This window comes from Pagrus pagrus (genome assembly GCF_965226575.1).
Source record: "Pagrus pagrus genome assembly, chromosome: 3".
Taxonomy (NCBI): Eukaryota; Metazoa; Chordata; class Actinopteri; order Spariformes; family Sparidae; genus Pagrus; species Pagrus pagrus.
Window position 1 is genome coordinate 30,788,693 of NC_140187.1, and position 60,948 is coordinate 30,849,640.

At 41.1% G+C, this 60,948-nt stretch overlaps 1 protein-coding gene across 1 annotated transcript; it reads left to right on the forward strand.

The window, feature by feature from the left end:
- Positions 1 to 4,975: 4,975 nt before the first annotated feature.
- Positions 4,976 to 60,238, forward strand: cdk18 (cyclin dependent kinase 18). The gene is made up of 16 exons (XM_084349461.1): positions 4,976 to 5,269; positions 27,460 to 27,595; positions 37,032 to 37,168; positions 42,833 to 42,964; positions 43,709 to 43,765; positions 44,975 to 45,089; positions 45,850 to 45,944; positions 46,057 to 46,119; positions 47,926 to 48,049; positions 48,526 to 48,646; positions 50,808 to 50,905; positions 51,038 to 51,143; positions 52,608 to 52,650; positions 52,752 to 52,842; positions 53,972 to 54,049; positions 54,718 to 60,238. The coding sequence occupies exons 2-16, from the start codon at positions 27,478 to 27,480 to the stop codon at positions 54,750 to 54,752; spliced, it is 1,413 nt and encodes a 470-aa protein (XP_084205587.1). The 5' UTR covers positions 4,976 to 5,269; positions 27,460 to 27,477; the 3' UTR covers positions 54,753 to 60,238.
- Positions 60,239 to 60,948: the final 710 nt, after the last annotated feature.

Here is a 60,948-nt window from a genome sequence, read left to right on the forward strand (position 1 = left end):
ATGGCCACCTGTTGGGGTGTCCTGGGGCAAAAGTTGGTTGTTTGGCCCCTATCTACCCCCCTATCACCAAACATCTTACCGCTCACCCTTTGTGCTTCCTGTGTTATGATGACAAGCTTTTCCCCTTTGTTAGCTCTGTTGTCGGTTTGCCTGTCACATATCTCTCCAGACAATTCGGTACCTATAATACTCTTATTGTCCTGCAGCGGTCCTCACAGTATTCCCACCTTCTCAGCACCCTGCTGCTCATCAGCTCCTCACCTACTTGTCCTGCCTGCAGTGTTTCTGACACACTGCCTGCCTTCCTCGCCTACTTGCTTATGCCAATTTGGTCTTGGTCACCTCTTCTGTTACCTATTACTGTCCTTTACTGACCAAATAATCTTTGCTTTAGCTATCCTATTTTGCCTGGGACTATTGAACACAGAGACCCAGCATCAATACTATGCTGGAGCACTACCTATCCCAGGTTGTCTGTGTCTTATTAAGGAATGTGAACCCTGTGAGCACAATCTAGAATAAACCTCAGTGACACAAACGGATGTTTTGGCAGCAGACCCGACCTTCAATTCCAAAGGAAAAAAGAAAGCAGCATTTGAGCACTGTTTACCAATCTCAGATCAAATTGTAAAAAGTAGGCAGTGCTGATAAAATATAAATCAGGATTCAGTTACTGCTCAGCCTATTTCTCGCTTCAAATGTTCTAGAGGCATATTTAAGTATACTGTTTAGCTGTAAAGTGTTTTTTGAGAAGCTCTTATGAGAACAACATAAACACAGGGAGTGTGAGGTCATTCTCAGCTCAGGTCATCATTACTTCACGTTCTTAACAAAGCAAATTGTTGTTTGTTGCTATGATAATGTCCTAAATCTCAAATGTTCAAAGCTCTTCCGTATGTTGTGCTCTGGTGGTACAAATTTACAGTTAAATAAATGACTGTTTACCTGCTTTGCCTGGTTGGCAGTTTAGCCTTAAACTACCTGTTACTTACCCTCAGATCCAACAATGTTGTGCTGGTGCTTGGTCTGGCTCGAGGACAGAAGCAGAACATCATAACCTTCATAAAAGTAGGAAATTCTCGCAAGACTGTTGGACTAGACTGCATCAGTTTAAAGCAACGTGTAGAAATTGGCATTTTTAAGCGATTTGGCGCCCCCACATGTATGTAACGCTGCGATCATACCCTCTCACTGAAGTTACATAGTGCAGAAACAAGTGTTCGGGGTGAAGAGTCGCTGAGACAGAGAAAACATTATCCCTGTTACAAGACTGTACCATCAAAATGATTTTGAAGCTGTTAGCTTAAGGTAAGAAAGTTACATAAGAGTTTGAGACAACACACTGTAAAAGGTAAAATAATACAAAAATATGCTTGTACTTCCCTACATTGAAAGACTGACAGATGTTAGCAGTAGCTTTGTTCAACATGAACAGGACAGTCTCATCTAATTTGTATCGTACAACAGGTATACATGTTACACCAATGCATTTCTGAATCAGTCGACAGACAGAAAATTATCAAACAGTTTTTATTCATTCCTTCAATCCGCTTTACAGCAAACCCTGATGAGTTAAGAGGATTTTTTACATTACCATATTTTCTGGGTTTTTTTTCAACTACACAGTTGCTGTATGGATCTGACAAACAGATCAAAACCCTCAAAGACAAATGAGAAACGATCTGAAGGTTCTACTGGATTCATCTTCTTCCTCTTGATTTGCTGTTTGTTCTTGATAGGGAACATGAGCATAGCACCTATGTGAATTTACAGCAGATGGGCATACACCCCTGAGCAATCTGGATGGCCATGAAATCTGGATTACCATAATGTCACGGTGATAAAGATGAAAAGAAGACAGAAGGAAAAGTGTAGCTACAGCAAAGTTCTCTGTAGGGATTTCTCTTAATTCTGGAGCAAACCAGTTAATCTTGTGAGAAGAATTATAGGTGTCAGTGTTTTTTTTCCTCATTCAAGAAAGTATAACCTCTGGCACCTGCCACCATGATCTAGTAGTATAAAGTATAAGTCGACGTATAGTAGAAGGTTAATTTTCACAACTTGTTCAAAGCGTTGTATTCGCGTCATGTTTATTTTTGTATTGGGTTGGCTGCATATAGCATGGACCAATGCCACATCCCACAATATAAAGGGAACACTCAGTCATGTAGTTACAGTCCAGGAGGTTCAGGATAGCATCTTGATTACTTAATGAGTCTGTATTGCAATAAACAATATCAGAGAATGGTTTGCCTCTGGTCTCACAAAGCACATATGAACTCACTCACAGCCCTTATGCATGTAAACTGTGGCCAGGTAAAATCACACTTACATGTCAGTGTTTGTGTTCTGTATAAAACTACATGGGGGGCTAAATCGCCATCCCTGTGTAATGGGTCATGCTCTGCATGGTACTGCTGCTATTAATCATCACTTTACCAAACACACACTGAGTGACCTGCCACTACTCCTCTTTATATAATGCAATCTATGTGAAAAGCCTGCAAATGGACTGTGATAGCTGTTGAGTCCACAGTGCCAGAATGACTTTCCACCGTTACCTGGATTGAATGAATTCTGTATCTGTATCTTGGTGACAAAGGTTTGAAAAAGAGAGCTGGACAATAACAGGGTTGGTTGTTAGATTCCCACTGAGCCCAGTATGTGAGGCGAGAAAGAGTTGGCATGTGAATCAGATGTTATTAAATAAGTCAGTGCAGCTACATACAATAGAAATTGCCCTATTTTAGAAATGGCTTACAAGGGCTGGACTAATTGACCTTATTATTTATAGAAAGAAAAGACCAGCTCAGGATCGAAATGTATCAAAGCAGCACCTTTTCAACACTCTGTGAGAAATGAGACTTATAGTCTGCAGCATTGACTGTGAAATGAGTGGACATAGCCATCGTGCTGTCACCCATAGGTTTCTGAAGGACCAAAACAGGCCCACCTACCAAGCTAGCTAAGGCTAACAAGCTTTCCGTGTTCATGAGAGTGTGTGTGTCTGTGTTCAGTTTTGTCTCTGACCAAAGCCAAAAGTCACCAGATACTTCATTCTGTTATCCTGCAGTGTATTTTCTTCACCCCATCTCTTCTCTGTACCTTTATAAAGTAAAGCACGTCCCCGTCCATTCAGCAGTCAGATAACAAAGAATTACAGTAAATTACGGTGGATTTCGGCACCTCTGCACCTCGTTGCCGCATACAGCTTGAGAAGCAAGAGTGAAGATTAATTCAATTTTTAATCCCAGTAGATTAAAAACAACTGTACTCTCCTCGACTCCCTGGGGTGTTCCTCCAGAAGCTCCGAGCTCTGCCCACGGCTGTCTCCTCCACAGCTCACCGGCTCCAGCAGCTGTCTGCTGGTTAACCCTTACATGGTCGCCTATTAATCCAAAACACTGAGCAGCATCATGAGCAGGGAAATGAGCTATAACGTGCAGGGTTATGGGGATTGATTCACTTTTGGAGCCATCCTCAAACTTCCACGTTGGCTTCATGTTTTCAGCCCTGATGGTTGCCGCTTAGGTCTGCAGCCATGCTGTGTGAGGCTGTACTGCAGACACATTTGACACACATTACAGAATTGTTTTGTTTGCCTTCATACATGTGTGGAAGATATTTTCAATAAATGGTGAGGAGGCTTCATAATAGACCATTAGGTTTGCAGTGATGAATGTTAATAAGCCATAAATGTAGTTACACATGTTGATAAAGTAACGACTGAGCTATGAAGCATTATTTAAAGTAATAATTAAATAATTAAAAATAATAACAACAACAATGATTATTATTATAATAATTTAAGCCATTAGTTACGACTTGTTAACTCTCATTAGAAAATAGTATCATACTTTTTCAAGTATGTTGTGTCAGTGAATAAAACCAAACCTGCTTTATGAAACAGAGCTTCCTGGAAATAATCCTGATTAACTTAAGTCAGATTTGCATAGCTGACAGCCTTGTTTTATAAAACACATCTTCATTAGTACTCGCTTTCAATTAAAACATGTCAGTCATGGCACTCAAACTTGTCAGCATTTGCTGTCATCTCATAGCAACAGAGCAAAGTGGCTCAAATTGCCACACTAACAAAGAAAACATGAAGTTTGACTTGTATTCCCAGTTCAGTTGTTCAGCTTCTGAGCCGCTGACAGCAGAGGTGGAGATCACAAAGAGTCTCTTTTTGGAAATGTAATGTTGAGCTCCGGCAGAAGTGGGAGTTGCAAAGAAAGGTGCAGTATGATATACTCATACTTCAAAATATGTGTGACAAAACACCAGTAAGTGCCTGTGAATGTTCAGTGGGCTATAAATTGGCTGCATGTCTAACACTGCTGTTCCAACTTATCTCCTGTTATCAGCAGCTGCTTTGTTTGTTTTGTAACTGTCACACTCTTGCACTTAATTCACGCAATTGGAATGACTAACAGGAACACTCATATCACATCAGGTATAAATATACAGCTGCTGCTGAAAGGCGAAGAAAGGAAACACAAATATAAACACTCACACATACACTGAACAGTACAGTAAAGGTGCATGCGCGTTTTTACCCACATGTAAGCATACAGACGCACATATATGCGCATTTGTCCCCTCGTTGTTGCACGTGTACAGACTTCACACCAATGCACACACACCGTATAAGCATGCACACACTTGCAGACATCAATACCACCACACCAATACACATGCAGACTTACACACACGCAATCATAAACACATTTATATACATTCTTTCATATACACAAACATACATACATGCTCTCACTAGTGTGCGACAATCCTGTCACCACCAGAGGCCAGCCGAAGAGGAGGAGGAGGAGAAGGAGGACGGATAGGAGGAGGCTTGTGCTATGCCAAGTGGTGATTGGCCGTTGCCATGCCAACGAGGGAGGGCCAAAGTCAGAGATTGGTGGAGGAGGAGCTGCAGGCTGATTATAAAACACTCTGAGCAGCAGTTTCTGTCTCCACTGTATCTCTGTCTCTTTATTTAGCCTTTACTGTTATCTGGCCAGTTAGTCAGCTCGCTGTGCTCTTTGTGGAGGACGTAGGGAGGGTGGAAGGGTGAGCTGTCAGAGGGACTCGTGGACAGGTTGCATTTACCCAGCCTTCCTGCCGAGCTGTATGTCCATCACTGTGACAGGGCTGCTTGCATCTTGTGGATTTATCTCTGTGTGAGGGACACCTGGGAAGGCGAGGGAGACCTGAGCAGAGAGGCTGCTCCGTCCCTCCAGTGCGTGTGGATGACCTGTGCTCCCCTGTAAGTAGCTCTGCTGCAGCCACATCCACTCACACTCTTCATTAAGACACGTCGACCTTACAGCGAGGGTCAGGGGTCAGCGGATGGCAGAGACAGAGGTACATGTTGCTGTTTGGGGCTGAATGTGTGCTTTGAGAGAAATTTCTTCATTATTTTTTATCAGGATCCCTCATCATCTCAGGGGGTGTTCCTACGCTCCAATGGGTCTACTAATTGGCTACATTAGTGGTTATTTTTCTCTCTTTCTGGTCTGAAGCTCTATCTTGAGGTTGGACTTTATGTTTCTCTGTATGTAACGAAATTCAGAGGTTACATCGCTGTACAAAATATCAAACTGATGTTACACTGTAACTGCACATACTGTTCTATAACACAGTTGGTCACACTGATAATTCTGTGCGCAGTGGTGATCACAAGGTCATGTTGTGGTTCTCACTTTATCTTTAACAGTGTCATATTGATAGATGAGGCTGCAATAATAGATTTGTAAAAGTCTGAAATGATTAACTGTTTCTTCTGTTTGTAAACACTACTGCACTAAGAACATCTGAGGACATCTGACACCCCCTCAACCACGCACCAACCCACTCACTCACTCAACCACCTCTCTCCTGTCTGATGAGCCTCATGCATTAAGTACTCGCATGTCAACTGACACTGACACAGTAGTAACAGAGGAAAAGGGCCGCTCCAATATACTGAAGTCTATCCATAACCACTGAACAAACAGCACTGTTTACCTACAGTACAGAGGCCCGGGGAGGAGTAATTGGCTGCCTGGGGTGTGTTTGTATATGTACATGCACAGAACTTGTGACCCTGTTCCATATCATTGTCATAACATTGTTGGGTCATGCAGTAACTGCAGCTTTGCTGTAGTGACATTACTGCAGTAACTAAGTATAACATGTTAGTGAGGAGTCCCACTGTATGAAATTATGTTTTAAGTTATTATAATTATGTCTTGGGTGCATTTATCCACCCTTTGTTACAGGTGTACAGGCTTCACACACACACACACACACACACACACACACACACAAACACCAAGGAATCTGAAATTATGTTTTTTCATAATCATGTTTTTCTGTCTTTAAAGGAATCAAAATGCTTTGTTATTTTTATTTTTCACCTTACCTCATACAGGTTTTGTTAAATTAAGTTTAAGTTCATTTTTCATGCAGCTCTGACGTTTGATCCATCAGCAGATTTCTAAGTTGACTAAACAGCAATTTTCCAATAGTGGCATAGCAACTGTAATTATCAGACATGGTAGGCTATGTCTGTCAAGCCTTAGCTTTCTCAACATGCTGACACAGTGTCAATGAGGCTTTATAGGAGTGACATCTTATAAGCATCCAATGTGTTCACAGTGATATGCACAATGTTTTCACCGTTCAATGATTAAAACACAGGAGCAAAGTTATGAGGAACAGAATAAAACTGTGTTTTATCAGACCTGACATATTAACATCAGCGTGCCTTGCTAGCCAGCTTACTGTCTACTGTAGTAACCTAGTGTTACGTCCAAAGCCACAGAGTACCATATCATTACCTCACTATTATTTTGTGTGACAACAGGTGACATCAGAGATTCCCATTCAAAAACAACACTTACATGGGAGCCAGACCTGGCTGCAGCTACATCAGACTTTATGTTTGCAGCTCTGTCCTGCTGTTTATTGGATTTTGGAAAGTTCTGCTAATTTGCTCATACAGTAACAGCCTCAGCCAAACTCACTACCTCTGATAGCATTTTGTTTGCACAAACTTGTTATTTACAAAACTGAAACATAGGCTCCAAATGTTCTTATCATTCTTATCATAGCACACAGATCATCAACTGCTGAGGATGCTAACTTTTAGCCTGGGACATGCAGCTTTAGCCTTTTAGCATTATATCATGTAGGCCTATTCATGATATCCTGCTAAAATCAACAACAATTTCAGTTTTATCAACAATTTCTGACCCTTTTGTATTTTTCTCCTTTTAAAACAAGTTAGAATGAGACAAAGTATAGCCTACTACCAACTCACAGTTAGAGTTCATTAGCTTGCTAGCTAGAACTGATCAAATCCGCCAGCGACAGTTGACAGCTGGCAGATTTGATTAAAAAAAATATTTAAAGTAAGTAATAAAGTTTTAGCCTTAATCTGCCATCGTAATCATTGTAATTTGTAAATGTGCAATGCTAACATGCTTAACAGGTTTAGTGACAATGGGCTCTATCTTACGCTCGCCGCAAAGCACTCATTTGTCAGTTGTCATTTTCACAACTCCAGCGCCGACGTTGTGTAAATAGTAAATGTACTTGCACCCACATGTGCGCCCCTGGGTGTGTTGGTCTTAAAGTGAGGTGTGGACAGGCGCACTGATGGCAGATTGCGATCTTGAGGCAGCAGAAAGTGACAGCACTATAGACCAACAAAAAGGTCTATAGCGCTCTAAAGTCAAAAGCGCAGTCTGTTTCCTGCTATTTAAAGGACGCATTAGATGTGCCTACACAGGTGGCACACCACGTCATTGTAACAAAAATCATGGCACATTTAATCAACAAAACTAAAATCTGGAGAGGAAACAGGAAAACAGAATTAAACTTTTAGCTCCTGTCGCCGAGTCAATCAATGACGTTTATCAGCTGTTCCTCGTGTGAAAATGCACATGTCAATGTATAGATAGCCATGTGGTTTCTGCTGCTGGAGGACTGCTGCAGGTAATGTCATTAATATTTCCTCATTAAGGATGTATTTCACCCTCTCATCCCACTGTTATTGATCAGGATGATACTTTCTATGACCCGTCCCATCTGATCCACGGACTGAGAATCGTGCACACACAGAGGGACACAGCAGCGCTCCCCTCCTCCTCCTAAGTTTTATATCAATGCATTTTTTTCATATGCAGTCAAACAGAGTTGTTGATGGGAGAGATGATTGTGAAATGGCGGGGCAGAGGGTCCAGCAGCCAAGGACCACGTACATGTCCCTCACTGAAGACGAGTGCTACTATTTAATATGTGCCAGGCCCTGGTGCACCTGGCTCTTTACAAGACTGGGAGATGACACTCCTGCCAAAACACACCCATGACTAATTCAGAGTAATAATACCAGCTCTTTGCGCCATGCGCCACACTTTGCGACCAGATTATCTGCCATTTAACTAGCAAAATGGACTTGGACACGCCCTAAATACACTAGTGCTTTGCGCTTTAGACCGAGCGCCATAGACTGTCTAAATAGGGCCTAATGAGGGGAACATGGCCGATGGGCCAGATGTTGAAGTGGTTAAATGTGCTGAAGCAAAATTTGGAGATAGCCAGGCTAATGAAATTAGACAAGTGGAAGTTTTGGGTTTATTTCATTTTATTCATTCATTTCATTTTATTTTTATTTCTTTAGGATTAATACAAAGCTATTGTAATATGCCTGACATTATGTACCAAACATTTTATTCTTGCTGTTCCTTTTAGCAGGCCTATTCAGTTGGTCTTTTTTCTGTATTTTGGTCACATGTTTAAACAGTTGGCCTTTTGGTTCTGAGGTAGGTTGCTACTGTAATTTTGAATCCATAGTAGCAATCGTTTGCCTTAGCATGCTGCAGCTGAGGCACAATAACAATGTTTACATAAGGAGTTTATTATTGAGAGCCTGATTCATCACACAGCCCCCAGGCCCACTCAGCCATGATAATGTGAAGATAGACCCCTGCATACTAAACAATAGCCCTGGCACCAGCACTAAACACCACAGATGAACAAACACATGCAAACATTTGGTCAAACACACCAAATAGAAGGCAGTTTACCTTTCACACAACACCGAGCCCACTGGCTGCTGTAGTGAAAGGTTAAATGCTTCAGCAAGCAAGCATCTTTTGTGAAAAAAAGTCCATCATTTCCTCCACCTGAGACTCCATGGGTCCTCACTATGTGTCTAAGTTACACATATGGCTTTTATGGTAGAGCCACTGGATGACCAGCATTAGATCTGTTGGCTCAGTCACTGCTTTTTTTTGTTTTTTGTGTGAAGACATTATAGACTGGCTGTGTTGGCACACGTGAGTGTGTTATTTGCATGTTACTCAGTGAAACACAGTCCTCTGATTGTTGCTATTTTAAATGCCAACATGCAAAATTGCCAGTTGTACCAAGGAACATTGTGTCCCCAGTCTGTTCTTGTTTCACTCTCTACTGTTTATTTGAAAAAATGCACACTAGCAACATCACATTATTGCTCTTTTCCCATTGGACGGCACTTCTCAATTGGTTAGCGCACAGTTGAATAAACTGGAAAAAAAGTTCAAGCAGAAAGTAGTACCAGACAAGCCGCTTATTTATTATTACTTTATCATTATGTAACTGCAGCTGCCAGTGAAGATGCACACAACCAGCATGCTAGCACGCACTCCAATGTGGAATTTTAATACTTTATTTAAATAAAAAAGTTTCATTTATATTCAGTGTTGATCACCAAAACTCAGTGTGTGAATGCACTTCCTGTCTCATAAAACATTGGCAAAGCCGATATTTGAACTGTTAACATGCACATTTACTAGCTTGCATTCTTCTTTCCCGTCTATGTTGGGACTTATCTTAGCGCAAGGTCCACTTATGACTTTTACAGTTTTCAGATATAATAAGGAATCATCATTGGTACACTTAATATCTTGTTTGGCATAGTGAAGTTTCAGCATCAGCACCAGGACGTCGTCTGACACAGTTTTTGTGTGCGTGAGCAGCAGCCACATGTGCCACTGCTGCTGCCAGGGTCGCATTAAATGACTAAAAAAAGACCTAAAGGACCTGAAGTGTTGTTGGCTTGTTTCCCTCACTCACGCCCAGTCTGCTTCCAAAGCTCTTCACAGGTGGGCGGGCAGTGCGTTCATTTAAAATCCGCCCTATGTGAGGCTGCCAATGCTTTATATAGAATTATGTTGTTCTCAACAAACACTGGAGAAACACAAATGTTATGACAGGCATTGTTATGATTGGTTAGCACCCTGAAGTGTGGGATGTGCTTCTCTGGGCAGGGGAGCAGCCAGTGTGTTCACTTTTAATTGTCGTGATGCGCAGTGTGTTTAGGGGCTTTGCATAATTGCAGGCCTTTTTTCTCCCAAGTTACTTGTCCAGTGCTGCAGTGGTGATGGCTTATTAGAGGTTGGCTCCCACACACAGACACAAGCAAAAGCCACCTTGGGAAATGTATAATGTGATGTGTGCAAGTAGTCTGAGGTAAACTATGAGTCACAGCGCTGCTCCTGTCAGAAGCAGGACCATACGCCGAAACCCCAGGGGAAATTTCTTACAACCAGCATATCAGAATAATCACACACATAATGTGACATGAAGAAGCCTGACAGACGTAAAGGTCTGAAACTGACTTTTATCTGCAATCTTAAGTCTTATGTAATTAATTTAATAGTCATAGTTTGTTTTGTCAATTAATAAGTAGGCTAATTTTGTACCTTTATTATTCAAAGTGAATGATGCAGGGATTAGCTTCATGTAATTAAACCTTGTCCAGGTGTGCTGTAGGCTTATCTGTTTGCATCACATTGAAGGTGTAAATATGCACCAATGTGTCTACATCAATACTCAACCACAGATACAAACAAAGTTCTGTGTGAAATTTGTCAAAAAGGTAGGTCCTCAATCACATGCCTGATTCAGGCCATCCACCTACTAACAACATTTCCAAACTGAAAGAAATGACCCACTCTACAAGGAGTGAAAAAAAACCAATTCACTTAAGGAGGCTGTGTTCATTCTTTTATTCACGATTCCTAAATTGATTGATACCTGAATTGATTCTTTGATTTCTGAATCCATTTTATATAACTAGCGCTTAGTCCCTTAGCTTGATGAGAACACATAATGGGAATTCCCATTAACGTAACATTGTTTGTTCATTGGCAGCCATTCAGTCGTGGTCCAAATTTTATATACTCTTAAAAAACATGTCAGGGCAGTCTTCAATTCCAATGATTTCTACAGCTCTCTTTTTTCTGTGATGGAATGAGATGATACACCCACTAGACACTAGACAAACACTACAATGGGAAGGTCTAAAGAGCTCAGCATTGATCTGATTATTGATTGATTTGAATAAGTCAGGAAAGTCACTTGGAGCCATTTCAAAGCAGTTATATGATTATTTCCAAATCCTTCAGGACAACCTAAAATCATTAGCCAGAAGATTGGCTCTTGGGTGCAGTTGGGTGTTCCGACAATGATCCCAAACACACATCTAAAGTGGTAAAGGAATGGATGAATCAGGCTAGAACTGAGGTTTGGAATGGACTTCCAAAAGTCCTGACTTGAACCCCATTGAGAACATGTGGACTGTGCTGGAGAAACAAGTCTGTGCCAGGATGCCAACAAATTTAGTTGAACTTCACCGATTCCATCAAGTGGAGTGGTTAAAAATCCAGCCAGAGGACGACCAGAAGCTTGTGGATAGCTGTCAAAAGCACCTAATTGAGGTGAAAATGGCCAAGGGACATTTAACGCAATATTAGAATTACTGTATGTATATTTTTGACCAAGCAGATTTGGTCACATTTTCAGAGGACTTACAATAAATTCATTATTGAACCAAACAGCATTTACTTCAGAATTATAAGTTAAAGCAGAAAAGTTATCTGTTGCAAGTAAAGTAAAGTTAGACTATCAATCCATGGCAAGTAATGCTAACAGTAGATGCTAACACTACTTCTAGCCTAAACTCCAACTAATTGAAGCCATAACTGAAGCCTTGAGCTGTTTTATTTATATGCAACCAGCTCTGTTGCAAATACCAAATTTGTGTGTGTAGATGTGAACCAAACAGGGAAAGGTACACCCTGAATACACCTGAATGCTACCAAAGAACTAAGGTGTCTGGTGCAATACATATCAGGAGAGCAGTGAGTTAGCAGGAAGTGATAGCATCGAGATTTGTACACACATTGCTTGACTGCTCAGTCCTAAGTCCAAAGACACAGACACTTCTAGCATTAAGAGGGAAAGTGATAACAAGGCTTGAATAATTTAATGGGCACTCGCAGATTCTTGTAAATTGCAATTCAGACAGCTCTGGCTTAACTTTGTTTCTTCATGTCAGCAGGAAGTTCCTCAATCTAATTTAACAGCATGCCCTATTAGCCTTGTTTGAGTAATTTCATGCTTTTAGTCACAACAAACAGACGTCCATGAGACTGAGCCTGCCTGAGGATGATATCTGTCTGTGTCGCTGCTATCTTCTCTAGAAAATAAATCCCTCCCACTCGCTCTGTTTTTATCGCCTGACTCTTCCTCTTTTTCTATCCTTTCATTCTCCTTTCATTCATTCACCCTTTCTATTGGTCTCTTTCCTTTGCTCTTGTTTTGTTTTTGTTTTTGTTTTTTTTGTTTGTTTGTTTTTTGGGGGGCGGGTGATTGGTGCAGATGGTGGGGTAAATCATAAACACATTAAATATGAGTCATGCCTCACATCAGGTGGTAACATATCTCACCTTCTGCATCACGACTCACCTCTGATGTCACTCTGACATCAACGATCAGTGTGCATGTGCACGTTTTGGTATGTTGCGTTCAGGAGTTAAAAGAGAACGGACGTTGTCGGAATGAGTAAACCAGAGCCTCGTCACAAACACTGCATGTTATTTGTAAATCGGGTTAGACAACCTATCCTCTTAACATGTGACTGCTTACACATGTAGCCCTGTTTAACCTATTCAGAAGCTCTTCAGTCTTCAAGACTGCTTCAGATGTCACCAGAGACCCGGAGGCTAAGGCTGAGACAGGTTCACTCAAATCTGATCAGCTGTCTTAGCCGTTAATGCATATATGGTATGAACACGGAAGACAGCACATACCCTGGCACATCAAAATCCTACTATATGTACATATGCACACATGAACTTGTGTGTGGATGCAACAAATACACAGGTGAAAATGTGTGGGCCAACACTAACAAAATGTTGATCCACAGTGATTGATATCTAGATGTTAACCAGTTTTCACCAGTGTCTCTTGGTTGGTTGGTTTGTCGGCAGTATTTCACAAAAAACTACTAAAAGATTTTCCATGACACTTTGAAGGAAGATGTGTCTCGGCCAAAAATAGATCCCAATAACCTTTAGTGCCGACACAGATAAAGGGATGGATCCAGGAATTCTTTCTCACTTTCTTTAACATTGCGAGAAACTGCATTTCGAGACATTTTCATTCTAGATCTGGTGAACTTAAATTATGGTTAAGCAGTTTTCAGTGGTCTAAAATTTAGAGGCATACAGGGCCATCAAGCTTGATATCGGATTAGGCTTTGATTAAATTTAAGGGGACTGTTGGCAGCAGCTGCCTTGGTGTTGGGAGTGAGACAGGGCTGCAAGTGAAGGAGTTTCCTAGGGCACTGTTCACTTTTGAGGGCAAGATAAAGCGGGTGGTCAGTTAGGGTTAACAGGGATCTGAGCATGAAGGCAAAGTAATGATTTTTCAGTTTGTTAGGGTTAGGGTCACCTATGGTCATGAGCTTTAGGTAGGGACAAGAATAAATTACCAATACAGATCTGGCAAACAGGAGCAGACCATCCAAGTGCCATAATTCCACCCGGTATGTGGGCTGGATCAATGTATCTGCTGTGGGCCAGATCTGGGCCACAATAATTTTGCTATCTGGGCCTGCCTTAACGCATTGGGGTGCCAATGCAGTGGTTTGTGGACAAGAAATTTCAGGGTCATCTGGCAAAAAAGTTTGACCTGGCTCAACTTTTGCTGGAACCAATGAGACATCATCCAACATTGCACTGCACTGACCAATCACATAGGTGTGGCCCGCATTTCTGGTAGATTACTTTGCTATGTGAAAGCCACATTTCAACGGTTTATCTCAAGATCACTGTGACAAAAGACAACAAGATTACCACCATGATGAACTTTCAGAGCACTGAAATTCTTCATCATAATATTATATGAGTGGTGTTTGGCCTCTGATAAACCTTTAAACTCATACATTCAATAGGAGTTATGAGGGGGGGATGTCATTCCTCTTGTGAGCAAAATGACCAAAATGCATCCCACTTGTTAACTTGTCATCCCCCCTGTCCATTTGACAGCAGTAGGGCGAGTGCAGGGCATAGGGTTGTTTAATTAAACATGTTAGTGTATTCTGCCTGACTCAATGAAGCTTTATTTGACTGAGGTTTGTCAGGCCTAACCCCTGCCCCTAATCCCAAATCATAGTTCAGTTTTCTAGTCACGGGTGAAGGACACAAACTGGGTCCACATACAGTACATCTATTGCTCAAATGTTTTCATTATCCCACTGATACAACACCAAGGTTTGAATGCCAACTTAGTCTGCTGCCACCATCCAGACAGGATTAGTAGCAGGAACAGGATTAGAATGTATTCTTATGTATCAAGTAAAAGGGACGATTCCTTGCAAAATACAGTATGTATGCCTGTCAATCTCCAAACAAAACAACCATCTCGATGTGTGTTGCCTGTTGCACAAACCATGGTGGCCTGCGATACAATAGGCCAGTCTGATGTTGACCCCCAACACTGTTGTTATTCACTCAGCCACTGGACACAGTAGGCCTACTGTTCACATGGGGGCAGGGGGTGACATGTAGACAGACTCAGACAGACAGAGGGATTTATTGTTGCTGTCAACACTGTTGTCAATTTTTCTGCAAGTGATCACTTTGTTATTTGCACTTCTCTTAAACTATTCTGAGCAAAGTTCTGAGGAGAAGTGAGTTGGATGAGGAGCCAAGGACAGTGAGAGATAAACAAGTGAGAGTAGTTATGTCAGGCAGAGGAACAAGGACTGTGATGTATCGCCATATAACCAGCAAACAAGGTAGGGATTGTTGTCTAGTGAGGCCTAACTCCAAGAAAGATGGGATGGGACGAAAGAAAAGGGTCATTTTTATTATGGCTTCAGCCTAGACACAAGAAGAAGAAGAGGACAATGTGACATTGATTTCTGACTAAAATTCTGGCAGAATTGATTATCACTGTGAGACAAGGTGGATAAATCCCTTTTTTCTATCTCGTAAACCAATCACACTCAGGGCATGAGCCAAGTCTCTTAAAGAATATTGTTCAGGGTGAAGCTGGTGTTCACATCAGCCTGTAGGTCGTGAAGGGGGGCACCTCAAAACTGGCTTCAGTCTATCCCAACTTTCCGTTTTAATTAGGCAATGTTGTTTAAAGCAACAATCAGACTGTTTAGAGGAGAGTCTCTCTTCAAGCTTTGTTTGGAGTTCCTGAGAATCTTATGTGTGATCTGAGCGGGCTAGATAAAGCTCTGTTAATTTATGGATTTAATACAGATGTAATCATCCAGAAACTCAGCTGATCCTAACTTTTATAGTTCTTTGGTTTGCAAAATGCTGTCTAATGAAGAAAATCATCACTTCCAGGTGACTGGGGCAGATGAGGTTCAAATGATTATGTGTGAAGTGAAAGTTGTTGCTTTACTGACAAGCTCAGCCAACCCTCGGCTGCACAGACCCTTCTTTTTAGCTAGTAAGCTCTGCTTTCATCAACCTTGTTTCCTTTCCTTGTTTTAGGCCCCTAACACACAAAGCTGAAGGTCGGCTGATGGCCAGTGCCGTTAGTGAGCGTGGCCCTAGTGGTTGCGGTGTTGCACCGTTGGCACTGGTCAGCCTTTGTCTGAAGCTTTTTGGCCAATTGAGCACACTGAATGGCAGTGGAGCCTGTTGGTGAGAGAAATCACTGTGATTGGCTTTTCAGCTAAGCAATCAGTGCCCAAGAAGAAAAAACAATTTTAAAAAAAAAGATAGAGAAAGGCTCTTGAGCCCATTGCTGTAGCACCCATGATTTCTGTTTGGTTTCTCCTTATTTTTCACCTCCACCTCTTTAGCAGGGCTATTTGCAACCTTTTACTGAACATATTCTATATTAAAAGTGACTATATTAGTAAGAGTGGTTCAAAAAACACATCCTTATCATAACAGTGGTTTGTACAACTGCAGTCAAGAATCCTCTGGTTTCCTTTTATGAATGACAAATACAGACTACCGCTTCCTGGTGGTATGATGAGTTATTACCTCTCACACATACACAAAACATATGAGCTAGTTGCCATTGCCTGTGGTCTTTTAGGAGTGTTCAAGTGCAGTTAAACACAACAGTCAACCTTTGTTGCTTGTTCTTTGATGTCGGTCAGGTGTGTCTGGGCCCTTATACGAACAAGAACTGACAGAGCCAGCCTAACTGTTTGCTCCTGCTTGTTGTCTTCATAATACGTTTTCTAGCTTAGCTAGCTTCATATTTAGCTTGAGAGTGTTGTGTCAATCTTCTAATCTAACTCTCAACAAGAAAGTCAATAAGCATATTTCCCAAGCAGTGTAAGTATTCACTTAAACCCTGTCTCAAAGTTCTGAAACCTTTACATGTGAAAAAAGGGAAAAGGGCAATTGTACATTTTGCTATGCCCATAAACTCTAGATAAAAAAACGTTTTAATAAAAAATATCAGTCCATAGGTCTATATATCTGGTCAGTCTAACTGTATATTTAATCTAATCAATTGCAAAATCTGACAAGTACTATATTTTGTTTCTGAAAAGATTAAAAAAAATGAATAGGAAAGTCCATTTTCATTTTTTTATGTGTACATAAATAGATTAGGTTTCACAAATCAAGAGCAGGTTTTTAAATTAATATTTAAGACCTTAATGTTTCTGTTACAAAGGTAGAATTATTGTAAAAACCAAGGCGAACCGAAAATCATCCTTTATTTCAGTACATATTTGACACAGCACCTCCCGCTAAACAATTCACCTTCTGGCATAACATGAACATATGAACTGAGGTCATGTTAACCTAAGTTTCCACTTTGCAATGGATAAAACGAAACAGTTCACTGATACAAAGACGTGCATTATCTCCATTATGTGTGAATTGTTGTCGGAACGTGGAAGGATAATGGCAGCTAAAATTGGATTAGCCGCATTACAGACTAAAAACACCAGCTGTTAAACAGTGATTCTCCCCAACCACTCTGGATCTGTGAAGCAGCACTGTCACCACCATTCATCTCCTTTAGGGAAAATGTGTGTGCACATGTGTGTGTGTGTGTGTGTGTGTGAGCACACAGTTGTGTAAGCAAAGCTGTATTTTCAGTCCATATGAACTACTGGAGCACACAGTAATGTAACCTCAGGCCCAAGGTCAGTTTTAGTGCATATGACCCAACACACACATACACAGATGTTCTCCCCATCTCTCTGTCTTTCATTTGCTCCCTCTATTTCTCACACACACATGCAAACACACACTCTGTCAAACATTGTAGGAAATAAATAAAGAATAAACAAAGAAGTGCAATAAGGATGATTTCCTCACATATCATAATAGCGCTATGCATTTGTTTGAGCGCTTGTTTGAGTGTTCTCAGATTGAAGAAGCTCCTCTTTTCGTACATGAAGCTTTGCTATGAAAGCCTTGTTTTCTCGACAATATGCGCATAATACACAGTATGATTATTTCAGTAACAATTTAGATGCATTACCTCCTTATTTATACCATATTTACAACAAAATTAGCACATATACGCAGTTTTTTTTAAATGCTGGTAAACCTGCTAAAAATAGATAATTGACTCCTTTCCCACTGCCAGTGGACAAGTTTGCCTTTCTATTTTTTTTTTCTCGTGTGTGACATTTGATGTCAGGAACATGCCAGAAAAAAAGGGAACAGTAGAACAGTCACATGGAAGCCTGTTCAAATGTTACAGTGGCTATAGTGGTTAGGAGGCTATGTTGTCACCCACGTCCATTTGTTTGTTAGTTTCTTGGTTTGTTGGTTGGTTTGTCAACAGGATTACACAAGAACTACTGATAAGACTCGGCCCAGGTTAGATCCCCTTTAACTTTTAGTGAGGATTCGGATAAAGGGACATAGGGCGAGATAGGTTTGTTTTTTGACATTTTTGACATAGTTTCTCAGGGAGTAATACATGGATCTTAATGGAAAAAAATCTGGTGTATTTAGGTGGCTGGTATCTATGAGGGATGTGGATCGAATGTCTACCAGGCCGGGTGTCATGTTTCCATCACTTCTGGTTGGAGCTGGAGCTGATAAATACCCAAGACTGAGTCATTTGACTCAGGAATGAATGCTAATACCTTTCCTGCTGGAGACAAATGAAATGTTCTCAAGTGATGCTGAAATTCTTCTTTATCAGCAAGATAAGTGGCTAAAGGTTATTAACATGCCGGTCCCTTCACTACTCCAGTGCCAGATTGTTCCATCCTGTATGGCGACTATACTCATGCTCTACTCTCGAGTTTTCTCACTATCAATGTTTTTCTAGTGTTGCTATGTTTTTGGGTTCTTATGCTCCAGTGTTTTTCCCCCGTTGAATTTTTGTTTCATGCTCGTGTTTTGTCCTCCCTTGTGTGCAAACCCTCAGTGTCTCTCCGCTCAGCCTGAAGCTCCACCAGCTCACCTGTGTTTTCACCTCATCGCTTCCAGACCACTCAACCTGCCTGCCTGCCTTCCTCTCTCTCAACGTCCCAGTTTGTTTTTTGTTGAATGAGACGCCATGGAGTCCGACATCAACGACTCACTTACTACCGGACTCATTTGCCCCTCTTCCTCGCCAGTAGGGGCACGATTTTTCTTTGTGGCTGAAAAGGATGGATCTTTAAGGCAGTGTATCGACTACAGAGGTCTTAATGACATAACAGTTAAGAACAAATACCCTCTCCCTCTGATCGAGTCAGAATTTGGACCCCTCCACCAGGCTGACGCCTTAAAGCTCGACCTGGCCAATGCATATCATCTGGTGCATATACGAGAAGGAGACGAATGGAAGATTTAATACTCCTCTCCTATTTCGAGTACCAAGTGATGCCTTTTGGTCTCACTGTGGTCCGGCTCAAGCCCCCTCCGGCACTCAGGGTGCATCCCTCTCTTTGTGTGTCGCTCTGCCAGCCCGTTTTGTGTGCTTTTGCTCCAGTGTTTTTCATCTATTGGATTTTTCTATTGGAAACTCACGTTTTTTCCTCCCTCATGTGCAGAACCCTCAGCATCTCTCCGCTCAGCCTGCAGCGCCGCCAGCTCACCTGTGTTTTCACGTCATCACTTCCAGACCACTCAACCTTTTATCCATAGCCTGCCCCCCTCTCTCTCAATGTCGCACTTTGTTTTTGATAATAAATAGCTTTTGAACTGTTCGCCTGCCTCCAGCAGCCCACCAAAGAACCCCAACCTTGACACATTCTTTCTGTTTCATTCAGTTTTCTGCATCTCTGTTGTTGCCCCCTGCATCTTGACCCTCCCAGAGATCACAGCTTGTGTTGGCAGCCCGTTTGGCTGTCAGGAACAGGAAGTGGCCATGCAAGGTTTCAGTGAACAAACACAGTGGTCGGCTGAAGCTGTGGTCTCACTGTTAGTGGGCTAATGGTCTGCCCTGACACTGTGCCAGAGTTTCTTTTTAAGGGCCTCTCATTCAATTCCAACAAACTGGATAGACGCAAAAAAAGGCTGAGAGAAAAATGTTTGCCTGAAGGTTTGATTTAGAGTCTGTATGTGTGAACTCATCACTAGCATGAGTCACAGTTGTGTATTTCCATTTTGATAGACTGTTGAATGTGTGTCATATTTTCTGATGACTATGCCCACTGACCTGTATAAAACCATGCAGCCCATTTAAACATGCCCCACATCTATTCCATCAGCTGGCACCTTTCTAAATGAGTACACATGAGGGGAGCTGTGTATGTTCATTTATCTGGAGCCGACATGGGTCACTGGACAACTAACATATGGCATTTTTCTGAATCAAACAATTGTCCTCGACCCCCCCAGAGGCAACAACCACTGAACTGCTCCAGTAGGTTTGGTCACTGGCCAAAAGGGCAATATTTTGTTTGTACTGGGCAGCTTATGTTTTTACCCATGCCCCCCACTGCAACAACTCTACAAATAAATTAGTGGGTTATATGTATTGAAGTAGGCCTGAATGGATTACTGTCAGCTTTCTGCAATAATATGATTTCTTCAGTGTAACATGGCTATATCCATGTAGGGGATGAGAGGCACCTCATTTCCTCAGTTGGATTTCTCCCTGAGAAAGTCAATTTCTTGGATGTGCTCACCAGGTTTACAATAACATTTTATAGCATTATACATTTGCATCTGCATGACCTCAGGCAGGAAAATATTGTTGTGACAAAGTAATTAGATTCAATCTAACTAAAAGTCAAACAAACCAAAAGCCTTGATAAGTGTAAGTGGAACACATTTGCATGACAGAGGCAAGCAATTGTTTTGTAACTTTTATGTCAAGTTCCACTTTGGTGAATTTCAACACATATGGGCCTATTCACACCTTCGACCAATAGGAAAACTGCCGTGACAGGGCTGACCTTTGAAAGAAGGAGAGTCCAAAATGGTGGAAGCCTGCTCATTAGATTGCTAGGTTTGCACAATCCACTTTTACTTAACCTCTGCCAGAGCATAAAGTGCTCCTCACAAGTGGTTTTAGACAGTTATCAGACAGGAGTTAATGGTACAAATGTGCCTTTTGAATTTATGATGATTAAGCTCGTTACATCAGAGAGCTCATTGTTCTCTCTTTAGTATCATAGTGAGTAAGAATGACATACTATCCTGAGTACAAGATATTGTAAACAATGCAGTACAGAGGAAATAGAAGTTTGGACAGCTATCGTGACTGACTAGTGCTGCCATTTTTCTGGCCTGCTGATAGTGGTTAGCTCTCCGGCTACAGTAGTTCACCAGCTAGGCCTGTAAATCATCCATATTAGTGTTGTCACAATACTGGAATTTCTAAGTTTGATAAAATACCTGGATGCATGTATCATTTTGCTTTGCCTTTGCCTGGTCTCAAATAATAAGCACTGCTGTTTTCTTGGTCAATCAAAACCATTGACAAGAAGACACAAGCACTTTGAGTGAGTGTATCGATGCAGGCCTATCAATACTGCAGAAAATAAGAGATAGGGTTAGCTAGCTAGCAGGCAGGTCAAAAAGGTGTCACTGTTAAAATGTCATATTTCTATTCTATTCTATTATAGACACTGACTGGCCTAATGTCGACCGACTGTATTTTGGAAGGGTTGCCATCTGAAATTTATGAGACTAGAAATTAAAGTTGTATCGCAATTTGGGAAACTACAAACAGAAAAGATGTAAACCGTCATGGAGATGCATGACAGGGGAGAGCAGCTGAGAGAGACAAACACAGATCAAAGAGGAACTGGGTTGAAAAAGAGGAGAGAGGCTAACGCACTAACATGTAACATGTTTGTGTCCAGGGTGGATCACAGCTACGGGCAGACTGAGATATGTTAGTGCATCGTTTGGAGCAGATGCACTCGTGACATGGGGCGTGTATGTCCCTCTGATAAAGTAGCTGTGAGAGCGATGCCACATACTCCTGACTGGCTGCAAGCACCCAGACCCTTCATATACCCTTCTTCAAACAGAGGAGACTGTTGTCCACGAGATAAATGAAGCTCACCGCCAGTTTTGCACACACACACACACACACACACACTGTTCATCTCAATCAGGAATTTTCTCACTCACAACCCATGCAATTAAGTTGTTCAGGAGGGCAAATGAGGGAGCGGAGTGAATAAAGAGAGGCTCCCAATCAGAGTGGGGGCTGGTGCATTTCTCTGTGTCCTGTTCAGAAAAGAAACACTTTGGATTCTATTTCAAACACCTGATGAGAGGGGAGCAGAGAAGAGAAGGCAAGTGAGAACAAGAGAAACGGAGCTCGATGTAAAAAGAGATTTGCAGTGCAGTCTCTCCTGGGTGAGGGTGCCAACAAAGCTACAACCCCATTTGTGACTGAACACAAACACTATGGTGTATTAGCAAATCTGTGCACGTTAGTGATTTTTAGTCATGATTTTCAGGTTTCAGAGTACAGATGGAATGATCTATAGTAGTGAAAGTAGGTTTCAGTAGGATTCGGTGTTGACTACCCTCTATACTCCTGGCTATGACCCTGGTCTGAGCTGTAAACGGGGAGATTACTAGTAGCCTACCAAAAGTTGCTAGTTATTTTACATGAATATAGACCCTGGGGTCTTACTGCACTCATCCGCCTGTCATTCAGCAGCTAACCCAGTAGCATAAAGCATACAGCCCCTCAGTCGAAAAACAAGTGAACCGCAGTGGCAGTGACAGACTGTCGTTCAGCCGCTAACCAAGTGACATTAGCATATAGCACATACACACATCAGTGAGCAATAACTGCCAGGCTGGATAACCTTTTCAGGCTGGTTATGTTCAAGGCAGCTATTTTGCTTTTGTTTGTATTATTGTTGCATTTAACAGAGTATTTAACGTAGTATAACTAGCCTCTCACACACATTATCTCCCAGCGAGAGTTCTGGGACAGTCTCTATTAGTTTTATAAGAGGTAATAATGATAATGGGTGTTTGTTAAGATATGGAGCACATAAAAGAGGGTGTGTATGAGGGTCCGCTTTAGTACGCTTTTTTTATCCCCACTACTTGGATGGCTCTGGAGATGGCAGTGTTGGTTAGCCAGACAGTTGCTTGATCCGAGCATCACTTTGGTTCTGACTGAAGCAAATATTAAAGTCTGTGTAAAGCAAATTCAGCCATTTTCTTCTAAACACATTAAATAGGTCATAAATGTATTTCCTTAAAACATGTAAAAAGCCATTCAACCATTTATAATTTAGTTATGGAGCTAGGCTGCCAAACTGTGTTTCAAAATTTCTGTGTTCAGGATTTAATGGGCGAGTCAGAAATAACGCGGCTATGATTAGCATAAACCCCGCCCTGCTGCGGAAGCGGTATAAATACGTTTAGTGTATTAGCTTCAGTGGTTCTCCCGCTAGCTCGAGTCTCGGATAGCATCGCTTATGATAGTTTGCAGCTAGCTAACCAGTCATGTCTCCTCCACGTAGCTCATGCATCTTTCCTGGATGCCACAGTGTGCAGGCCAGGGTAACGGCTCAGTTAGCCTATTTAAGTCTCCTACCGAGACAACGTAAGGAAATGGTGGATCGATGTTGTCAAGAGGAGCTACTGTGGAGAGTTCAAAATCACCACCAACACCAGTCTCTGCAGTGTCCACTTTACCCCCGATTGTTACAGCACGGCCACCGGCATTATGTGCCCGCCACCGATTCCCTCAGTCCCACCGACAGCGGCTACCACCATCACGGCCACCGGCATTGTGTGCCTGCCACCGATCCGCTCTGTCCCCGGCTTGCATCCTCCCGTCCCGCCGACAGCGGGAGGAACGAGGCTGAGCACTATCAGTGTCTGACTCAGAGTCAGTTTCTGGCTCTGATGGCTCAAACAGGTAGTGCTGGGTCCTTCAGATGATGCTGCTAGCACTAGCTTCCATTGTTGCTAGGCTACGTCCTTGTGCAGTACACAGAGGGCTCCCCTCCCGTGGTGGGCGTGGTTCCAGCGCCTCTAACGGACACGCCCACAGCGTTTCACAGCAGAGAGAAGTGCTTGTTTTTCCATGATTTTGAGACCTAATTTTATATACTTAGCAATTTTTTTAATCTTTCAAATTTGGCTCAGTGGTCAATGATACATGTTACTGTGGTGTGACAAACTCATAACACAATTTTTTTGCTGCTTTACACGCACTTTAACTGGATTGCCATTACATTTAATACAAATATTTTTATTATATTTTTGTCAAAACCTGGTCTTTACATTATCCACAATACAACTGGACCACGGACAGTTTTGGCCACAAAGACATTCAGATGTGTTTTGCTACAGCAGCTGCTAATGTAGCCTAGAGCAGGTTTTCTACATCTTTTTTCACATGTACAGTAATACTCACCAACATCTGCAAACAGTTGTCCTTTTAGGTTTCTAGTACTCCTTTCAGTTGAGCCACGGTTGGTCCCCAGTTGGTTCCCTAATGTCACAAGGGCCAACTGCAGTGGCCACCAGAGTTCCTACCCCCCCCCCGCCCCCAATTAGGATCATAAGCAACTTTTGACTGAGATACCTACTTACGTAACAAATACTAAACCATTACAAATCAAGAAAACCTTGTTAATGCTTCATATTCCAGTCAAACAGAAGGCAACTAACTTCCAATTCAACCCCTGTATCCTCTGGACTTCCTCATCGAGGGCTTCATAAACTTCATCCACAGAGAAAGAGTAAAGGAGGACGTTAAATAGAATTAACTGTTAAACTCTGAGTTAGTGGAAACAGTGAAGAACCTGAGTGAAATGAAAGATAATCCTCCTCCTCCTGTATATATTTATTTTCTTGTGTAAATGATTCTTCCAGAATGAGAATAATCAAGTCACACACAATATTGATAGCATGGATTTGCAATAACAGCCACAAGTGTCGACAATAAGTGTATGCAATAACACTAATCTGACTGAGAGCACTCAGTAGACAATACAGTATGGCATCAGAGAAAAGCTGCTGGAACAAAAGAGTAAAGGTCATTTTTCATCCCATCATGACAACAAACACTGTCGTCCTCCACACAAACATCACAACAAACCGAGCGAGTAAAAGGACCCAGCGCTGTAACTCAGCTCGTGACATAAAGAGCTCTTTGTACTGCTGTTTTCCAACACTTTTACACGTCTGTTTTAGAGCTCAGTGTCAACTGCAGTGTACATTGTGTCACTTGAACTCCTGTACGCATGGAGGTCCTCCGTTACTATAAAGTAACCTTGCTGAGGCACTGGGGAAGTCTGCCTTCACAGAGGCTACCTTACACATTCTAAAAGAGAAAAACATCAGCCACAACCACAAACACACCAGGACTTAAGCCAGCCTAGTGGTATTGATTTCTCTCTGCAGAGTAAGCCTCTTTCCTTTTCCATTCTTAACCCTTTAATCGGCTTTATATCTGATTGCTTTTTATTAATCAAGTTTTTCTCTCTGATATTGTGTATTCTGTCTGACAGATAAATGCCTATTGATTTTCAGGTTTTTCCTTTCATTCTAGCTAATTTAACCACGTAACGTGACTATCAGAATATCTGTAGTGAGCTGGAAGAGAGCTCCTGCCAGGCTGCAGAAAATAAATGCTAGTGACACATCTGTATAGATGTTAACTGCACCTTTACAGTAGTCATAGGTGAAATTGTGTGCGACAGAGCAAAAGCATTTTTCCAGCTCTAAAGCTAAGGTCTTTGTTGCTGCTTCAGCTTCTCAATGGATGTGATTGTGTGTTATGAACTCCAAAAAAAAAAGGTTGGCATTCCTGTTCTGAGCAGTGCTGTTGCAATCTCGTTGCTCTTTTCTGCTGACAAGATGGTGTTTCCCTCTCCATGGAAGAGTCACATGAGCTCAATTTGATTGATTTCTAATGGCCTCTTCTCCCTTTTCCAAATTAGAAATCCTCCTTTTTCTGCACTGATCTGGGGATAATTTGCTTCCACGCTTGCCTTTTGAGCTGCTTCTTCTTCACTGGCTATTCAATTTATGACTGTCACCCACACTTCCCTGGTTTGACAATGCCTTTATAATTTTTTCTAAACTCCTATATTCCTCGGGGTCTGGGTGTCAAGTGAATTTCCTTCCTCATAAAACATTTGCAGAGTATTTAAAAACCCAGCATAGTTTACATCCATGTATGCTTGAAGTCTTCTACCACGTCTTGATCTGTGCAATATTGTGACAACATTTAAGTAAGTAAGTAAATTTAATTTATATAGCACTTTTCATAGATAAAATCACAAAGTGCTTTACAAGAAGGATAAAATGCAATAGAATACAGAGATCACAACAAAAAAAAAGCAAGAAAGGCACTCAGCTGTGGTCACGAGCCCCACTGATCTCCCTCTCTGTTGTTGTCCAGTGGACTACCAGGGCCACGAAAATCTCACATATACTCAGTTTTTGTGACGGGAAGAAGAAGGCGCCTATCAGCTGAACTTCACCACTGTTGGAGCGAAGCGAGCTGAGAGGTTTCATGTGGTTTCCCCGGTCAACCATGTTTTTTTAATTTGAAAAAGAATTTACCCATTGCACATTAGTGCCCTTAAAATAGGAAAAAAAAGGACTAGACAGCTTTGTGCAACAGATGCATTGAGATATTAGACTATTTACAAAATAGAAAAATTCGGTTTAAGTCACAAAAATAACGTTAATCCCATAAGCTCTCCTTCAGTCTGGTTTGTTCTTCACCCGGAGTGCACTCACATCTCATGACATCACTCAGAAAGCCTTACATTGTTTTCAATGATCAGAGAAGACCTGCATGATAAAGTCCCTTTACACGACTGTTGTGTTATGTATTGGTTGTATATTGGTGCGGGTTAGAAGATTACTGCCACTGAGATAGTTGGGGTGGGTTATTATGCTTCAGATCTGGATGCACCTGGGAACTTTGTGAGTATTTTGATAACATTTTTGTACATTTCTATGCATGTATTGAGCATATGTGTATATGGCATGGGCCTGATTGGTTTCAGGCAGCGTTCTGACCTGCGCTGTGCAGGTACTGCAGCAGTCAGGGTAATCTGACAATACACTGATCGCTCAGAGACAGTAATATCCTGATGGGTTATTGAGGTTTAAAAATAACAGGAGGGAATGTGGAGTCTTGCTGCAATTTAACTCACCATACACATCTCTTAGCCTTTCACAATAATGAGCAGAAACACACACGCACGGACAAATCAGTGCCAGTAAAAGAATCGTGGAGACCCCATGACACCAGTTTCTGCAGCACGCAGACCAGAGAAACAGTGGAGAACAAAAAGTTGTGTGAAGCAGAGTGAAAACTAACTAGCAGGGCTGGCTGTGGTTATGTAACCTACTGAGGGAGAGGGTATACTGATCAGATGATTTCCTGCTGCTTTCCGCCTCATTATTAGATGACAGAAGAAGTCTTTGGTCAAACTGCACACGGGCTCAGCAGCTTGTGTCACGTAGGCAGTGCACTGGGAAATATTTACACTTCGCTCTCTTTGATTTATGTTGTAGCAGCCGATATGTTCCGTACATACAGTACAAACAGTGCTATGCACTAAGAAAACCATCATTTCTGTCTGTAGTTTGCATTACATGGCTAAACTTCACAATTATTGCAGCTTTATTTTTTTTTTCTTCAGGAAAAGCATCAGAATGTGATGATGCATGTACGGGTTGGAAGATTATCTGTATGTTTAATGTTGTACATCTCTCTCTCTGCGTCTCTGTCTTCTCCCAGAGTCTGCTCCTCAACACGATGAACAAGATGAAGAACTTCAAAAGGCGTTTCTCTCTGTCTGTTCCTCGCACTGAGACCATTGAGGAGAATGAGTTCACCGAACAGATCAACCAGCTCAACATACGGCACACACAGGGTAAACTTCACTCTTTTTTGCCTGTACCCAGAGACCTGCACTCTATTTCAAGCAAACATCAGGGAAATGAAGCAAAACGCATAATTGAGCTGATGGTGGATTTTAGGGCTACTACAGATTGTACTTCAGCATATTGTAAGCACACATCCATGGACACAAAGAGAATACTCAAATTGAGATAGAGTTAGCGGCTGCTCTCTCTCTCTCAGTGAGGTGCATCTCAACAAACTCCGATCAAACTGCCTAAACCAGGCAGATTCTGTTACTGCACTGCCTGTTTCTGTCCTAAAATGTTTTCAGAAACATATTTTTGTGGACTGTTTAGATGTCATACAATATTGTTTGCTACCAGCTGGCTTCTTTACAGTTCCCTGTTTCAAAACCAAGCATTGCCCAACTCACAGTATGTCATCCATCAGTGGGAGTGTTTATTGGTCCGGTGCAGCACCGTGCATGCTGGTTGTTGTAGGTTCTTTACCTTTCGAGCAGAAGGGAGTAACACAGCTCTTTTTCTCCGTTCTCTCAGGTCAGGTGGGCCCAATTTTTAAAATATCTGTGTCTTTCAACTGCATAGACAGCCCAGTGTTAGGCAAGGGCTATCTTTCCAGTGGTGAAACACTTATTTAACTCCTAAGTCCACCTAAGCTTTAAGCGTTTTAGCATCTTTCAACTCATTGTTTTGGTTTTATGGCCCATAACTTTACTGTTTTAGCTTACTCTCCTTGTCCTCTCAAACTGTGTTTCCAGGCAGCTGTTTTCAGAGAAAAAGCTCTGGTAACCCCACTGTACACTTCCTACCCAGCACCAAATGGCAAATAGACAAAGTGTGCAACTCTCTGGCAAACTAGTAGCAGCTAAAAGCTGGTATTTTTCTTAGGAAGGAATGAGAATAGCCTATTGGACATGCATTTATCAGGTGGCCAAAAAATGTTAATGTTACCTTTTAATGTTGTCTTTTTCTGTGTTATCCTAGCGAATGCAAGGAAAGGATCATGGTAATGTTAAAAACTGTCTCTTTTTGTTTCTGTGTGTCACTACACCTGATACTGAATTTAAGTTTTGCACTGCAGTATTGTCATAATACATAATTCCCATTGATACCGGGAACTATGGGCTGCTACAATAAAATCAGCAGCCCATCCTCATCAGAAATTCTGTCATATAAGTTGACTGCTCAAGTGGCCTATTACTACCCATTTTTACTACATCTCCTGTTGGGTGGCAACCTCTAGTGGCCATAGTCATTATTACAACAGCAATGGAGGACATTAGATGACGTAGTAAAAGGCAGATAAAGTCTGCATAGGGGAAAAACGGGATGGATAATTGGGTTAAACATTCAGCCAGGATATCTGTGTTCATGTTCAAACCAAAAGGTGAAAGGTGGTGAAACCAAAAGTTGACTGCAAGTTATTTTAACTGAGCAGCATATTTACCTCACAGCACAAACATGCTTGCATATGTACATAAGTTACAGAAGTAAGGTACTTGTTTTAACCCAAGCCACAAACCTTTCCTAAACCTAACCAAGTAGTTTTGCTGGCCAAACATAACCAAACTGCGAGCATACGACTGATGTCCGATACAACAATCACTGGTACGCTGCAGCGGTCATGTTGTTTTTAGGACGGTGATATACAGTATGTTGTTTTGGGAGTCACTGGCAATCGACCTATTCAGTTGTTTATGTATGAGGATGTGTTGTAGGAAAGGAGTGTAACTTTAAATAATCATTTCCCTAAATTGATATGTAACCATAAGCCAGCCGTATCTCTCTACTGTCACCTTTCCCAGGTATTGTAGGGTGCTGGCCAGAGATATTTTTTGTCACTCCACTCCTACCCATTGGTTAATTAAGCATGTTCAAAGTCCTGAACCCTGAGCTCCATACTTCCTTGTGTCTTTTGGTCCCTGTGTGAATGAACAGCTCATGTCTAATAATAGAGCACAAACTGCAATCTCTTTCTGGGTTTTAATGCCAAATACAAAAGCCTTCCTTCCTTCCGTGTCTGTAGCGGACCCTCACAGATTAACTGGGGTTTTTCCGGCTACGACTGGTACCACCACCGGCGCTGAGCCACTGAGGATCAGCAGGCTTCAAAGGGAAATAAGGGTTATGGTTAGGATAAGTAGGGGTAGATAATGCAAAGGAACTGAATGCATTCAGAATAGGTTTTCAAGTGTCTCTGCTTTATTATGTAGAGTTTGACTGTGAAGATAGCACAAAGAGGTGGAATAACAATGAATTGGGTGAATACACAGAGATCGCAGAGCTACCAGGATGGTTAACACTTTCATCCTACACAATGTCATCACCGCGCAATGATGTTTGGAAAAAAAGCTTAGATTTGATGCTTCATATTGACATTTAATGCAAAAAAGCAATTGAAATGTGCAAAGTAAATAGGTGGTGAAGTGGATCATCTGGGATGCAAGGTCACCCTGGGTGTACTAAAATGATCTGCCAAGTCAAGTGCACAAGCATTACAGTACAATGTAAACACAATGTACTGTGGTCACGCGGATTCATCAGACCTCCTTGTATAACATTTGAGTCAAGTAAACATGATCAGACAACTGAAGCTTCTGCCTCCACAGAGCTCAGTAAAGTGAGGATGTTATTCGGCTGCCTGATAGAGAGAAGCAGCTGGATATGTAGTTTAACCCCCCAGAGGACATCTGTCTGCATCACTGTCTGCTCCCGAAGGTCAGGAAAGAGGTAACCAGACAGAGAGAGAGGATGAGGACAGATAAATGGAGATAAACAACTGAGCCTAGAAGAAAGGAGACACAAAGAGAGACAGAGTGTTTGACCCAAACCCAGCAGCTGACTGATGTTTACAGTCCTCTTTAATCTTTTGCCATTCATGTCTTTTCCATCTTGCTTTCCTCTCTCCTATGTGAGGGATTATATCATGCTCCCACAGTGTAATCCACAGCATATGCTGCTGTTTAGACTGAAAACATCATCTGACATTTTTGCAAGGATGTAATCGTAATCATCACATGGCCAGAGCATTTCTGTAGCTAGAAGATGTTTCACAAATGGTCCATATGTTTCATTAATGGATCCAGTGAATATTAAGGTTAATTTGGTGCATATTAAAGGAATTATTTGACATTTTTGGATATGTGCTATTTAGTTTGATTACAGAGAGTTGGTCATAAACTCAAGCTTGATTTTTCTGGAGGCAAGATTTGAAAAGGTTGAAAACCACTGTCTTAAAATATTGCAAGATAATACTAATAATAATAATAATGATAATACAAATTATTGGTATCATTCGGTATGGTACTCCACCACACTGCAATTGGATATTGGACTCAAAAACAGACCCCAGGACAGGCTTGGAAGTCACACCACCTCCACGCTAGTGCTTAATACCAGAGCCCCCCAGGGCTGTATGCTCAGCTCCCTCCTGTTCACACTGTACACCATGACTACTCCCAGGCATCAACCACCACCATCATCGGCTGCATTAAAAACAACGATGAGAGTTCATATTTGGGAGGAAATCAACAATCTTGATCCAGAGTGGTGCACAGAGAACAATCTACTGCTTCACAGTAGACACACAACATCAGCAAAACCAAGGAGCTGATTGATGATTTTAGAAAAAAGGAGACACCCCTTTTTACATCAGTGGAGCTAAGGTGGAGCAGGTGAACAGTTTTAGGGAATCAACATCACAGACAGTTTATCTTGGTCTTAACACATCACCACCCTGGTAAAAAAAGAAAAAAAAGGAATAGAATAGAATAGAAAAGGCTCTACTTCCTAAGGAAACTTAAGAAAGCTAACTTCTGGAACCAAATTCTTGGTGGAAACTATTACAGAAGAGCAATAGAAAGCATCCTGACTGGAAACATGACAAACCGGCATGGCTTGTGCATGGCCGAGGAAAGGAAGAATCTACAGCGGGTGATTAAAACCACCCAGAACATCACTGGTACCATCTACAGAGCATCAGTGACATCAGTGAAGTGAGCTGTCTGCACAGAGCCCCAAGATACTAAAAGATAACACCCACCCAGCCACAGCCTGTTCACCCTGCTGCCATCTGACAACAGATACAGACGTATCTGCTTCCATCCCACCAGACAAGGGAGCAGCTTCTTTAGTCAGATTGTCAGATTGTGATTCATCCTCCACACTCCATTGTATAAAATAGATTATTTTGTTTGTTTGTATACCATGACCATCTTATGATAATCGATGTACCTATGAAGTACCTTGAGATATCATGACAAATTGAGGAGACTGTGTACATATGCATAACTGTGCATACAAAACTTATTAAATATACAGCTTATGAGTTTAACTTCTTCGGTCTTATCAGCGTATTTGATTCTCTGATATCGTTTCTTGCATTTAAAAACAAGAGCAGCTGGATCAAACTGACAAACACAAAGAAAGTCAATCAGTCTCAGATCACTGAGCACCCAGAACTCATTAGCATCCCCTAAGGCTGCATATACATACAAATACACACATAAGATCCAGTAACAACAAGAACATACACACACAATTCCATTACTGCATGTCAAGACAGTTATTATAGATTTGATTATAGATTGATACAAACAATGGTGTGTGTGTGTGTGTGTGTGTGTGTGAGAGAGAGAGAGAGAGAGAGAGAGAGAGAGAGTCAGTGTCCTTAGGGGTGGCCAGGACTTTTTTGCCTGACTAATGACTAAAACTTCACATTAGACAGAATCCCCTTGTTCACTTTCCATATATTAGTCCATTTAAAGCTGTTTTGCTGAATGTGAATCAATGTGAATGTCAATGTGAAGATGCGAGTAATCACATAAGCCACCGTGACACATGAGCGATCTGATGAGTTTCTTCTTGATCACAGTTGAAAACCAATTGTCTCAGCAGAGAACCTGCTGCAAGAAATTAATCCTGATGGAAGGAATAACAAACAAATTATTCAAGTTGCTTGAATTAAATTGGTTCTGTGTGGCGGTGAGTTGGTTGAGACTTCAAATTATGAAACCCTCTGGCACACACGTGCAGAGTCGCAATCAGTGTATTACCAAGCAGGTGAGATTTTCTTATCATAATTATGTTGACCAGCTGTTGTCCAAAGCACACTGCCATTTTCTTTCACAGGAAAAGCACCATGAGCTACTATTTACATCAGATTGACCTCCTCTGACCTGCTGGACCACATGATAGTTAAGCTGTGTTAAGTTAAAGTTTTCTTGTAGGTGAACAAAGGGAAATCTGCATTAATGGATAAGTGCAACTTAAGCCTAACATTGACCTGCTATCACCTTATTAAGCTGTTATGGTCAGCTAATGGGCGCCTCGCTATTCACTAACTTTGTCTGACATTTGGTGCTGGGCAAGTGTTACCGGCGCAAGACCTAGGGGAAATCTGGACCAGCAGCAAAGGATACACAGGCTAGGAGGCACTGCGTAGCCAATAAAACACAGTCTGTGGATTGATAGAGAGAGGACCAAAGTTAGCGTCTCGCTCAGCCAGTGTTTGTTTATTTTTGACACATCTACTGAAAACTCTGTCACATCAGCTACTTGAAGCTTTGTAATTTAGGTTCATGTCACATTCATACCAACACACTAAAACACATATCAAATTAAATAACAAATGTCGAAACCAGACTGTCAATAAACAATATAAAACATTCTGCCTAAAGAACACATGAATTAAAAATAATCTTATTCATATTCCATATGACAAGAATTGGCTTCATTTAAAATATTAAGATGTACAAAAATAATATAACTGAAAATACACATTCACAACACAAATTCTTGCATTCATTCATATTTAACACATAATTACATAACGCTCATTCCACACTTGTTTAATATACACAAACCTTTCTACCACATACACAATACTCTGTTACGCTTGTACTTAACATGAGGCACGACCATGCACATGTTAGTGTTTACATTGATCTTTTGACATTGTTGGCTAGCTGGCACTCTTCTTCTTCCCTGCCTTTGCTGGCATATTGCTATGTTTCTTGGTGCATTAGTGTCATCAACTGTTGATAAGAGTAAAAAACATGAAACCATCAGCAGGAATGTCAATCAAAAACTCCTACTGTACCTTGAAATATCTACGTTTTCTTTCTGAGTTTTAACCAAGACTGAGAACCACACTAATGATTGCAAATAGTTGGACACAAAAACAGCCATGCTAGCGGCTAATATGTGGCTAAGTGGTTGGCAATATCAGTAGGGCTGTTGGACGGTCAGTCAAGAACTTTCGTCCAGACTGAAATATATCACCAATTACTGGATGGGTTGCAATGAAATTTGTTACAAACATTCATGGTCCCCAGTGAATGAAGCCTACTACATACCCACAACCATATAACAAAATAATCATGAGCAAATGTAATCATAACCGTATCTAAACGTAGCAAACGTTTGGTTTGTCCTAGTGGTGTTGCCATACTAGCTGTACAAGGTGACGGACGTGCTTGCACATGTGCTACTATTGGGAGGCTGCTCAGAGGTCGTTATACGTTATAATTATATCTGGACACAGCCATGGAGGCAAAGTCCCATTCATTTCTATTAAAGCAGCAGCATGAAGCCAAATGACTCGCCTGCTTTCCACATAGCTTCTGTATTGTGGGGCCCATAGAGGGTGCGTACAAGAGACTTTCACCAACCTAGTCGGCTAACTTTCAGTTTAGCGCCCGGCTAACATGAATGGGGATAAAATGATTTAATCGTGTGACTCTTCTAGACTTTGCAAATTTTGAGTTTCAAAGTGGAAAATGAGCATCTGTCGTTAAGGGAGGTACTTTGACTGTCTAGAGCTGGACTACAGCTCTGATTGCTACCTGCTGTTGAAACATGTTATGTCAAAATGTCATAAGAAAAATAGTATGATGAAAATAATGTATTCTGTGGGTAATGGGGGCGGGACTAGATAAGCTTTTGCTTCTCCCGCTTTCCCTTTCGGCCATGTGTATTGTATGATTTAAACTAAGATGTGTGATGATGATTTATCTAACTGACATGCCCGAAAAATAACAAATAAATAATAAATAAATAAACTTAACCTTAAGCTGCTTGAGCAGATTTCATGCTTAAATGTGCATTACTCATGTTGTGTGAAATGTACTCAGACATAGCGTAGGGTTCATTCTGCCAGTACTTGTGAAGCTTATGCCCCAACTTACCATCATTATTTCTCTCCTGACTCTTTCTCCTTCTCACTGTAACCATAGTTTCAGATGGAAACGCTACGAAAACATCATGTGGTGCACCATATTGGATTGTCCTTTTTCTAGGAAGATGTCTAGCAGGCATCCATCCATATCTCACAGCAATCAAGCTCTCTCTCTTTCACTGTGTGTGTGTGTGTGTGTGTGTGTGTGTGTGTTTGCTTATATCAGTATCGCCTTCACTGACCATAATTAGCATCGGGAGATCAAAGGAGCACTGTTGCTGTGATGTTCAAATGACTAGCAAACAGGTTGTCATTTCATCCCCCCAGCCCATTTACAGTAGACTGTCAATCAATCAAAGTGGCCAGTTAGAGGCCTCTCTATAGTGCTGTTCAACATGCCCAGTTAAACTCATCCAGACATTTTAAAATCTGAGCAATCCATTAACTGTCTGCCTTATTTATCTTATATATCAAACATATTTCACAGCAGCACCTTGTTTAATGAGGTGCATGTGTGCTGAATTGATACTGTTGGTAATTTCCTGTAGTACGTGATAGGCCATAGGTTATGTAGTTACTATTAATTAGTGTGTGTGTGTGTGTGTGTGTGTGTGTGTGTGTGAGAGAGAGAGAGAGAGAGAGAGAGAGAGAGAGGTAAGGGGTAGGCTTTAAAAGAGATAAACAAGACTTCCTTCCTAACACCAAGACCTGCTTCCCTTGTTAGCCATTGGCCCCATGGAAACGAGGAGTTAAAGTGTTTCGTGCTTCACCACAGGAGGGTACAGCTATAACACACACACGCCTGGGGGGTGCCTATAAAATGGAGACAAATGTCTACACACCACACTTGCCATACCGGTGAGGGAGCTTCACTCGCCATTGAAATGGGAGATCAAACTGTCGCTGAAACCGCACAGCAGGCAGCATTCAAATACACCGACCAGCCATCAAACACACATCACATACAATGCTGTATGCAGATCAAAGTCCATTCTTCCCACCACACTAGCTGGGTAGCTGTCATGCTGCAATGCTGGTGTGCTCACAGTGGAACTGTCTGACACATTCGATTCAGCTGCCTTGACTCTGATATCCTCTCTCGTTCTGTGAGCCTCATCTCGGAAAACATGATGATGAGAGTCCATTATGAGGTTGTGTGCAGACATTTAAGCCTTTTTCTTATTTCAGTATATCTGATATTCTCTCTTCAGTTTTGTTAATGGTGTCTTCACTACCATTCTTTTCAAACAAGAGATCAGAAACTTGTGGGAGAAACACAAGCAGCCAAAGCAAATCAGTCTGTTCCAAGGACTGTGACTGAGTTACTACCCTTTAGCTCCTTAACTCAGAACTAAAAATTCTGCTTAAGTCTGAGGTAACTAAGAAGTAGTGACACCATTACACAGTTTGCCCACCAGAGAACAATGACAAGTTGATATTTCAAGTGTAAAATGTCTCTCTGATATTGTGATATTACAATTCTTTGATGTAGCATTAATCCACATCAAGCTAATCACACACACACATCTGACATATTATAAATGTGCTAGGGAACACTTGTCTATTTACAATCCAGATGACTCGGAGCAACAGTAACATTCATTTGACGCTTTGTTTATGGTTGCCTTCCATGTCCCAAAATTCATCCTCCATTTCACTCTGTTTTGGTCTTATCTACTGAGGCAGCTGGATTTGCGAGATGATATGATCATGTCTGGAGCAAATATAACCGGAGCCAGCAGCCAGTTAGCTTAGCTTCAGGGCTGGAAACAGGGGGAATAGTTGTGCAAAGGTATTCACCAGCAACTGAAGTGTGAAAATGACTCAAACCTCCATAAAATGATAGATTTGAGTTGCTAAAAAGATAAAAGATAAGAAAGTTGTGATTTTATTGAAAATGTGGCACGGATGTCCGGGTGAGATACAGCTTTGTAGGTGGCAAATGTTTGCATAGGCCAAAGATGGATGTTTGCACTAGATGTTTAAATGTCATCTCTAGTTCCGATTAAAAAAGCAACTAGCAACTAAAACCTAAATAGATGAGTGGAGAAGCAAAATGGAATCAGATTTCTCCAAAAGGGGCACAAGGTGTCACTGAATGTTAGACGATTATAAAAATAAAATGAATCATATAACTGTTGCACACAGGTTTTGGAATGGCATGTTGAGCTTCGTCAGAATCTATGCCACTGATCATCAAAACTTTTCTTCAAACTGGTTGTGATCTGTGCATCTACAAATGTAGAGTGATCATGTTTCTCCTCTGTCAGGCCTGACTCCAGACAGGCTGGGTCCTCCATCTCAAGATGCCAGTCCGGTGACACCTGAACCAACGACCCCGGGAGCTCAGTCTCCATCCCACCTCCACTATCACAGCAAGGCCCAGCACAGACGTTTCTCCATGGAGGTAAGTAGCAGAGGCTAAAAGAGTGGCTGTAGGCGGGCACGGGTTAATACAACAGATAAGGGGTTACTGGCAACGTGTTAACTTTGGTTTCCAGTCAGGCTGTAGTCACACGCTGCCATGCGTTTCTCCCACGGTAATTTAAGTGTTGCTGATAAAGCAATGATAGGAAACTGTCTAGGTTCAGGTTGCCATTAAAAGCATTAAAAAGTCACTCTGACATAGATATCAACAGTGGCCTCGGATGTTTGTTCTCCTGACTCATTTCTCCATTTCCACCTCTGCCAGCTCAGTGAAATGAGTCACCTCAGATGCTTTTAACTATCCCAAGAGCACCAGACGTTTTTATTGGAAATATATGAGAGTTCACAGTTCCACCTTTTCAGAAAAAGTCCCTGAGGAGTGAGTATGATTCACTTCAAGTCTTTCTCATACTCCACATTACACGTACCAGACAGTCAGGTGAAGCTATATGCCAGAGGGAAGTGACTGCACAGGAGGGACTTGGTGCTGTCAGGACAGAAATAATGGTGTGACAGAGAGAGGGCTGGGAGCTGAGGCAATCAGGATAGCTTCATTCAACAAAATGTAACTAATGGCTGTGTGGTTAAATAATTAATAGTTGGGCAATGTCTAACAAATTGGATATGCAGTGTTCAACAATGTTGCTATATGTCTCTGAATTTGAGGCAGGGTGTCTCTTCAGAGTTGCTTTTAGGCAGGAGTTGGTTATTAGCACACCACTGTAGTCACCACTGTTTCCCACTGTCGCTCTGACGGCAACCTCCACAGTCTCCCCCAGAAAAACTGTCTCCCATCATCACGACATACATCCCCATACTGGGCTTAAAAGGGTTTGTCTCCTCGCCAGTCTCGAGTCTAGATTTGACTTATTATCGCAGCAGATTTTTAATTCATGACTTTTGAAGGCCCTGCGCAGCCTGGTTAGCCTCCACCTACACAGGTGATTTCACTTTTGACTGATCAACCTCGTCTCAGGACTGTGCTGAACAGATATATGAAGATGAATCATTCTCATTATAGGTCCACCGACCTTCAACCAAAGTAAAGGTCCTAATAACTGCTCATCAAGTGAGAAAGTCTCGACACTAATGATCCACTCACTTTCTCATAAGGCATCATGTTTGCAGTTAATTATGTCGTAACTGGAGCAAATTACTCTTGGGTTTTAGTGGATTTTATCAATGACTCTTTAATATTAATTTAAATCATAAAACATATCACTGGCTTTACTCACTTTATTAACTATCAGTGGGGGCATAAATCTTTTGTAATCAATGTGCAGAAGCACAACATGACACATTGTGATTTATTGAGCTAGCTTAATGTTACACATCAGAGCTGATTAATAGTCACCAACAGCTGCCAGTGACTGCCCACAGCCCTCATACTGAAGTTGCTGGCTTCTCGTCTGTCTTTGATGGACAGGTAGATATCATACAACATGTAAGAACATAGCTGTTGGAAGCCAAGAATTTTCCTCTTGTGAAGGAGATTAACTAACTCACCCGTTAAGCTAACATTAAGCTTAACAGGTTGCAATCATCTCCACATGGCAGGCTATCCTGACTCGTTTCCTTTCTTTTTCTCCAACTAAGAAGATAAAGCATGTTGGCTTTTTAAGAGTTTGTTAAAAGTCTTTTTTTTTTCTCCAGCTAGCTTCCCCCATTCTTCTGTCTTTATGCCAAGCTAGCACAACTTCCCATTAAGCATCAACTCCTTGTTAGACAGCAAGGGTTACATGCTGGCATTCCGATATCCCAAAATTCCGACATACCGCCATTCCGACATGTCACCATTCCGACATGCGAACGTTCCGCCATTCCGACAAAGTTTCGTCCCGGCATTCTGACAAGACTAATACTAACCCAACCCATAACCCTAACCCTAACCTTAACCCTTTTAAAAGATGTGTTGGAATGGCAACATGTTTAAAAAATGAAAAAATACCGCCATTCCGACCTTAGGAGGAAAAATTTGTCGGAATGGTGGGACGTTTAATTAAAGGTATAAGTGTTGCCATTCCGACAATTAGGGCCTCATGTCGGAATGGCGACATGTCAGAATGGCGGTTGCCCCCCGACAGCAAGTAAACGTGTTTGAATAAATGGATGTTGGTCTGGCTCTGCAGCTCTTTTCCAGAAGCTTCTTGTGAGATGTCTTCCTGACTTACTAAAAAGACAGCTATGTTAAGTTATGCAAGGGGATACATATGGAGAGAATTTTGTTCCTTTATTATTCAATCAAATAGAATAGATTTGAAACCAAAAAAGAGATTTGAGAGCGAAAAAGAGTAAGTGGCAATCAATTTTTTTTTTTTTTTTTGAGATCGAAACAGAAGAGGTTGCAATTGAAAAAAAAAATATGAGAGAGCATATTTCTTCAACTTCAATCAAAACTAATGTTCGTAAATAAAAACATACGACCATTTTGCTTATAAATCAGTCCTCTTTGCTTTCAAGTTAAAAACCTTTGCTTGTAAATCAGTCCTCTTTGGTTGCGAGTTATAAAGTTTTGCTTGCGAATTCAACTGCACTTGATGGGCGGGGCCTACGCTGGTGGATGAGAGAAGAGTTTCTATTGGCTGGTTTGACCTGGCTCCAGCGCCAGCTACGCCTTCTGCATTACACACACTTCTCCCTTGTGCTGTGCTGCTTGGAGGTAGAGTTTAGATTCTCTGCCCAAGCCCGAGCCCGGACTTATTTCCCACCACTATCTTCGGGCCGGGCCGGGCCGGGCCCTTGATCAAGCATTTGTGTATGTTTGGTTTTTTTTTATCATTACTTTATTAATTTGTGATCCATTCCGTTCTGAATAAACAAACAACGCAGTATACATGCTTCGTCCTTGTTGCATTATTCATTAAGATAATTGTAAACAGACTTCTGTAGTTCAAACAACTCGGAGTTGTAGTTGAGAGCGTCAGTTATAACAGCCCACTGTAACGTGGGCTGGTGAAGAGGAAGGTGATGGTCCACTTTAGTGCGGTGCTTCCGGTTACTCAAGAGACGGCAGGCAACATGTGGGGGTTTATCCATAACACTGACCACACCATGCCAGGTCTCTGCGGCACTAATGTTACAGGCATACATGCAAACGATCCAGGCCGAGGTTCTTGCACCAACACGTTACTAAATAAAGACTAAATAAAATGGGGAGTCTTCTCTCTGTCAGTATCCTTTCTCACGGGGAGCGGAAGTACACCTGCTCTTCTTTATCGTGCAGGTTACATTACCCACTAAACAAAAGGAGGTGCCACCTAGTGGCGCTACATTGAATAACTCTGACTGTTACACCACGTATTAAAAAATTGTTGGGTTTAAATCGGGCTCGGGCTCATAATTACAGTTAATGTGTCAGGCCAGGCCAGGCCGGGCTCGGACACAACGTACACGGGCTCGGGTAGGGTCGGGCCTGATCTAAGCTCTACTTGGAGGTAAGTTGATAGCCTGTGGCTCTTGAAACGTTTACCATAAGTAATGAATTGCGCTATATATCGTTGGCTACAGCCTGCCATACATTCACAACAACAACAACAACAACAACAACAACACAAGTAATGAATTATAATGCCCTGCTGCTGCAAGCACACTGATTAGCAGCAACATGTTTGTCTCTGCTAGTCACGGCCTGAGCAGAGTAACCTAATGAGTGAGTGAATTACAGGGAGGCGTATACAACGTAGGGCTGTGATTTAAACATTTAGTGTTGCATGGTACTCGCGGTGCCAAAACGTCACGGTTCCTACACAACAGTACTACCGTGGATTACTAAACTACCGCTGAACGCGGTGCCAGTTTCCACTGTGTAGCGGGCTGCTGCTACTCTCCCCGGCTCCCATTCTCACTACAGCTGTTCTAATGTCATCCACCAGCGTAGGCCCCGCCCATCACATGCAGTTGAATTCGCAAGCAAAACTTTAGAATTTGCAACCAAAGAGGACTGATTTATAAGCAAAATGGTCGTATGTTTTTACTTACAAACATTAGTTTTGATTGAAGTTGAAAAAATATGCTCTCTCATATTTTTTTTTCAATTGCAACCTGTTCAGTTTCGATCTAAAAAAATAATAATTTGATTGCCACTTACTCTCTTTTGCTCTCAAATCTCTTTTTTGGTTTCAAATCTATTCTATTTGATTGAATAATAAAGGAACAAAATTCTCTCCATAGATACACAAGTCAAATGTGTTTTTCATAAACGTGGGAGAACAACAATTTTCATAACAATTCATTTATAAAGCACTCATAAATGATTATGGCCTAGTAAGTAATGTCTGACTGGCAGCTACCTGGATTATCCAGTCCAGGTAGCTGCCAGTCAAAGCCTTTTGTGTTCTTTGTGCCCTTAAAGTGCAATTTATATTAAATTGCTTATTTGACTGCTACAGCATACAGAGCGCTGTGTGAATGTTTCCTTTGTTCTCCTTGGGAAAAAAAATAAATCACAAACAGCAAGAGACAAAACTAGTCAAATCTGATATTCTGTAGTTTCGATGATGCCTCTAGCACACGTCTCGTCCTGCACCTTACAGCTTGTTGAACAAACATTTACCAGGAATAAATTAACTACTACATCAGTTAGCTGCTCATTAAACAGCATGTTAACACACCTCTGAATTTCACTTGGGTCTGGTTTGGTGGTGGTGTGGTTCTTACTCTTCATGTCTGCCCATTACATGTAGACAAGTTTGTTTTAGAGTTGGTTGTCCTTCCCTACGGTGTATCACCAGCACTCTGACAGCCTGGCAGCTGCTGTCAATCAAACACAGACAGTAATCTGCCCCTCCAGACTGCTGAGATGAACATTTCTGATGTTTTCTGAAATATTTTTTTCTTTCTTTCAATAATTAAAAAAAACTGTTAGCAATAATAGTAGTATTTAGTATGAAAAGGACTCAATGTGATTTTAGCTGGCACTTAATACAAATGTCTGCACAGGCCCCGTAGGACACATTAGCAGAGCAGGAGCAGCTTCTATGCTACATGTGTGTCCACACCAGTCTACACAGGATGCATTCAGGCACAGTTTTCAGTGTAGGTCAGCTGCATTTTGGTAATGCTCAGAACCCAAAACACATTCTCTGTGGTAACACACATAGAAAAAAAGGAAACTTGTAAAGAATTAAATTAGAGTAACATTTACACAGGTATAGCAGGAGCTGTTACGTGGCCTATGCAGACAGCATAATTGATTTAAATACAAGCGTAGCTGTTCCGTCAGATGCATTTGAGATGGATGACTGTATTCAGTGGCTGACCTCTTTTCTTCTTTGCGTTATCAGTGACATAGTTGAAGAGCAGTTTTTTTCTTATTCCAAAATTATTCATTAATGATCATTAAGCCACTTATAAACCTTTCATAAAGAATGGCTCATTATAATGTGGTATCATGTTGAGCAACATCAATAATACTGGTCAGTGTTGCTAACCAACATGATATAAGGACATAGCAGTTTAACAAAATGAGCAGACTGGAGGCTGTTGGAGTCTCATGCCATAGTGGCCATATGGAGGTTTGATTATCAGTCAAGCTGAAGCATGAATGATTTATAGTCTAAATGGCAAGCTAAACTATCCAATTCACAGCAGAAAAAATAAGGAAGAGCTGTATTTTGTAACTTTAATGTCTTTTGACTCCCTGCAGGACGTCAGTAAGCGTATGTCTCTGCCCATGGACATCCGTCTGCCCCCAGAGTTTCTCAAGAAACTGCAGCTGGAGAGTGACAACTCACCACTCTGCAAACCTCTCAGCCGCATGTCTCGTCGTGCTTCACTGGTAAGTACTCTACTGTATATTACAACAACAAGTCCATGTATCTATCTATCTGTGATGGAGGCTTGTGATTATGGTAAAATCGCAGTGTACATCTGTTAGGATGCCCTATCTATCTATCTGTCTGTCTGTCTGTCTGTCTGTCTGTCCGTCCATCTATTGTGGTCAATATCTGATATAAAACTCATTTTGGCGACCGTGTTTGCCTCCAATTGGTATATTAGTCTTGAACCAGTGAACTTCTGAGCTCATGAAGCAGACAATGTTTCCTCTCTGCAAATTACTTCTCCTTTAATCTTGCCTCACTGTTATTATTATTATTATTATTATTATTATTATTATGTTGTTGTTGTTGTTTTACTTTTATTATTATAATGAGCATTATTTTCTTTAATATTTCCCATAGTTCTCCATTAAAAGGCTTTGTATCCTGCCAGGTTGACAACGTAAACGTGGATTTGTTAAAGAGACAGGAGCTAAACCAGAGCGCTTCAGACAGAGGGGGAAAACAATGCTGCAGCACTGGGCAGAATGAGAAAACTGAGATGTTTTTTGAGCAATAAAGCATGTCAACCTATTCCAGTAGTAACCCAAATGAAACTTGTGAACCTGAAACTGAGCATGTCTTCCTTTAACTAATCCATGCAAATGTGATCTTTTGGCTGTTCTAAGGTATAATCAGAGGAGAAAATGATAACAGTAAACACTATAAGTTAAATGAATCTGTCTTTTTCTCTCTGTCTCTAGTCTGACATAGGCTTTGGGAAACTGGAGACATACGTGAAGCTTGGCAAACTGGGTGAAGTACGTCAATACCAATTATTCAAACATTCACGTTTTAACATTTTTCAGAAGGTCGATGGAAAGTGAAGATGTCAGTAAGAGATGAGTCTACAACTTCTGCTACTCCTACTGCTTCTTCCAGTGCAGCCAGTGAGCGATAACTTGAAGCTAGATGGAACATTCTCAAAAAAAATGGACCATGCTGACGACAGGTTGTCTTCGAGTCCTCATTATACTTATCAGGTTCGCTGTGAGTCAAGCCTGGGTACAACACTTACTTGTTTACAAGACAAAGTGTACAGTATACCCATGTGTCCATTTTCTTGCCTTAGTTAGGCTTGGCTGGCACAGCTTAACAAGAATAACAACTACAAGTCTTAAATCTGCATTCACACCATGTGCTCCACAATGTGTGAATACATCCCACTCTGTGGGTTCACAAAGCATGGGCGTGCTGAAGATGAAGAGGGCTTTAATACTGCAAAACTCTGCCAAAATGCCTCAACATTTATCTGAGAACAGTTGTTGCCTTAAGGAGCAAGGAATGATTAGTGACAGAAGCTGTCTGCATTAGTCTCCGTCACAAGGCTCAGCAGCAAATAACAGCGTTGGTGAGGGATGGAAAAGAGCGGCTTTTGTTGTCGATTATCATAACCTGCTGTTCACAAAGGCATGGTTTAGATCATATGCAGCGGAAAAAAGTGAGCCATTTACTACTGTTCCCGTTCTCAGTATCCGACAGGATTTGCTCCATTTTCAGCCTGCAGTACCTGATCTGATCGACAGTTATTTCATTGCTTACAGATATATAAGAATGGAAGAATTGCCAGCATTGCAAAAGCCAGGATTTATGAAGTAAAATCATCAGGGAGCTGTGATAGTGATAGTCATGAGAAATCCCAATAAAATCAGATCGCAAAAAAAAGTAAATAAGCACGCCTGCTCGAGACACTTACATAACACTGTAATGTTTTGATGCTGCTCATGGATGATAGCGGTTAAAACTTCTAACCTTAATCAGTTCAGTTGGAGTTAATTATCCATCCTGATTTCTGTTTATGTGCTAACGATGATGTTGACGAGAAAGTGAACAGACAGCGGAAGTAAACAGATTTCAATTAAATTCACTTCACTATTCTATTGTTGCTGTAAAAAAGTCACAAGTGCAGTCATCAGCAGCAGAAGTGTCTTCAGAATGTCTTATGTGTGCTTTTGTGTGTGTGGTCGAAGGGGACGTATGCCACGGTGTTCAAAGGGCGAAGCAAACTAACAGAGAACCTGGTGGCGTTGAAGGAGATCCGGCTGGAGCACGAGGAGGGAGCACCTTGCACTGCTATCAGAGAAGGTAAACACACATCAACACACACACACACACACACACAAATAAATATTTTCCAGTCAAGGGCTGCTGCCCCCAGGTGGATAATAATTGTTTTTTTAGGGCTTGTCATAATGATGGGAATTATGGGAAATGACTGCAGCGCATTTGCTGAGGGGGCTTTGCTGTGTTCCTTAATGTCTTAACTGAGCGCAGAGCTTTTTGTAATTGTCTGGTAAAGTCCACCCCGGTTAGTCGATTCAAAGACACCGCATAGTAGCTCTGTATGTTCACACAGTGAATAAATGGCACACAAAAATTACACAGCTTCAGTTTTATCAATCATAATATAGCTATAATTTGTTTATCACAACAAACAAGCAGACATTTTTACTGTATGGACTATGTGGTAGTATTTACAGTGTGGGATCATAGTGAAATATTTGACCTTTTGGAAAAAAAAATTCAGTCATATGAGTTGTATTAATCTGCCCTCATTCTGCCCTTTGGTAGCAGACCATAAACCTCTGCTACATGATGTTCCAGATCCATTTAAAAGGAACAAAGGAATCATTATGTCTTACGAAAAATTATTAGTATCTGCTGTATATGATTAGTATGTACTGGATTATGTAACTGGGACATAGCACACGTCTGCAGTCTATTTCAGTTAAACAGACATCACAAGTTTAAACAAATTGTAAGCCTAAAAGCATAGCTCCAAGTGTTAGAAGGTCATTTTGTCTATTGTCTCTATTCATCCGTCCTCCTTCCTCTGTGTACCCAGTGTCTCTACTGAAGAACCTCAAACACGCCAACATCGTCACACTGCACGACATCATCCACACTGAACGCTGCCTCACGCTGGTGTTTGAGTATCTTGTGAGTACACTGACCGTTCAGCTCGCAGGAGTTTGGAAGGTGTTGACCTCAATTACACACATGCAGTATGGATATATTAAAGTGTGAACACTGCGGCTGTTGTCTCTTCCAGGACAGTGACCTCAAACAGTATTTGGACAACTGCGGGAATCTCATGAGCATGCATAATGTTAAGGTGAGCCTCCAGCATGAAAGTGACTCAGCGTTGTCACTACTGACTGTATACCAGGGAAAGAAACAGAGACACCTGTGCAAAGACATTAGATGTATAATTCAGCATGCTGGGTTTCATTAAATTCAGCTTCATTCAGTCATTTAAGGGAGTTTTTCCTTCAGCTGCTTGTGTCAAGCCAAAAAGCAAATTATCAAGCAGAATTAGTTTTGCATGGTAGCCATGGAGGCCTGGAAATGGAACAATGGAATCAATTCACATTCTCAAAGCACAGACATAACCTGGAGAATCAGAGCTGGAATCTAACAGAATCATAGAATGAAAAGGCCCCAGTCTGTTCCTCTCATGCATTATCATATCATACAAAACACTGTTCTACACGTCAGGATGAAAAAATGTTGCTGTCTGTTGCACAATAAGAAATATTTCTAATCGGTTTCTCAAGGTGCACGGGTATTAACTCTGTGGAAATGACATGTTTCCTTTTAATGTGAAACACAACGAAAATATTTAAGATTCAAGTCATACAAATTGGAAAAAGGACATACACTAGGGTCAAAAAGTCTGAGACCACTAGTGAAAGTACGTTCATGGGTTGAAGGTCAGGTGATTGTGGAGTAAAGGTCGACCGATTAATCGGCGCCGATAGGACAAACTATTGTTATCGGCTGAACTTGGCTCCGATAGTTGGAGGACACTGAGTCAATCATCATCATTTGAGGGTCACTTCTGCTGAAAATATCTAAATCCTGTTAATCACCCTCTCCCTCTTAATCTAAAGTAAACTAACTGACACAGACAGGTACCTGCTCTACATTAACATTAGATATGCAGCAGCCATACATGCATGACCGACTTTAATTAATGTCACGTTTTCAATGTAGCCTTTTTTTCTCATGAAGTGGGTCGAAAATATTTTTTTAATTATGTAGCAGACTGACTTTTATTCATACACATGGTTAGAAAAGTTTCTGAGTATTCTGGAAATACCTTCAAAACAGCAGAAAGTCTTTAGTGACATTCTGTTTTAGCCATGCACACATTTTTCATCCATATCTGAGATGCAACAAGAATGTCCCCAAAATGGGACTGAGCCATACATGAATCTATTCATTCTATAAATGTGTTGGATTAGTGACGTCTCTGTTTTGAGAATGTGAATGTATCTCATTGTTTCAGCTCCAGGCCTTCAGGGGACAGGGGGAGTTTTTCACAATTTAATTCCAGGCCACATAAACATTATAGCTGCCCTTACAGGGCCGGTCGTAAATGTAAGACTATATAAATGTATCTGCCTGTTATCATCTTATATAATTGCCACTGTATTCGATTTTTTGACAAGCTGTCAATGTTAAAAGCCTGTTTCTGGTCAGGACACACAGCTGCTTGGAAATGCACCTTCTGAAAAACACTTTTATTGGGCGAATTCTTCAGCCTCAATAAAAATGGCTTTCACTGTTTATTTTATTGGGTAACTTTTACAAACTTTTGAGAACGCAGGCTGCCTTTCATTTCTTGGTGGCTAACGTTGGCATACTTGGCTCCGTGTTTGGCGTCAAAATGCCACCGTAAATTATATTCCTTCAGCACTGCCACCGCCTCATTACAAAGAAGGTGTGCCGGATTGTCTCCATTAAGAATCAAACAGTCAGAAAAAAAGATTACCTCAGAATTACCAAGTAAAGTAGACTATAAAATTAAAGTTGTACAAGTCATAGGTTTGCGGTTTATGCCCAACTAATCTACCTACAGTAGGTTTAAAATCCATATATTAGAAGATGTCTCATCATTTTCATTTCTCTCCTACAGATCTTCATGTTCCAGCTGCTGCGTGGTCTGTCCTACTGTCACAAGAGGAAAATCCTCCACAGAGACCTAAAGCCTCAGAACCTGCTCATCAACGACAAGGGCGAGCTCAAACTGGCTGACTTCGGTAGGAAAAGCAGAGAAACACTCGCATGTACGGACATCAACAAATGCAAATGTGGTCGTAAAGGCACATACACTTGAGGGTAGAATAGCAAGTTTCCTGCCACAATCGCTTTCCAATTATATTTTACTGCCACTCGGAGACCTTACTTCCTGTTTCCTAGCAACTGTGCCCTCTCTCCGAGTTTTCTCAGTTTTGTGCTGGAAGTGGGCAGATAAACCCACCAGTAAACCTTGAATGTTTCACCAAAAAACAGCATCTGAGTTGATTGGGGACTTTCCCACTATTTGAGATTTATTGCCTCATACTGTTTCATTCTACACGTGTGGAAACACAGGAGACTTGTCACTTCAAGGGAGTTTAATTTCAAAGGTAGTAGCAAAGAGAAAAGAGGTTGCACATGTGCACAAAAAGCAGGCTTGCTGTGACAGCCTCACGAAGTCTGACATCAGTAAACCCTGACCATGTTGTGTTTCCAGGTCTGGCGAGGGCCAAGTCCGTCCCCACTAAGACCTACTCCAATGAGGTGGTAACTCTGTGGTATCGGCCCCCTGACGTGCTGCTGGGCTCTACAGAGTACTCCACACCTATCGACATGTGGTTAGTATTACATTATGAATATTTGATCATCAGTCCTCTACTGAATGTGTCCCAACTGTTATACAAGGTGGAGCAAACACTATTTTGTGTTATTGCATTATCTTATGTAGAGGCTTAAAACATTAATGGAAATAGTAAATAACATGCAGTTAGTTAACTTGCACCTGCTTTGTGACTCTAATGAGGGTTTAGTCCGAAAAGGAGAAGGACTCAGAGTGAGTGAATCTCATTTTTTGAGACTGAAGCCAGGAAAACACATGTTTTTCAGAGGACTAAATAGGACAACACTCTTTAGGACTGTGTCATCGCTGCATATTTTTCATAAAGCTCTCAAGTCCCCCAAATAACCAGCAGGAATATCACTTAAGTCATGTATAGACTTTGCTTAGAGATGAGATCATTTCCAAATCAAAGTAAGGTTTTATAAATAACTACTTAAAGGTGGTTTTCTGCTGAAGTCAAACTTAAGACCAAAACTGATCGAAAGTCTGTTTCATAAATGAGGCCGCAGGACTGTCATACTGTTTATCACAGCGAGGGGATTAAATATTGGTGTAGCAATATATCGAATTTGCTTAGACTTGCAATATGATTATTGGTACACTGGCGCCAGATATCAATATTTCTATTAAAACATGATGTGTGAACTTAATTTACACACATTGAAAACAATTCAGTGATCCATAGATGTGTCCTTGCTTTCTTTAAACATTTTTTTTTTTTATGTATTGTTAGATGATTGTCTTGCAATGTATCGATTGTCGCAGAATCACTGTATCGTGATACTATCATTATTGTGGGCAACGTACTGTGTATCAGATCATATTGTGAGTATCACAGTCCTGCGTTGCCATGTCTGTAACACTGAGTGCCTCACCGTATTTGTTTTGAGAAAAAAAACAGTGCAAGTTTTTGCAGCAACTCTGAAGGTAGGAAAAACAACCCTAGGCAGGTACAAAGTAATACAGCACACACCTTTCTCACTGGCTCTTCAGCAGAGCACTCAACACTGCGACTGGTGGAAGACATAATACACTACTGAATAAAATGGCTTTATACATGACCGCACTGTCGAGCAGCAGTCAGGGATGAGGAAGAAACTCATCATCTTTGACACTACAAGGTGTATGATGGCTTTAATGAGAAAAGAAACTCGCTTGGTTGGCGAGTATACTTTAATTAGTCTTATAAGAGGCTAAGAGGAGTTTATTTTTCAACACTCTTCCTGTACCACAGTTCATGTGCTGCTCAGTGACTGAAATGTCGAGGTAACATAAGATGGTTGCTCAGGACTATGACAGGCCTGGGTCTGGGCTAACTCTTGTCATATATAAGATTTTTATATTGTTGGATATACTGTGTCATATTGGTGTTTTTCAACAAGCATATTGGTTTGAAAGTTGAGAACCAAACATCCATATCCATGTCTGAGTCTCTGTTTGACACTTCTGACCTTCATGACTCTACTGATAGAAGTAATCCTCTTATCTGACTCTGGGAAAGTGAGAACAAATGGGTTGCAGGCAGCACATAGACTTTACCTGTTTTCACCAGGATTGTCTCGTTTTTCTTTCTAAATTGGATCAGAACAGATCTCACAGGCTGAACTCTGAAAACACAAGGCACTCAGGGCCCCCCAAACACTCGCATCAGCCCTGATAATGAGCAATATTGGCTCCTTGGTAAATGAGATGACTGTCTAACAGCTTGAGGATCGTCCAGGATTTCCATGAATCATGCATATCTATTAAAATCTCCAAGGTTATTAGCAGATATGAGTCACTATTCATACACGCTCGGCAGCTCATCTGTAATTCACTTTTCCCATGCTTTCTTTGCTCATTAGCAGTTTGTCAAGGTGAGAAAACCCTTGCAGCACTGTTAAACCATAGAGGACTAAATGTGGCTTCTGTAGCAACACGGGGGCCTTTGATGAGCTCACCTAGCTACATATCGTCTCATCACACCACGGGGCGCCTCTTCAACACACCATCCTGGAGGGAACAAAAGGCTGCACTGTGCCCACTCACACCATACATGTTTGCACTTATGATTAGCACTCTTTGAAGTATCCGTGTGTGTTGGTTGAGCACGGCTTCATCCACAGTTGTATAATGTTGGAGGACTCTTTGTTGTTCGCTGCTCTTCCCTCCTCCTGCAGGGGCGTGGGCTGCATCCTATTTGAGATGGCAACAGGTCGTCCTATGTTTCCCGGAGCGACAGTGAAGGAGGAGCTACATTTAATTTTTAGGCTCATGGGTAAGTTAGCAGCATATTATTATTTAGTGCAGGCTAAAATCAAGTGATATATGAAGTAAGAACAAGTAATATAAGTGATGGTGTCCTGTGACAGCAGACACACATACGTGTTTTTGTTTCTCTTTCTTCCAGGCACTCCGACAGAAGAGACTTGGCCTGGAATCAGCAGTAATGAGGAGTTTAGGTCTTACCTCTTTCCTCAGTACAGACCTCAAGCTCTCATCAACCATGTTCCAAGGTAATACTACCTGATTTCACTGTCTGTTCAGCTGAGTGGTGTCTGGAGGCTCTGTGAGGTTGAACTAAGAGCTGAATGTACCAACCTTCACATGCTCACAATGTCATTGCTAACATGCAGATGTTTAGGAGGGTTAATTTGACCATGATCACCATCTTAGTTCAGCTTGTTAGCATGCTAACAATTGCTAATTCAGACTAAATACAAAGTAAAGCTAATTCTGAGGGACAAGTTAAATTTTGACTGATGATGGGAAGTTATTACAATTCTACCCGAGGGACACATGAATATGTGAACCAAATTTCATGGCAGTCAATAGTTTCAATATTTGTCGAAATATTTCACTTAAAACATCAAATGTGAAGCTCATGGTAGTGCTAGTGGAAAATAAGATCACCAAAGTCAGTAGGATACATCAAATCCACCAAGAATGTCAGTAAACATAGGATTCATCTTTCTGTACCAAATTTAATGGCAATCTATCTAATAGTTGTCTAGTTATTTAAGGCTGGCCCAAAATGGTTGACCGACAGACCAATGTGCTGTTAACAATTCCAAAAATCATTCCTTAGTTTATCTGTGTGAATCTACAGATACTTCATAGAAACCAGGTTGAATTTCTGCTTTAAGAGCAGGTTTTTGTACACTGATGTGAGTACACTAATGAAATGGCCCTTAGTTGGCCTTCTTTAGAAAAGTAAAGTATTTAAGTAAAGTTGAGTATTTGGCCCAAACACAAGCTCAGGCTCGGTGCAAACGTTTGGAGATTAATGTTAATTAGGACTTAAGAAATGATTATTTGTGCCAAAAGGGATTTTATAACAGCCTGTTGTACTTGACAGCCAACTTGTTGAAAGTGTTGAAAGTTGTTTTGGTACAGTTCTGGGCAGCTTCTCTTAAAATACCAACTACATTATCAACAGAGAGGCTTTATCTTCTAAGAATACTCAACAGCATTCAAGTTAGTCAGGCTTATAAAGAGTTTACAAAATTGTGATTAACAGTATTTTGACATTGAACTTGACGTAATGGTTTGGTAACCTTGACTGCCTGCCAGTGTTGTTGTCATAGTTAACATATTTCAGAAACTCCAGATGAATTGTTCACAGTCAGAGCAAGATATCAAATAAATGATCACCCTGACAGACAATTCTCCTTCTTTATTTCCTGATTGAGGTTCTGTATATTAGCATCCACAAATGTTTCTACTTTTACCACCATTATTTGCGTAGTGTTAAAACTGTGTTTTATTTAAGTGGTATTTTGTAACCATATTCATTGTATATATTTCATGTTCTACTGATATATTTGTTTCCATGAGCTAAAGGCCTATTTATTAAAAAATAAATGAAAAAACACAAGAAGAAAATTCACCCCCTCTGTATTTACTTAGTCATCATCATATTCTTCTGTGAATAGTAATAATACAAACAGATTGTCTTTTTTTGTCTGTGCCTCCATCAGGTTGGACACAGAGGGGATCGACCTGCTGTCTGCTCTGCTGCAGGTACGAGATGAAAGCACAGTGACCTTCACTCAGTTCAGCTCTGCGGCACGACTGAGCTGTAATTTCAGTCTAATCAGCTGGTTTTTGCATTCTGATTGCAGTACAACACACGGAGCAGAATCACCTCTGAAGCCGCTCTACGACACCCCTACTTCCTGAGTCTGGGGGATAACATACACAATGTGGCAGACAGTAAGACACACACGTCCAATGTGAACACACCTTAAAGCATCTTGGGTGTATTTGAGGTCTGCAGCTCTTTAACAGTAAGCTGCACTACTGTGACATCTCAACAATGACCTTTCTAAATCTCATAGTTTAATCACGTTTTTTTTTATCAGCATATAGCCCGTTAGCTCTTCGTTATCACCCATTGAAATCTTTAAATCTTTAAATACTGACACTAAATCTTGATGGAGGCAGAGGAAGGTACACTTTCCCTTTTATGACAGACATCAACAACTAGCTCATATCTTCAGCACTCACTCAGTTCAGGCTAAACAGGCTACAGTATACCTTTTCAAATCTTTCTCTCTTACTTTTATGAATAGAATATAATAATATAACAAAAAATAAAATCCACGGCCAAAATAGTCATACATTCTGTTATAGTGTTACTTCTGGATTGAATGTAATATTTATTATAATCCCCTTTTTGGTGGAGACCACCTAAAACCCTCTCTGGGACCCCTGGGGGGAGGTCCCTGGACCCCACTTTGAGAACCACTGCTGTATAGGATAACTTTGTAACACAAAGTGAAACTTAAACAATCTGCTATAATGATGGACTAACATGTAACCATTCTATTTACTTATTATTGAAAGCAGATCTGTGTCATTCAGGAGTCAGTGATCCTGAAGCAATCAACACTGAATGTGTGCCAATGTCTCACACATATTTGGTTGTCTTTCTTGTATAATTTACAATGTAATTGTCTTAAACCTAAAGCTGACTGTGTACTCGAGGCCGAGGCCATAGAAACATTTAACCCTATGTAATTTTAAATATTAATATTAATTATTAAAAAAATAAATCTGCCTACATAAAGCAGAACTGCAAAAAGTGATGCACACATTGCAGATGCGTCTACAAAGAGTGGTTAGTTAGATGTGTGCATAATAACAGATATTGATTTTAAGCTACAGTATACAAAATGGTCCTCACATTTGGAGATTTCCCTTACAGGATTCTCCATTAGGGGTATCATACAGCTTCAGCACTTGTGGCATTTTTTCGGTATTGGAACATGAATTTGACAGTTATTACATATTGCACCTTTTATGCTCCTCTAAGTGATTCTTTCTCCCCTTTTTATTTTAGCTGCGTCAATGTTTTCCCTCCGAGAGATCCAGCTCCAGAAGGACCCAGGCCACCGCAGCTCAGTGTTTCAGCCTTTAGGTAAGGTTCCAGCGTCCTGCCTCACAATCTCCCAGCAGGCTATGACTTTACTGTAAGCTTCGGTCTAGTCAAGATAGTCTAGTTATTGGAAGCCATTCAGTTCTTCACAAGGTGGACCGTTATAATACTTCTGTGCATGTTCTGCACATAATGTGGGTACAGCATTAAACCTGTCAATGAGAACGTGGTGCACAAGATGTACAGTACATCCTGTATGTCTGCTGTGCATTCACATTTGTTCTTCGTTATATTCTTCATAGTTCTACGTTGCACATAATAAGACCAACTAATTAAAAGTTTTGAAGGAAGTCGTTAACTAGGGATAGTTACTCTAACACTGTAAGTTTCCTTACTGTCTGAATGAAACAGAATTAAATCCAGCTACGTTTTGTTTCTGACCACAACCTCTGAAATGTGTCTGTAGATGTACTTTGCTAATAAGCAGAGCTCTGTGGGAAGCCAGCATGCTGATTGTGTTTACTCTGACACAAATAAAAAAACCACAGAGAAGAGTCTCAGAGGAACTGCAATGAAAATAAAAAAGTTTGGTCTTGAAGTTAGCTTCTCTATCGTCTGTTTTTCTACCATCTGTTCTTAATTGGTGCTTGTTAACAATGAATAATCATCCATGTAAAACAACTGCTCGATCTCAATGTGTCTCTGTTCAGGTCGAGGAAAGAACCGAAGACAAAGCATCTTCTAGAGGTCACGGAGGACCGGAGACAAACACAAAAGAGGAGCTGCCTTTTCAGACAGCAGAACAAAGGCCAACACAGCTCAGTACATTCACAAGCATGCTTACCTACGTGCACACGCCTGCATGTACAAACAAAATCATGTGCATTCACTCATTTCCATGGCAGCTGACCGTGGACACACAGGGTTTCTGGAAATAAACTTGTACTGCATGTGAAATGACTGAGCTGAGATACACTCTCCCTCCACACACATACAGTACAGCACATGTTTGCACACATTTGCACAATCAGCAACATGCTGCCATTACTTAGTTGGACGCACCAGAGATTTATGAGTATCCTGCTGACACACACACACACACACACACACACACACACACACACACACACACACACTTCAACCCAAGAAAATATCGGCTTTAAGTAAAACTTCCCGCTCTGCTCCTTTGTAGTGTACACATGTATGCAAGCTTGTGTAACTGCCACTGAGAGCACACCCACCGCTCTGACCATCCAAGGTGGCTTCCACATCTGGAGCCATCATACAGCTGCACATGTATAGAAGTGTGTTGTGTGAATGAAGGTGGACTAAGTTTCCAGTAAAGTTTAATAAGGTCAATTTGTTTCCAAATTTTGCTAAATGTTTGCCTTTTATGTTTAGGCTTGAATCCACAATGAGATAGCTTAAAGGGATAGTCCACCCCAAAATCAAAAATGTTTGTACTTGCATTGCCTGTAGTGTCATTTATCTATCTAGATTGTTTTAGTGAGAGTTACTGAGTTGCTGAAATATCTGCCATAGAGATGTGGGCCTTCTCCCCAATATAATGGAACTAGATGGCACTCCGCTCGTGGTGCTCAAAGCGCCAAAAAATACATTTGAAAACCTCACCAGCGATGTCTCTTCCCTGAATTCATGACCCGGGTCAAGATAATCCACAGGCCTGTTTGTGAGCAGTCTCTTTCCGTATCATCACACAGAAGGAAGCCTGTATCTACTCATGGATGAAACTGAGCTGACTAAGCTAGCTCAGCTGAGGAGGATGCCATTAATGTTTACATCCCAAATTGTCATGAGCACAAGCCTCTCATCCATGAGTAGATGCGCGGTTCCCTCTCTGTGTGCATTTACTCATGGTTGGTGTGTGTACTTGAGAAAGAAAATAGTTCATCTACCAGGTCATGATTTCTGGAAAGAGATTGCTGTTGAGATTTTTGAATGTATTTTTTTGCCGCTCTGAGCAACACAGACTGAGTACCATCTAGTTCCATTATATTGGAGAGAAGGCAGACATCTCTAAGTATCTCAAAAACACAGCAGCTCAGCACCAAAACAATCTAGATGGATAAGTAGCACTGCAGGTAAGAGGAAAAATATGTATTTTTTATTTTGGGGGGAGCTATCCCTTTCAAGAATCACTCTGATTTTGGTATAGCATCCAGTGATTCCTCTGAATCATTAAAATGTCCTCTGAGCTCAACAGTGACATTCCAAGATGTGTGGTGTTTTCAGGGCCATAGAGAGGATTTTAGAAATACTAAGGTCATAAATTCCACAAATGCACCCCTCACCACAACAATTAAAATAAAAGAAAAAAACGTTTTATTTAAAAGCATTAAAGTCCTACTGGTTATTAAATCAGTCTCAGTTAAATTCTAGGGAAAATACAGAGGATTTCAGTTATTTAAGTAGTCAAATCTATATACTAACACTCTAGATACCAGAATCAACTTATAAAATGCCCCAAAAGTCTCTGTTACAGTTATGGTGACTAATGATGGTCAGCTAACTAATAAGCTAGTTGATGAAATGATTCCATCCCTGTCAAAGGACTCCCCCGTATGGCAGCTATGGGTGTCACCTCACAGTCAGTCCACACACTGAAATAGTAGCAACACACTGTTCACTTACAGTACCTCTTCTCAAATGAAAAAAACAATGACCCTACCATACAATCTGACTCCATCATGAATAAAAAAACTCCAGTGTAAAATGGATTCATGTTGGCAGACTTGCCTTGCTACAGCAGCCCTGTGTTTCAGCTCAGTGTGGGGTTTTGTTCCATACAGTGTTACAGCTGACTCTCACTCCAGTTTTTGAAGTTGCCTTAGTAAACTGTGCATGATATTTCGGCTTGTGAAGAATCTATATTTGATCTTGTGTAGCCAATGTGTTAGGAGGCATTTGCTTTGTGTGTGTAAATAACTCACTATGAGTATGTATATGTATTTCTTAGTCTCCTATTTGCACAAACCAGAAGTGTCCTCTGAAGCCTGCTCCCTTCCCTTTGTGTCTTACTTTACTCGCTCCCCAAATGTGACCCCCATATCATACCAAAACCTCTTAACCATAGACCAGTAAACTGGGAAAGTATGATCTACAAGTACTTTCTAGTAGCAAATTATTATCAGTAGGACTCACCACTATCCCTTATGTTTTGCACAGCTCTTTTGCTGCTGTTGCCAGGGAGTAGCTTTTGGCTGTAGGACCATAAGTGTATACAAGTAAATACAGTGAAACTTTAGAGAGGATATGTGTCTGCAGAAGTGAAACTTATAAATCTTCCTTATCTAATGTCCTTCACAGTTCTCTCGTGACTGGGACTGAGCCCAGAGGTTATGCTCATGGCCTGGAAGATGAAATGATCCGCAGACACAAAAAGTGACTTAGCTCTTCGTTCTCTGACTCCCTGACTCCCTCTCCATCGTCTCCATCTTTGTCCAGTGCTGCTGAGACAAGGTGTCGGTGCCACGTTAATGTTTGATCAAGGTTGTCTGGTAAACTCACAGTGCAATAAGAAAGAGATACTTAAAGTGTGCGTGGAATACAATAGTGGCTGCCTTCTGCCGTCATTCTTCCAGAGGTATGGTTGAAACAAACTTGTTCAGACGTTGTGTCGTCTCAACACATCTGAAGGCAAAAGCTGCTCTGAGCAGCCACTCTCATAAGTAGGGCGATGAGCCTGCAGTCATAGAGAGGGGTGAGACGTGATCATCCCTCAAAAAGGAATAATGGAGGACAGTCTTTCCTTGAAGGCATTCACAGTGTTCCACTTGTCTGTGGACACAAAGAATGACCAAGTAGTTGTGTGAAGAATGAAAAAAGAGAGCTTGGAAGAGAAGGTCAAATCTTACATGCTCTTTCGTGTTTGCACACCTGGTCAGTCGCTGCATAAGTCATACATTCTTCTCAGGATGTTGACATTCACAATTTGAAAAGTCGCTAAGGTCACGTTGAGGGCCGCCTCCCTACAGGACCAACACTCTGCAGTCTACTTAAGTCTAAAAGCTTTGAGGACAGTGATTTGCAAATCTGAACAGACGTGGAGAGATGGTTTGAAAGTAGCAGTGAATGATGCACTTACTCTGAATCCTTGACCGAATCACATCTTGACTCGTGTGACTCTAAAGTGGTCAGTCACTTCAGAAAAAGTGCACTTGAAAACCCTTCCCCCACACTTCATGCATGTATGCAGCATCCGAATGCCAGTCCAAAAGTGACCATGGGTAACTCGTTGGTAGTCGTTGGTAGCCTCAATCCAAACACTTCATTTCCTACCATTTTCTAAAACTCGCAATCAGATAATAAAGACCAGAAAACAAAAAAGCAAATAGAAAACGTTGCAGCTGCTGTACAAGGGTGATAAACAGCGACCATATAAGTTAACTGAAGCTGTATTCAGACCAAATCAGGCGTTGAAGTGATTGGCAGGGTTGTGTGGCAGTGCAGGAGGACAAAAATGTGAGAGAATCATCGTTAAGACCCAGTTTCCGGGTACTATGGGTGCTCTCTTACAGAGAGGCTTTCCCCATCTGCAAGTTTGCAAAGTCTTTGGATGAAACAACTGAATAGCTCGTTTAGATATGAGGTATGACCTTTGCAGCATACCAGCGGTTCTCAGTCAAACATTCTCGTTTAACTTTCTCCTTTAATGCTGTAATAATTACTATAGCTACTAGAGGCTACAATCTAATTATAAACAGAAATATGGTTCGTAATTTGCTCCTTTACAGCCAATCTACAGTATATGTTTGTTTATTTCATGAGGCTGGGCTGCTTTTTTTGGTCTAAATGGCAATATCTGTTACACCCTGACACTAAACATGTCAGCCAGTGCTTTTAAAAAAACACAGTAATGTACATTGTACATATTAATAGTGTTGTGTGGTGTAATATTATTCATTTTGTGTTAACAGCTTGAACAACAACACTGTTGACCAGCTGGTTTGATAGCCGGCTTACATAATTGGCCACAGCAGCATGACGCCCGGTTGCATTTCTCAAAAAGCTGATTCTTTTTCAACTTTAACAGCAACGCTTGATTTGGTCTGAGTGAGGCTTAAGAACCACTGAGTTCGGTTTACTTACTACAGCAGCCTTCCAGTGTCCTGCTGCGGACAAGTTCACAGCTCCCTCTACAGTGTCAGAGAACAATGGCAGCGCGGCCCTCACACGTATGCACTCATTAATTGCTGTGGACAGCGTGACAGCAACCGCTGAGCAGATCACGGTTGGCGCACAGACCATGCTGGGGGCTAAATGACTCTCATGACTGCCATTGTCTTAAATGCTCCACATGTGAATTTAGTGGCTCTCAGTGTGTGAACACAAGTCTACAGCAGTAGCCTTTGATTTAACACTTCTAGATGACTGGATCCACAGAATTGAACAGGTCATCAAGTAAAAGCCAATGACTGAAGCCTTGATACTCTTCAGGGAAGACCGAGGTCAAGATCTGACCAGTAACTAACCAAGATTTGTCGGTTCGACCCTAGAAAGCACAGTGTGTTCAAGTTCCCATTAGCCAGGCACTGAAGCCCTAAAGCACTCCAGCTCCAGACTGTTTGAAAGAGTTGTCTACGTGCAGGTCAGAGGTGGTTTAAATTTGTGTGTGAGAGAGAAAAATGCCAGTGAAAGTTAAATGAAAGTTTTTCTACCTCTAAAAGTGAACGAAGCCGATAGAATTTCTGATGTTGCGACCATCCAGCCCTCTGTTCACCTGCCAGCTCGTGCAAACAAAGGTGAAGGCATCGAGGAGAGAAATTCAGGGCGAACCTGCTGGGACTTTTAGAGGGATGTATCTCTGTTGATGTTACACTTCCAGCCTCCCCCTCCTCCTCCCCTCGGTGGCAGAAGTATTACCGTGTGTTTTAGTCGTGGTAAATGAAGCTATTTTAAATACTGTAATGAAAAAGAAATAATATATATGTATTTTAACAGATGTTTTCATCTATCTCAGTGAGTTTTATGCTGTTAAAAGATATAGAGAACTGTATTTCAAACAAAATGAAGAAAAAAAACCTGCAGATGATGTCTAAATGTTTTATAAAAGATAAGTTTAGATTTTGTATGAGATGTGATATTTTGTGTGATTTGTCTACACTGTTATAAAATGAGAAATTGAATGTACTGTGACTGCCAACAGGCGTACAATTGATTGAATAATTGATTAATTCATGAATAAATAAACTATTGGAATTCTGAAACACACCCACCTGTTCAATGTCTTTTTTGGATACTTACAGATACCATAATAATTTGATATGGTGTTGTTTATAAAGTACAAAGGAAGAGCTGCCATATAAAATGTGAACAGAAGATGGTGCTATTGTTCTACTGTGGTCAGTTCTTAAACTGATGCACGTCTGGTGACAGAGGCAGCAATACAAAATGTTTAGCAGCACCAGCAGTTATAATATGATAATCCAGTGATTCTTAATCTTTTATAGACGGTTACAGAGCTGAGTTTTTCATTTAAATATGCCAAACTTTTACATTCTGTTTTCAGAAGAGCAAAAGCAAGAAATGCAATCTAGTGATCTGAGAGGGAATAACGTATTGCAGTGACAACAAATGTCACTGACTGACAATCATTAGTCACACTATCAACTCGCTGTTTGTCTCACTCACAAATCTTTCAACAAGTTATTATAAATTCTAATTGACATTTACACTTGAACTGTTATTGAAGCACTGGCATACTGCAGTGCAAACAGTGTGTCTGCATTAGTGCGGATGATCATCTGACTGTGTATCATTTAATGTCAGAATAGACGGAGACTGTGTTTTGTTTGTTTTGATTCTTCATATTTCATTATAGTTTTCAGGAAACTGTAGCCATGACATGTCTTGTCCATTATCATAGATGTTGATTTCATTTCTCCTCTTCTACTTTACTGTGCTGGTAATGTAAGGTGCTG

Bases quoted from the DNA above. Each gene is read 5' to 3' on its own strand.
- cdk18 (XM_084349461.1), top strand. From the start codon at position 27,478: ATGAACAAGATGAAGAACTTCAAAAGGCGTTTCTCTCTGTCTGTTCCT. The intron at 46,120-47,925 runs GTGAGCCTCCAG...TCTCTCCTACAG, and splicing joins TGAGCATGCATAATGTTAAG to ATCTTCATGTTCCAGCTGCT. The intron at 48,647-50,807 runs GTTAGTATTACA...CTCCTCCTGCAG, and splicing joins TCCACACCTATCGACATGTG to GGGCGTGGGCTGCATCCTAT.